This window comes from Channa argus, chromosome 10 (genome assembly GCF_033026475.1).
Source record: "Channa argus isolate prfri chromosome 10, Channa argus male v1.0, whole genome shotgun sequence".
NCBI classification, from domain to species: Eukaryota; Metazoa; Chordata; class Actinopteri; order Anabantiformes; family Channidae; genus Channa; species Channa argus.
Window position 1 is genome coordinate 22,720,488 of NC_090206.1, and position 69,824 is coordinate 22,790,311.

The window sequence follows — 69,824 nt, forward strand, 5'->3', positions numbered from 1 at the left end:
GAGATTAAAGACCTTTGTGTGCAGATGGTCTGAAATAAAAGCACATAAGGCTAATCCTACCCCACCCTACACAATCAGACCCTCTCTGCTTCTAACCACCATGTCTGATATGTCAGCATTTCTTCTTCTTTCTTAATTGCCACAGCAAGTTACCACGCTCCGCACTGAACTTGGGCCGGCATGTGGCTATACTTGCGTTTTTTTGTGATCGTGGAGTCTGAGTATTTTTGTTTAGAGGGGAATGATAGGTTACTCTGCATGGCACTGAGCTCCAAGCATGCATTATGTTAGTATGTACTTTAATATATTTTCATCATATTTTCAAACTGTTGACTTTCCTCATTCTATTAGTTCACATCCAGGTAAACACGAGCATGACTGTCAACATCTCAGCTTTGAGCTCTAACTGATGCTGTCTTATCTCCTCCTCCTGCTTTTTTTTTTTTTTTTTCCAAATTCCCTCTTTGTCTCCTCACTCGATAAATAGCTGAGGGGACCCTGAGCTCAGGCAGTCCCACTCTCCTCCTCTTACACTCAGCATCCATTTGACACCATGTGGACTTTAGCCAGCACTCTGCGCTTGCTGCTGCTTGCCTGCTGCCTCTGGCTGAGGCCGGCTGAGGCTCAGAGCGACAGGAGACAAAGCATCTGGGATGACCCCATTGAATTCAGCACCAAGGTTAATGACTCGTGCAGGATGATTGTCACCGGTTACAGGCAATACACCAAGCTGAGGGTGTCGTGCAAGAGCAGCAACCGCTCGTACTGGTGTGAGTTTGTGGGGAAGCCTGAGACCTGTCGGCCCTACAACAAAAACCCTCGGCACTTCTTTGTCCAGTTGATGTGGGATCTCAGAAAGCTCCGCCACGCTTGCAGGGGACCGAGGCGGATGAAGGCTCACATGTGCAGGGCCGCAACTGACGAATCTCAAATGATCTTCAGAACGTCTTCCTCCTACAAGCCAAGGACAGTATCAAGACCAGCAGCACAGCCCACAACACCCCAACCTCAGCCTTCACCTACCAGCTCTGATGCAGCAATAGAGGCGTCCACGACAACCATTCGAGTCCCGCCGATACAGACGACGCACACACCCACTCCACAGCCGACAACAGCTTCTGTGGAGAGCACTGCTGGGAGTGTGCTGCTGAGCCAGCAGTACTGCTGGAGGTCACTTCAAGGCATCTGCGCCTATGTCATTGGTTTGTTTAGGAGAGAGTGAGCAAGGTGAGCAACAGTGCTCAGCCTCTTTGTCAACACACGGCTTTTATTGTGTTGATTTACTGGTAATGCAGGATTACTGTGGTGGCATGAGGTTATCTGAATCACATTTGCCTGCAGCGCCAGACTTTTTTACTCGTCCTTGCTAAAGATTTAAACAGATACATATCATTTTTAAGTGCACTTACACCCACGGCCCCTCTGCTTTATTCACAGATTTATAATTCTGATGAAGATAACTTCAGATGTCTGATTAAAGCAGTCCTTGGAGGGGAACATTTGAGACCAGCTGTTTGTTTGTCTGTGGAGGAAGAACAGCAGTGCTCCTTGTAGGGAAGGAAATGGTACTGCTGTGACTCTTAAATAAACTTTTGTCAGTGAAACTCGCATCCATCATCTTCTCAGCAGCACTGAAATGTTTGGTCAATTATTTTTCCAAAGATCTTGATTGATTATGTAGGTAACGTGTGGCGTGAAACACATGCATGAAAAGGTTCAAATGCAATTTTCTCCTGTGGGGCTGATACTGCAGTTTTGAAACTTTCAACAATATGGGTTGTGGCTGACAATTGGTGTCCCACTTTTGTATTTTTTAATGTTTAAGTGTCTGTATCTACCTGCATCAATATATATAAACCTGAATATTATATTTTCAGAGAGGACTAAGGATTACATTTCGCTCTAAAATGGCAGTAATTTCTTTACTTGTGTATTTGACAGAAAAATATTATTAATGTGATTATGTTTTCAATACTGTATGTGAATAAACTTCTTATTCTCACTTTCTCTGTGTTGATCATCTCTCCTAAATAGAAAAACCTACAAAAATCTTTTTAATATCCATTATTATCATAACAAAATAGTTGTATTATCTTGTTTTAGATGATAAAATCGCCTCCTGTAACATATTTGGCCAGTAGATGTCCCTGTTGCTTATGTTTCAGTCACTGACATCTAGTTGGTTCAAGGTATTTTAGCTTGTGCACACTGCACTAACAGAAGGTCCAGAGAAGACTGGGAGATATTTGTTTAATATAAATGAACATAAAAGCAATCGTAAGCAGGTGGGAGACCTCAAAGAGGCAGCACAGTCTGCCAAAACAGACTTTAAGTGCTGATATCTCAGTAGGAATCTGGTCTTTACAGGTTTAAAGTCCCAACTGTACTGTTGGTGCTTTAATTTAGACTCTAATTTAAAGTAAAATATCGAGAATATGTTAAAGTTTGCCTAACAATCAGGAATTAAACCATCAGGTTTGTTCAGCCTACTTTTCTGCAATTTAAGGTGATTTCCACAAATAATTCCACACACGTAATATCTCCAGTTTCTCCCTGGCATACTAGTCTGAGGTCATACTGTGTGTGTGTGTGTGTGTGTGTGTGTGTGTGTGTGTGTGTGTGTGTGTGTGTGTGTGTGTGTGTGTGTGTGTGTGTGTATAGGGGAGGGCTGATTTTGCAGCAGTTGTAGCAGCAGGTGAAGGAGCCTCTCAGCTCTTAGGGTCGCGACTGCAAACTGAAGTTTACTCTGACAAGTTCAGGTAAGTCACACATTCTTCTGTAATCATACTTGATTACTAATGACTGGTGTTCATAGTATTAGTACCACTGGCTGCTTCTTTTACTACTATAAAAATCTGTATAGTACATGAAGTTCGTTTTTTCATTCACACAATATACAGTATGGGATACTGTGCTTTACTATTAATCAATAACCAGCAGTGAAAGTACAGATACACAGAAGGAGGTATCTAGTGGCTGGCTGTCATAGTAAGCAATTATGTATTATTACAAGGTGGTACATACTATAAATATAAAATTCTGAATGATGTTTTTCAGTATCATGTGTGGTTTCACTTTTGATACTTCATATACATTGTTGGTGACGATACATTGGTACTTTTACCAGAACTACGGTGGTTTTCCTGCAATGTACAAGGACCCTGTTAGTACATAATTTCGTTGCACTATAACTAACCTTACTAACAGTTCTATGTTATTGCTGCATGAGTTTCCTGGTTTACTCTTATTATTTTGTTTTAAATGAATGGTTAAAACTTTGTTACCACCTTTTACTGTTTCGTGTTTGGGGCATATTATTCATAGCTTTTGTTACATTTTGTTTCCATTTTTGTTCAGATGTTTTTACTTTTTAATTCATTAATTATCATATAATTATGCTTCTTTTAGCTCATACATTGTCCTTCTGAAATGCCAATTGAAAGTGGCTTTTTATGTCACCTTGTCTTTCTTTTATAGCCGGTCTGTATTTTTCTTATCCGTCTCTCAGAAAGGACTTCAAAGAAGCCTTCAAAAACACAAAGAAGTGTGTCTTTTTTTGTCAGTATTGTTTCTGTAAGTTCCCCTCACATCAATCTAGGTCTGACAAGGGATTATAAAGACTGTTTATGAGAAAGGAAATGAAAAGGATTTACGTTCCAGTATTTAAATCGTAATTTATCCTCTTGCAGCGTTTTTTTTCATGGCTTTCTTTACCAACATCTCCATCCTGCTGATTCTGGCTTGTATTTCCCACAAGCTGATGTTGGGCAGCTGTCAGAGGGGGAGAGGGATGGAGCGAGGACAACACAAGGACAAGCCAGGGCAAAAGGTGGGCCGCCAACAGAAGTCTGTCTCCGCTCAGCCCATCAAAGAGAAACTGGTCATCAAAGACAAGTCTGACTGTATCTGGGCTGCAACAGGTGAGGATCTCATCATCCTCCATGTCACCTGCAAGAAGGGGGGCAGGAGCTTCAGCTGTGACTACGTTGCAAAGCCAGCCGTCTGTCCTCAGTATGCATCCAATGTCAAGCTTTACTGGAAGCAAATTGCAAGGGCGCTGAAGAGGCAAAAGAATTTGTGCCAGGACAGTAGCAAGCCTGTCCGGGCAGGTATGTGTCGAGGAGCTGCAAGAGATGCTCATTTCAGACTCCGTAAATCACAGAGAAAACCTTTTACTTCATCTCCTGCACCCACACCGGTCAAGTCCTGTCAACACAATAACAAGAAGCTTGCAGAGGAGTACTGCAATTACTCTTGGTCGAGTTTTTGCACACTCTTTTTTACTATGGTGCAGGATTATGATTGCTGATACAAAAAACATGAGAAGAACTGAAGTAAATTCAGCTCCCTACACAGTCGCTCGCTGTAAAAAGTCTTTCAGCTGTAGATGTTTGCAGTTTCGTAAAAAGTGAGTAGTTTGATTTTGTGTAGAGCCCATCTTAGAAGTATTTCTCTGCATTGTAAACAGTAAACATAAAAAAGTATCAATGTGTGTTTCTATAAATTTGTCAATTTAAGAAAAATGTATTGATGAGATTTGTTGCGCAAGAGCAAAACATTACAAAGACATAAACTTAGAATTAAACAGCCTGTCTGATAGTGTTTGTTCATGTCTGTTAATGTTAAAGGTAATTTGAAGACATTTGTTTTCCATCATACTCGTTAAAAATGAAATGTCCTCCTCATTAAAAGTAAACCTCACCAATACCAGCCTGTCTGATCCTTATAAAACAATGTCATTTATGTGGAAGCCCTGTTCTGTCTCCCCAAGCTCCTGCTGAAGGGATTTTCTGGGAGATGTTAGAGCATGTTGGGTATTAACACAGTAATTTAACCAGAGGGAATGTGATTTTTAGAAGCCTTAGCCTGCATACTTTGGCACCGGCATGCCTCAGAATCCACATTCTCAGTGTGAAACCATTAAAAACTTGCATGGTCAGCTTGCACAATCAAAGTCAAAGGGCAGCAGGGTCCTAGTTGGAAGTTATACCAACATTTTAGATTTCAAGCTTTACATTTGGCATTTCTACCATGATCAATCAAAATGTCCACCCTCATGCTACAGTATGTCAGACGGGACTTCAGAAATGTTGCAACTGAACATGGTCATGGCACTGAAGGCATTTTAACTGAGGTGTTTTTCAGTTTAAATTCATATGTTTAAATTCAGTTTTATTTAGCTGTACCCACTACTTCAATTTTAACAGTCAGATTCAAATTTAGACTCATAACATGTGAGTTGCAAGTCTTACATTAACTGGACCGGGGAAAATTCAGGTGAAGAACTGCAAAATTAGTAGACTCATGTGACGCTATTGGCTGAAAATTGCTGTAAATAAAACCACCTCAAAGCTCCTTTAGTATTCGCACAGGACAAATCATCAGACACTGAATGTTCTTGGGATTATTGGTTTGGAAGAAACGCACTTACAGTTTTTGGTCACTTTCTCCGCAGACATAAAAGCCTCAGCACAAAGTGACGCATCACCCACAGTTGGAACCCATCAGACTCTCAGCAGGATGCATTCTGGGCCATGTAGGAAATTCCTTCCCCCTGAAGCGGTGTGACTCCGACATAAACAAAATTGGATAGCAGTCACCAAATAACTGCAGGAATGCAGCAAATAAAGAAGTACATTCGGGGAGGGGTTGTCCTTCCCTTAAAGCAAGACTTTATTAGACCAGCTGCCGAAAACAGGAGGCTTTGATTCTGCTGGGCAGCTTGTGTAAAGAGATACAAGAACAAGCTCAGTTATACATTTCTCATTAACACATTGAAACATCAGTTTAGTCTTTATTTAAAAACTTCATATGGGGAATGACTTGATTAAATAACCTGAAGACCAATAAAACAGATAAAAACTGGTTCCACATTAGAATGTAACTGCAGGCAAAGCACAAAAAATAATGTTCACTCAGAAGATGTTAAAGAGAATAAAGAGCTCATTATCACTAATGTTGTAAATGACATTAAAGCAGATTTTACAATTTTGCAATACACAATCATTCTCCTGACCAAAAGTTTTGACCCAGATTCATTTGTTGACCCTCAGGTAGTAACTATGTGCAGTGAAAACATGAATGAATTTGTGTCCAACTCGACAACTCAGTAAGCAGACAACAGGGGTCACTGATGCACTGAGATACTGTAGCCGACTGGATAAAAACATCCAGGAATATCACCAGAGCATTTAGGTAATGGAGGTGCAGGAATTAGCAGTTTAGTACTTTTAGTTTGAATGAGCTGATTTGGCCCATGATTCTTTTTTAATTATTATGTTAACAATGCAAAAAAGTCATCAATTCCTTTACTGGGTTTTGTGAAGCGCAAATATTATTTTTGAACCTGCTCCAGAAGTAGCACTTTGCCTTTGATTTCAATAGGCCCCATTTGGAAATAATCATTTTGTGAACCAGTGGTTTGCCCGGAGATGTGCTGCTTGTGAAGCTGGAAGCGATTTCCTGCGTCCTTTTTAGGAAAAAAAAAAATCTTTATTCACTGAATAAATGTGTATCACCATCATTTGTCATCAGGAGATGGAATAAAAACACTCTCATGTACATAAATGTCAGACAGCCTACAGAGAGCAAGTCTCTTTCACATGTCCATATTTTTTGGCTAAAGATATGTAAAGGTGACATCTGGCTGTCCCCAGTCTTTCCCAGTTTGTCCAATCAGGGCAGTGCATAACCGAACTTTCCTTTTGCCTCATTTACATTAGAAGACTGCTACTAACAGCATTAATTGGACAACTGCTGCATACATGAATAAAAACTAAAAGGACTTTCTTGGCTTTCCAAGCTAACTTGACTTACAAATTCTAATTTCCCCTCCGTCTACATAAAAGACACACTACTTTGCACTTTGTACAGGTATTGGATATAATATGACAAGTGGTACTGTCCAATTTGGATGCAATTCCTAGAGTCACTGGACTGGAAACAATATTTTGCTGTTGTCTGCCATGTTGGGCAGCAGATGCTCTCATTGCTGGCTCAATAGCTCAGTTTGGTAAAAATGCAGTTGAGGCTCCTGCTGGTAAGAATAATCCACCTGGACCAGACTAGGTGGCCTGACTGCCTGTGGCTCCTGATTGGCTCAGACATGTGGGACTTGATCAAACTGAAAGTGGGGGGAACGCACCCCACCACTACATAAAATAAGGAGATTTGGCAAAGTTTGTCAGTGTATGTACAATCCAGATTACATGCTCGCATTAATGCCTTTTGAATATGTGTGAATGGGAATTCCTTCATAAAGCGCTTTACTTGAGATTACAAAGAAAAGAAAGGGAATTAATGAAACCCCACAAATATTGCATTGTTAGCATGAAACGAGACTCATAAGTATGTAACTGACAAACGTCTTCAAAATAGAGGTGAGGATAACCAAATTATATAAAAAGTTATATAACCTAACTGAAGTGGAACAGTAATTTGACTTTTTTTTTTTTTTTTTTTCTCTTCACCTGAGAATGAAATGTGACAGTGGAAGCTTGTTTACAGCAGCTGTTTCCTGCAGTGGAAATGAGCATCCAGCACAGAGCAGGAGTGATTTACGACGCACAGAGAGCTCTCAGCCACTGGCCACATGAGGACCGAGTCCTTCTAATTAAGAAATAACTGTATCAACCACACAAACTGTAGATGTATATGTTGTAGCACAGATCTTCGACGGGGCTATCATGTCATTTTTGCTCTTTGTTTTTCTTTCTGGAATACTCTTCTGTCACTTTTTGGTCATGTTTGTGTTTTTCTAAATCATTGCATCTTTTTGTGGCCACCTTGTGTTTTTTTTTTTTGTTCATTTTATCTTTCTTTGGTCTTTTTTTTTTTCGTCCCCTTGTGGTAATTTTGTCAGTGCTGTGGTCATCCTGTGCCTTTCAAATGAGCCCTGTAACTTTTAAACATTAAGTGTTAACACTCCTTTCATACTGACACTCTGGCCCCAGTGCCCCCTGACCTCTGGGGCCCCCGGGTCGGTGCCTGATAGGCTTGTTCAGTAATCAACCATTGCACTGTAAATTTCATTATGTTATGTGGATTTTTTTTGTCAGTGGCTACATTCAAAGATTTGAGTGATTTCAGTAGGTCTAGTAAATATATCAGACATCCCTATTTACGACTTACTGAGAGATTACTTTTGTCCATTTACATTTACAATCTATATGCCTCATTTGTGTTCAGTTTTTATAATGGGAAGTAGTAAAAATATCCGTCGACTGTATTGTACTATTAAACATTGCTGCCACCCTGTGGTGCAACTGCAGCTAAGTAAATTGACTTCTTATCTACTGATCTAAGGACCCAATTTGTTTCACACCATGTCTCTCCATGCAGAAAGACATGGAGGTAAAAGAGGTGTTTATATAAGTCCATTAATGTCTAATAGTGTCCATTACTTATGGATAACTGATAGCAGCATTGCATCACTTCATTTGTAATTAATGAGAGCAGGAGTGATGTCGACATGTTGGGTTTAATAATTCAGCAGAAGTATTGTATTTTATAAGTTGCATTTAACACTTGCTGTGGGCACAAGATGATGCACCAACTATTAATAGAATGTGTAAATTTGACAGGACATAAAGCCACAAGCAAAAACCTCCACAGTAAATAAAATGAAACATTAAACACGGCTAACAATATTCTCTACTTTAAACTAAAAACCGCATCTTAATGAAACACTGCAATAGTTATTTTTTGTTGTCGTTGTCTAATGATGTTATCTATAAGCTGTAGATAATCTCATAAATCAAAATGACAAAGGGGTAATTAACACTAATTCAGTCAATAGCAAGCAAAAGTCAGAAACATTCAAAAGGTCTGGATCAATAATAACATCTCACGTCTGGCAGCACCATTAAGCGGTAATCATTCAGCGCTGCCCATCACATCATAAAACAGCATTAATCATTCCCACCGCAGAGGTAGAGTAGAGCCTTCTGGTAGTCACCATTTGTGTCTTCCTGCAGAAACAAACACAAACAGTGATGATTACATTCTAGTGTCTGTTTAACATGTGTGCAGTTGTAGTTCAGATGAATAAATATCCTGCAGGTGACTTAGTTATAACTAAGTCACATAGTTGCTCAAAATATCATTGTAGCTTCGGCACAAAATACCAAAGAATGCAACCAATGACGTTGTTGTGAAGCTCCACAGCCCCATCATACAGTTTTGCACACACTTCCAGCATCTCTTTGCTACAACATTTAAGCCAATTGGCACATACAGTATTAAATAGAGATAATTGCATATGCAGTAACATCTAGAGCAAAAACAAACTTATGAATGTGTCAACAAAAGTAAATATATAGATATTTACACTATATGTATGAATATCTTTACAAGTGAAACAGAAAGAGTAAACAATTCTTCCCTGTCTGTGAAAAACATAAATGCCACTTTGCATATTTGCATAAAGAAGTTCCCCCCCACTGCAAGATGTGTCTAGTTTGTGTAGTTCCCAAAGAAACTGATTGGTGATAAAAAAAAACAGTGGAAAACAGTAGACTGAAAATTAGTCAGTTTTATGGTGATGATCCATGGTAGCTGATTAAAAAAAAACAAAGTTGAGTTATCTGTTTTTTAAAACACTGCCAAATTTAAGCTCTGGGGATTCGTAGTCTGGCTGTGTGCAGTAGCATCCACTAAATGTGTCTATAATGTGCAAAGTAATGAGCTGTATCAGTCTGACAAGTCAAAATGCCCACTGTGAGAATGGTTTATTATCATGAAAACAGTCTTAAACGTTATATAAAATGGTGGCAAAGGGGACACTTTGAAATACTGCCTTTCAAAAATGCAACCCCAATTACAAAACGTAAATATAAACAGAATGCAATGATTTGCAAATCTCATCTGCCCATATCTTCTTTACAATAGAACATAAACAATATAACAGATGTTGAAACTCAGACATTTTAGCATTTCATGGAAATTATTAGCTCATTTTGAATTTGATGAATCACCACCTCTCAAAAAAGTCTGAACATTGTGTAGCATCCCTTCTTCTTTTAACAACTGCGTGTAAATGTCTGAAGAAAGAAAAGTTGCTTGAGTTTTAGGAGAAGAATGTTGTCCCATTCCTCTTTGATGCAGGATTCTAGCTGCTCTACAATCCTGGGCCTTTGTTTTTGGTTTTATAATGTCGCCAAATGTTTTCTAATGGCGAAAGGTCTGGACTGGAGAAGAGTCCGTGTGCTGAACTGGCCTGCCTGCAGAACTGGTGAAGCCATGCTGTTGTGATGCAGTATGTGGTTTAGAATTGCCATGCTGAAATTGTAAGGCCTTCCCTGAAAGAGACGTTGTCTGGATGGGAGCACAAGTTGCTCTAAAACCTCTATGTACTTCTCAGCATTGATGGTGTCTTTCCAGATGTGGAAGCTGCCCACACGATAGGCACTAATGCACCCACATACCCTCAGAGATGCAGGCTTTTGAACTGCACACTGATAACAAGCTGGATGGTCCCACTCCTCTTTTGTCTGCAGGAGACGGTGTCCATGGTTTCCAAAAAGAATTCCAAATTTTGAATTTATCTGAGCACAGAACAGTTTTCCCTTTTACCTCAGACCATTTTAAAAGAGAACATGGCAGCGTTTCTGGGTCGTGTTCACATACGGCATCTTCTTTACATGATACAGCTTTAACTTACATTTGTGGACAGTGAACTGTGTTAGCAGTCAGGGATTTCTGGAAGTGTTCCTGAGCCCATGCAGTGATGTCCAGTAAAGAATCAGGCCTGTTTTTATTTACATTTTACACATTGTGCCAACTTATTTTGAACTGGGTTTGTATAGTTGTACTAGTTGTTTTATGTTTTTTACCACATTTACTCAAAGGTCATTTGATTCTGTCAGATTTATCTGTTCAACATTTGGGATTATCCTTTTCACTGTAGGCACATCTGGCCCCAGGGGAATAGATGAATTCAGCTTCAGCAGTGAAAAGCACAGAAGACGTCTCATCAAGCTGAACGTGGCATTTACAGTTAATCGCTAATCTCCACTCCATCAGTGCACTGACATGAATGGTGCATAAGCGGCATAGTACACCCAGCTGGTGCTTTAAAGGCATTGAGAAGGATGGGTGAGTACGTTGAGCAGCACATCAGGAGGACAAATGTGAAGAGATCACATCACGTCTTACAGCAATGTTTCTTTTTCATTCCGGGACTATTTAGTACATGTAATAAAAACAACTCAAGAGAAATACAAGGAAAAACATAAGAACGTGATTCAAGGATTATGTTTTAGTGAGCAGTACCTGGATGGTGGTGTACAGAGACACACCATACTTCTTTTTAAAGCTGGCTCTGATGTCCAACATGTCCACTTCACTCCTCGAAACCATTATCCTCATCAGGGTGTCGTCATCAGTTCCAGCGCGCTGAAAGTAGAAACAAACAGATGGATTTTACCGTACGGTTCAACTTGACAGCATTTTTTCACTATTTGTTTTTGTCAGAAATCCTTTTACTATGTTTGTCTTTGTTTTTTATTCTCCTTATCGTAACATTTTGGACTTGAAACTTACATGAATAGTAGTAACAGTAACTGAGACACATAGTGCACACTGACACCTACCCTCATAGATTTATACAGTCCTTCAGCAAAATATTCTGGGACACTCCTGGCACATTTCACTGTGGAGCAAAGAAAACACAAGGCACTGACGAGGTAAAACTGCAAAGCCCCCTCCCCACCCCCACAACAAAAGAAACGCAGAAATGTTGTCATCATGGTTTGTGGTCAACCAAATGTTATGCTGAGAAATCTCCGGCCTTACCCACAGCTTCCAGCAGGTTTTCCAGGTTTCCAGTGGTCTCGCCTGTGATGCTGTCCTCTATGTCAGACCCATAGAGCTTCTTGTAGGCATCAAACACTGTGGACAACAAAACAAAAGCAATGACACGTTGATGCTGTCTCATCCACTCATCCAATCATCTGTGAACACTTATTCTGTTCGGCTGGAGACTTCATTGGATGAGAGGTGTGGTCACCAATCTATTTCAGGGCCATTTGAACAGTATGTAGATGTACATGCATGTTAAACATGCGGTGAAATGGAAAACTAAATCCAAAATACATCCAGTGCTCTGTTCAAATAAAAATCCACCCTGTCTCGATAAAATACATATTTTGACCATGAACACGTTTTGTTGGGAATGTAATTGTTACTTACGTTTTTATACATAATGGCAAGTTGTAAATGCTGTATGCTGAAAATTAACACTGTATGAATATGAATATAATGTCCCAGAGAATTTAAATATTGTCAGCTCATGCTTGAATCTATTGGTAATAATGTTTCTCTAATGGAGACTCGACACCAACTTTTTCTGGTGATCATTTTCCCACTTTAGCCTCATCTTACCCATCAGATGATTGTTTTCTGTTGTTGAAGTCCGTCCACTTTAATATTTCATCATGTTGTGCATTCATCTGGGACGCTGACTGACTGACTGGAACAACTCCTGCCACCTTCTTCTCCAACGTTTATTTGAAGTTTTGGACCTCGCGGCTACCATTAAGCTTGTGGTTGTTGTTTATCAGCCACTAACAAAATCTCCAAACTCTGTTGCTCTCTGTAACTTTTTCGACATGACCTTGCCTTTTTTGTTTTTATTACTTTTGGCATTCTGTTTAACCATTAATACTATTTATCATATTATATTCTCTGTCAGAACAAACACACCTGGCAACATTTAGACACATTGGCAGAAGCTCTCACACACACTCACCTCTTCTGAGATGTTCTGCACTCCTATTGCCAAGAATTGTGATGAATTTTTCCTCATCTGTGCCAAACTTGCCCTCACCAGCAGCGTACAGGTCCTGCAAAGGCAAAAATGGCAAATACACACCCGCGCATGCATACTCCCACACAGCAACCTTGTGTTGGCGTGACTTATTGGAACACACAGGCCGAGCAAAAATGACAGCACTGATTTAAGACCTTGCGCTGTTCCAAAACAACAGGGAAACATTCTTTTCTTTGTCAATTTGTCTTAAAATGCCGGATTTCAGCTCCTTCTCCCTGCATGACGTCCTATGGTATAACAATTTATAACAATGACATAAATGTGTGCTCATAAAATCCATTTAGGTGATATTTTTGATGAATAATACGTTTTCTTTCGTTGATTTTGCTGAAGTGCCATAGGGATGATGTTTTTTGTTGAACAACCCAAAAAGCAAGAATCTCTGGAGCTTATCCCAGCCGTCATGGACCTGGACAGGTCTAACCATTCAAAATCACATTCACACCTATGAGCAATGTTGAGTCACCAATTAACCTAACATGCATGTCTTTTGACTGTGGAAGGGAACCCGGAGCACCTGGAGAAACCCACGCAAGCACAGGGAGAAAATGCAAACCATGGCGTGAACACACAACCTCCTAGCTGTGAGGCCCCGCTAACCTTCAAATTTGCCATTTGATTTAGCCTGATAACCTCTTCTACAGAAGCCTTTCATCTTATAGTGACCTGATAAACACTGATCCCACTTTAGAAACTCAACAAGGCTTTAAAGATGGATTTCTAAGTTGATGATGAACTTCTGCAATCTTATTTTTGTCAGCATCCACCTTTTTTAAGACATGTCAAGGTTCAGAAATAGCATGAGTGGACTACGTATTGATGCATTTTATGTTGGAAAATAATACATAAAAATCTCTTAACCTTGTCTTATTTCAGGCCTTTAACCAAAAAGCCGTGGGCACTTTGGATGAGGGAAACAGAAGTGGAAATGCTAACTGGTTTCCTGCTTTTAGGGCTCATTCCTATGGCACTGTATGATAGAACACTACCATTGTTGTAATGCTTTCATGATAAGATGCTGGATGTTTAGACACAAGTAGGATGCCTTACTGTTTGTAAAGGTCCCAAATCTCAGTAGTGAGGAATTGCTAATGAAAAACAAAAATTTCCAGTCCTGAAGGTTAATATCCTGTAATGATTTATTCTATTGATTGTTCTCCAGAGAGTCTTGACCTTTAGCTACACAAACATCAAATACTTAACAGTCTGACATTTGATAGATGATTGTGAAAGATACATTTGATACGGGAACCATCAACTGTTTTTCAGGATATTTGCAGAATTTTGATGCACTAAAATTAGCTGTACTTTATGTTGAATTTTAAATGTGTTTAACAGTTCCCACAATATATTACCCGATATTACAGTAGATATAGTAAATGAATCCATAAAGCACAAAAGATTGAACATGTTTCTAAGTTGCAGTTCACTAAATTCACCCATCAAATTGCAGCACATTAGTAATTACAGCACATAAATATTGGATGATTCTGTACCTCACTATCCATACGTCTCGTGCTTTGTGCCTCAATACAAATAACCTTCAAGGAATAGCTAGACATTTTGGGAGATTGACTCCCCTATAATGTCTAACTGTTAAATACAAAATTACAGCCTGCAGCCATCAAGCATAACTTAGCATAACATACTGCAAATGAGGAAGCCAGTTAGACTGGCTCTCTTCAAAAGTAAGACAGTTCATCTACCTTTACATGTAAAGCTCATGAATTAATACATTTTATCTTATCATCTTGTTCGAAGAAGCTCTGGTTTTTGCATCTACCTTTTAATTTAACGCCATTAGGGAAGAATGAAATTATCTGTTACTCTGAAAGTGTGAACAATGAATGGGTTTTAGGAAAACAGATCTATCAACATTAATTCAACCCAGACACAATATTCCTATGTGTCCAACTGAGGTTGTGAATAATGTACTTATTCAGTATTTAGCTATTTACCCAGTTGTCTATTTATTCCATGCACCTGCCGACAAATACTGGCTACTATCGAAATGTGGTAGATAGAATTTCTCCACACTGGACGCCAATGACACAGTAGATAAACTTTTACCACTTTCACCATTTTCTAGGGGGTGATGTGCCAGACTATTTACTGGCAGGGAGAAATAACTGTTTGGAGTCTGTTGGCAACGTTTTCTTGTATTTTGTGGCTTATCTTGTTTACTCAAGAGACCCCCAGAAGCTGGTGTGGTCCGTGCCTTGATTTGGCACAGTTTTGCCTAGGGACACCTAGGATGTGGCCGGGGGGAGTTGGGCAACCCTGACATGAATGTGTAGCCATCTATCACCTGGGACATTGCTGCCCCCCACCCCCACCCCCCCATACACACTCGAACTGCTCTTATAAAATACTGAATATTTGCAATAACCACAATTTTTCTGTAAACTTGCATTGCTCCTAAAAACAGTTCACCTTCAATACATTCAGGGATTTTGCAGAAACATCCAGCATAAGCTTTTTTTTGTGGAGGTGTAGGAATAAATCCAGGAAGGGATTAGTTGAAAACATTTTCTATGTGACACAAGTAGTATAATGTACTTACAGGGATCACTGATGGAATAGGGATCTCGAATGAGTTTGCTGTTAGGTTATTTGTTATTTGAAATTGATGGAAACTGACTATATGAAAGAGATTTTAAAAAATGTTGCCTTGTATTTCTCACATTCTTGCTTCTTACCTTAGTGTCTTTCTCTATTTGTTCCTCAACTACTCCCTCCTCCCTGCTCCCCTATAAAGTCCAACGAAGGGAGAAAAAACAGAGAGACAGGTTGATGAACATAAAGCAGACGTATGTCGGTCGAATTGGAAACACAGTGAGCTCAGAACCTCCTTTAAGTCAGGGTACACCTGAAGATTGTGGTGAGTGTTGCAGAAACCATGAAGATTACATTTCAGTCTGTAAACCAAAACACATTTGAGAACCAGCTAAATGTTTTGTGCTGTCTTTCCCCTCCTTCTCCAACACCTAAATGTCTCATGACTTGGTAATGACATCAACAGAGGCTCTCATTATCAGGAAAGGAAACACAACCCTCTGCAGCAAGCCCCCCATCTCTACCTGCAGCAGGATCACCAATAGCTTCTGATAGCTCCCTGAGGTGTCACTGCAGATATCTTTCTCCAATTTGCCGCCACACTCTGCAGGAAAGAAGAGAAGAGGGACAGAAGATTGCTTACACTTCCCGTCATGACGGTCACTTATGGTTGCAATCGACCCGAGTGGGCTGTCCTTCGTTATGCCGGAGGAACTCCGACAGAAGAGATTTGATTAGCTGTGTAACGGAAAGTTCGGCCTTCTCTTCTTTCTGGATCAAGTAAACTGCCTCCTGCCTCTATTGTCACATATTATTTTCCATTGTGGTTTGCTGCCATTTATGCTAGATACTCTGAATTGAGAAACTTAAGTGTGACAGTTGTTAAGGGAGGTGCAGGGTATTCATTACAGTGAAGACTCTAACAGTGCAGCACCATACTGTATACTGTAAATAGACACTGTCATCCTGGGCTCTGTACAATAAAACCATGCTTGCAGTGGAAACAAAAAGCTGGTCTAACATGTATCAAAAAGAACATTAGGAAAAGGAAGGGAGAGCTTCATACTTTTTTTTTTTGTGCGGATATTGAGATTCTGGCATTTTTCAGTCATTACTCCATTCAGTGGGCCCCCCAGATGTCATCAGCCCATAACATTGGGTATTGCCTCCTCTCAGTTTAAGGAGGCCATGTTTTGCTCCTTATCATGTGTAATATACCCCTAAAGTTGTGTGTAACAATTGCAGATGGTCAATATGTACAGTATAAATGATTGCTGTCATACAACCTTTTTACAAAATCAACAATGGCCTTCGCCTTGTCCCTTCAGGGATCGTCACAGCATTTGAATGCCCTTCCTGCCGCAACCCTCCCTTTTTTTATCTGGGCTAGGGACCTGGATTTTTAATTATTTGTGGACAACAACAAAAGTCAATGGAAAAGACGAACAAGCTAATACAAGTAACACACCGATGGACATTACTCTCGAGTACAGGCAGGTCATTGTTGGTTTTAGTTTCAGTATGAAAACCAAAATTAAGAAAAAAAACTGAGAAGAATTCTACTTATTTACAAAATGACCAAATGTATATTCTATTATTTTAACTTAAACATTTGTTACAGTGATCTTTCCCTGACAGAGTAGTTTTGATGACTAGACAAACACTTACCCCGAAGAACCTGTTGATTTTGTTAGTTTTGATTATTTTTTGCTCTTATTGGTGTTATTACATTTTTAAATGCTTAAAGTTGTAAAGAAACTTTTCACAATTTTGATGAACTAACCAATAACAGCCTCAGCATAAACATGTTTATCTGCTTTTGACTCCAACTTTTACAGGTGAGTGACTCACCTTTCTTGTATACTTTAGTGATTTCTTTAATCTCTTCTCCAGACCTAGAGGCCAGGATCTCGATCAACACTTCATCATCGGTCCCGGCACCCTAGGAATCAAACACAATATATCTATAGAACAATATCCTGCTTCATAATTCACACTGAAGCAGAATGCTGCGAGGGAATGAATGGGTTCAGTGCTAACTATTTTTGTGGTTCACTTCTCTTTTGTGAAATTAACCATACAGCAAAAATAATGTCTGACGTGCCAAACAAATGGAGGAGTAGCTGTGCCAGCAATGCTGGGGCCAAGTCCTAAATGCTTGGTCCTTGTAATGGAAATGGAAAGATGTTTTAAGAACAATGAGAATAGAAAAGAGCTGTAACACGTAAGAGCATCAAGGAGTGTGCGTAATGCTTCCTTGAATAACAACAAGGTACGATTATAATATGACACCATGAAAGGTGATTTTGATTAACGCTGCATTAGGTGTTTGGCTGAGATCATAATGCTGGCTGCTGCAGATTGTTTTAATGTTTTAAGTTACCAACGCAAAGCTGACCTCACACAATCAAAATAGGGAGATATTAGTGTAATAATGGCTATGACACGTCTAAAGAGCTTTACACGTGTCAAAATACAATGCAATCAATCTTTGTAGATCAGATAAATTAGTTTGCACCGTGGTTTTCAATTTAGAACAATGTCTAATGGGAGAACTCAACAAAAACCTTACAAACCTGAAACTTAAAACCAGTTGTGAAGTAGCAATGGCTAACATGTGAGCAAACAACTGCATGACTTAAAAATCTAGCAGACATTAACATGCATTTGGAGTCCTGGGCAGCTGAGAAACGTAAGCACGATGGTCACTTTCCTTTCGGCAATTTATTTGGCTATTTTGTATTTGACTTCTGAGAAAATGTTTTAAACCGCAAGATGTTAAACCTACTGCACTGGCTTTTTGCAAAGTACTGTAACTCTATAGGTCACTTTTTCCTAGAAAGAAAGCAGAAACTGGAGTCAGAAGTTGGGGTTTTTTTGCAATAAAAAGATGCGTGCTGCTGTTGGAAATGCAATTTATAATACAACAAGGCCAAAAGGAGCTTGAGATCTCGGGGATGACTCTCTTTTCCTTTAAGTAAACATTTGTCATGTTACATTTTTTAATTATTGTTATTGTTATTTGTGAAGCCATCCTGTAAATTCAGCTGAACTGTTTTGTGCTTGAGTAAGTTCCTAATTATATTATAAGTCCCTGGCAGTAATGGCATTTATGGGTCAGCTTCAGGCCAATGTAGGATGGGAAAGCTGCGTTATTACTGCTCATTTCCATATATTCCAGTCATACTCCCTAGAGGTTTTTAATGGACACCTCACCATGTGAACGGAGGAGAGGATGGATATGCATTTGTGTAGTTCTGCTTTCTTATTATGGAAATGTCAAGTCTGCACTGGGAGTGGGTAGCAGATCAAGTGCAGGAAGTAGAGCTACACACATGGATACCCACCCCCCTCTCTTGATATAATAGTAGATACCTGTTGGCCCAACAATATGCTAAGAGAAATAACAGAAAGCCTCTTTGAGAAAATCTTATTTTGTTATAGAAGATAATGGAGCAAAGGTCACCAAAAAAAAAAAAATAGCAGGAATCTTTAATGTGATAGCTTTTCTGTAGAAGTTTGTAATCTATGTAGACTTGTTTTAAATGGCAAATCAACATGAATAGGCCTGTTTGTGGCAGACATTAAACTTGTCAACCACAGGTTTAACCAATAGCATCAATACTGGCTGAGCTCCATAAAAGCTGCCAGTGCCAGGGCCCTGGTGTGGACTATTGGCAAGGCTCAAAAAGAAGGGATAGAATGGAGTTTCAATCACTGTCATTAGTTTACACAAGTATTTTCACTGCTATGCCAAGTTCAAAGGTCAGCCATGAGAAGGGTGTGTTGCTGTTTCTGAATCAGATGTCAAACATGTGTCCAAAGCCATTGTAAAAAGTCAATGAAGTGTTTCTGTACTGAGAGTTTCAACTGATATCCATGCGACAAATGTGGTGATGGTTTAATTGGAGCATTAAAGCAGAGTGTAATTATTCACCTTAAGAGCTTTGTGCAGTTGGAAAGCATCGTATGATACGGACGGTGTCATCAAGGCCACAATCAGACTTTCAAACAGACCACCGAGCTCGGATTTCAGTGCACCGACCAAGTCCTGTAGTGAAATTACGATCGATGATAAAAGGAACAAAACTTACAATAACTAAGCTTAAAAAGACTTTTATCTTTACACAATTTAAATGCCATCAACGTAAAAGAAACCAGAAGACTGTGTGGTGTTCAACTGAAACATGAAAAAAACAAACATGAGATGCAAAGTTTGCTGTGTATTTTTATTCAAGGACTGTTTTAAAGTGATTCCTCATGAGGGTGTAAGACCTCACTGATTGCACTTTAAAAGAAAATGAAGATAATCATAAGAGCAAAAAAACCTGCAGGGACTAGCAATATTTCCTTAAAGAGCACAAACAGTATTACACACAGACTTTATTGATTTCTGTAAATCACATATTTGGGCACTGCTCTGAGCATAACCTGATTTAAGTTAATTAAATAAGTGATTAATAATATATATTTCTGTGCTTTTGCAGGAACAAAAAACACCCACAGGATCCTAAAATCGACATGACTAAGTCATCCTCTACAAAATCCTCTGTGTAGCTTCCTCTAACAGAAAATACATTTATTTACAGATTACATAATCCATCCAATCTCCAATCTCCAAGGTGCTGTTTCATTTCATGTTTTTTAAAAGCCAGTCAAATCAAATTCACACACAATGTTTGTTGAGTAGCACATTGAAAAAGTGAGCAAGTTGAATAATATTATAAAAATGGTTGTATCATGTTTTTTCTGACAAGTGTGACTGTGACACTGACATAGTTAAGTTTAGGCCTCAATTTTCAGGCACCGGCTCTTATTCCAGGAATTTCTACAAATAAATGCTTTAAAGCAGTGTCTGTTGCAATCATTACATTTTACAACATGCCATGAAAGCGCAGTGAAATAGTGATAAAGGCAAACAGACTAATTCAGTGGCTCATTTTGATAAAACACTGCAGTATGGAGAGATATTCAGAGTCTACTTTGTGATTTTCTGATAACTTTTATCTCTCAAGCTGCCTCATCTATTTATACTTCAGGAAGCAATTACATTTGCCACAATCCTTTTCAATAACCTTCACAGAAAGCAAATTAACTGGCTGCTTTCAATCCAGAGGTGGTCATAAAATAACTTAACAGAGCAATAGAAAAGTAAGATAAGAGGGGGGGGCATAAAATGCACTGCACTCTGGAGACTGTAGGAAATCACTCCCCCATGTATGACTGCTCCAAGAAAAGTGTCAGTTTTTGCTTTTGAATGTTAATGACAGAAGAACTTGTTTCAGATGGCCAAAAAACAGTTTAGTAGACAGTTTAGTAACAGTTTACTGTTGCACAATGGTGAAGAATTTGTTCTGCAGACACACTGTGCCTGTGAGTAGATTATTAATTATTCAAGATGACGTTATTAGATTTTCAATTGTCATGCAACAATGTATAAGTAGCAATTTGTAGTTGATGTAAATTGGATCTTCTCCTTGGTTTTCAGTCTGGAGTTCAGGTGCCTCGGAACGGTCATTAGTTTCCTTTGAGGTTGTTTGCCTGGGTGCACTGTAGCAGAGCACCAGTGTGTATTCACTGGTGCTCTGCTACACTGAGAACTTCTCAGTTTTAGTTTGCTGTCTGTTCGAAAAGATTTATATCTTAATTGAAGCAGTGGACTTGAGAACATGGAGATGGACTCCTGATCCCTTCAGCCTCATCCTTAATGAAAAGGAAAATAATAAATGGATAGTAAGTAAAAGACTTTGGGAGGTGCTTGTGCTTGTGCTCGGTGTTGTTAGGCTTGAGTGTCCTTCAGATTGGTGCTGGTGAGTGAGGGGGACACAGCGACTGACATGATTTGTTGTCATCCGTCAGTATGACTGCCAGCTGTTGTCAGCTGTATTTATTTCCCTGAGGCTGACCTTACCTTTCCATAGGCCTTTTTGTACGCTGCCTTGATTTGCTGGCGTTGATCATTGCTGCGTGACGTCAAGAGCATGAGGATCGCATCTTCATCCGTACCTGCAGCAGAAATCAACTCAGCATTAAATAACAGGTGGCAAGCAATTTGTCCTTTACAGACACATGCCTGTGCGCATCCTTCAGCTTTATTTGTCAAATGGTTTTCGTATTTTTTCAAACAAGGGACTAGCAGTGGCACGTTCTCCTCCTGACTGAGAATACTGCAGCATCTTCTTAACAGAAGGGTTGACCTTAAAGCATGGCATCAGGATTCAAAGCCAGTGGTGTGGCAACCAAGCGTTGCAGAGAGTGACCAGCTTTTCAGAGCAAAAACACCGAATAACACTGTGTGAAGAGCAAAATATTAAATTAGTCCAAGGTAGTACAGGTAAAAGCCTTTCTGAGATGATTCTACTCCGGCTATTCATTTTTGTTCAGTTACACATTAAATCGCCATGTGAATATTTCCTAATTACTGCTACTCTGAGAGCACAAAACAGACAGGAAAGACGTTAAAATGGAAAAAGGTGCTGGTTATAGGTAGGAAGAGAAAGTTTGTGATAATTGCTACATAATATGCAGGTACGGCTAATTACTACAGATGTATATGGCCCCACTGATTTACACTAATGACTGTAGGAGGATGTTTTCGCTGCAGTTTCCAATTTTAATCTCAGCAATTTAAATGAGATCACCTAACAGAGGAAAGTATGGTCGACCTGTTTAAATCGGATCAAGCTGAACACAAGATTTGTATGCTATAATAATCTCTCAAAACTGCCCGACAGGTTCTGCCGTTAGTGTGCTGCCTCATTCCCTTTCAAACATGTGATGTAAACAGTTCTTGAACTATAAATTTGTACATATGAATTGCTGCTATAAATGTTCTTCCTGTCTGTACTGGCTAGTAGTTACGTTAAGCTAACTGCTGAACTCAGATAACATTAGGAAAGGATCTCTTCACAGCCAGAATTTAAGTATACAAACTTTTCATAGGTCTAACATTCATAGCTCTGTCATATAAATGCCACCTCCCCTGCACCTTTTGCATGCAGTGTCATCACACCCTCAATCTTAGACGGTGAGCACAATGACCAGTTTCCACAGATAATCCTGGTGCCAAGTCAAAAGTTATCAGTGCAAATTATACGTGGTGCTATTGTTCGATAATGGCTACTGTGTAGCCAGTGTTCGTTTCTTTCATGGAAAAACACAGTTCTACTCATTTTTGCTGCATTGCAGTTGTACTTTGTGGCTCCATGTTTTTAATGTACTCTATCTATTTTTTGGTTTTTAATTAGTGAAAACAAATCAAAACCATTACTGTAACATGGGACATTTTTAATTGTTGCACAGAGGTGTACTCTGAGCAGTAAAAAGTGAAACTAACACACACACACACACACACACACACACACAATATGCAGAAAAAGACAATGAGCCATGAAATTCACTTTAAAGGCTTATCAGGATTCACAGAAGAATTTATACACCTTTGAAGCAGGGTTTCAAACCCAACAAAGTTGTCGGCATTAGACATTTTCTTTTGTCACTAATTTTAAGATGTTCATTTATCACAAAGTTGCATATGAAACAGGTCTCACTGAAATGCACGAGGAAGACAAATGTATTGATCCACTGCCAGCACTATAGTGAACATGGCCCCCAGACAACCAAAGTGTAATTAAAAGCTGTTTATGATTCATTATATAAAATTATAATCCAGTCGCATTATTGAACATGGAATTTTCCTTTACACCGGAATAAACTGAGATATAAACTTGCTGATGTGGCTTTAAACCTAAAAAGTAAACCCTCACACATAACTTATTTAGCGGCATTGCTAAAGCAAAATGTTATTATAGTGCCTATAACTAAGTTTTAGTTAATTTGATTACATGCTATATTTCATTTTACTAGCTGATTTCAGTGTGACAGTAGACCCCTACATGTGGTAGCCTATTGTTTTGCATAAAATATATAATATATTTATATTACAACATGCATCTATTCTCATTATATACAGCATATGGTCAAAGGTATAAAATAAGCTCATTTACATTATTATTTTCTTTTCCCTTTCAATATATCATTTGCTTTTATTTGTATCACCTGTGTATATTGTATCCATTCTACGTGATTCAACATGAACATCTCAGACTGTTTTCCAGTCCATTGCGGAACTGACATTTTCAAATGATTATTATTTGTTAGTTTGGCCCCTTGCTTGTTGGTGATATACTAAGTGCTCATTACTGGGGTGTTTTTGCAGCACCCTTGCCTTGTGGCTTAGTATGGAATTTTAGTTATGAAGTTTCACACATTCACTTCATCCCTTAATTAGACCAAAAACACTGGGAAGTGCAGTCATTTCCTAAGCGCGTTGTGAGGACTGCACTGAGAAAAGCAAATGCCACCCTGACAGTTGTGGCATTAGTGGGTTTTACTGTTATACTGGGTTTAGAAAGAAGCAAAACAACCAAAGATATTCTTAGTAAAAATACTGCAGGTTATATATTTTACATTATTTACCAACACTAATGACACATAAATAAGACAGAACTGTCACTTGTCACCGTAGATTTCGGTGGCGTGAATATACTGTATTGTTAATTGAGTTGGGGAGTGACTGCATTCTACGTCATTTTAAGTTACATGCAACTTTGATGTATTGATTAATATTAATGTATTGAAATAAGCTCCCGACACATCTGAAACATCTGGCATCGTGTTGTCATCTGGTTTCTGAACAAAGTATTAAACACCTGAATAAGCTTTCCACATGTTTTGCTGATATGTTGAGCAGTAGATTAAAAAACATGCTGAGCAAACTGACCGATTCCTTTCATGGCTTTATGAAGAATCTCAGCATCGTGTTTGGCGTTGAAGTTGACAAAAGGTCTAACACTCCCTCTGTATGTCTGTGGGAGGAGAGCAACACAGATGATGATTAATAAATTTCTAATTAATTCCTTAATGTTTTTTCAGCAACAGCTTAGCCTGTTTATGATGCATTGTATGTGCAAGTAAACAGAATATGTCTGTTTTTCACAGCAAATGCAAATTTCACTGACCAGTATCTTCATTAAGTAAAGTTTTGTGGAGAAGTGGCCCAGATATGTTTTTTTATTTTCATTGAAGTATGAACGAAGCAAATCACATTAAAAAAATCTGATTTGGATCCGATTTGTATGTGATCTCTGATAATGCCATCAAACTGGAATTGATGTGGTTTATTTTTTCTGTTGTCATCAGTCGGTGTCTGCACCTCACGGTGAGTAGAGAGCTGAGGACATTTCTAATTTGTGGGACATTTATGAGGAAACATAGGAACGTGTTCCTATTTTTCCAATTTTTCTATTCCTATAATGTGGTGCAGATTGATTATGTTGTTGTTACTGAAAGCACGTGGCTCCCATTTGGGGTAAATTTATGCATTTGTGCGACAGTTTAGGACTGCAACAGTGTTCACACTGCAGCTAGATGCATGTCATACTTACAAACATGAATGTCAATCATCTGGATCGTGACTATAACATTGGAACAGAACACTGAGTTTTGAAATGTGTATCTAGTCTAATTTTGTACATATGGCTTTGCTCGTCCAGTGTGGGGCTGTAACTGATATTCATAGTTTGACAGTACTTTTCCCTCTTTGTGTGATTCTTAAGGAGCACAATAAAAATAACCCAAACAAACATAGGCTGCAAATCAAATTCCATTTTCTTTACACTTTAATTCTTCAATGACACTTTAATTATTCAATGATATAATTTATACTTAAAAGCAGTAAATTAACAGCTACACTCAAAATATCATTTTTTCTGTAAGTACTTTGTGAGGCTCTAAATAGAGTTCCAAGCAATTCCCGTCCTTATAAATCAAACTTTGTTCCTATAGCATGTTTGGAACAAGTTCAAGTACTTTAGGTGGGTGGGAAATTGATAAGACGACATACCAAACCAGGGGAATAAAACCTAAAACAGCGAGAGTAATGCACACAGAAAGAAGACTCAAAGATTTCAATCAATAAAACATGATCAAAGCGATTACATTTTTAAAAATATAAATAAATATGAATAAAATAGATGCAAGAACATGAAAAATGGAAATAGGAAAGGGAAAGGAAAATAAAAGTAGATAAATATATATCAGAATAGATGCAATAAATGAATAGTGCACATAAAACCTTTTAATCAAAGTTCCCACTAAAAAACATCGTTATCTTTGGTTGTTCTGTGGTCGTCATGCAGACTTTCCTACTACTTGGAGCAAAAAAGGTAAAAGCTGTGTCCTGAACTTTAGAACAACCTCAGAGGATATACTGGTTCATACACTGAAAGCATGTCAGACAGGTCGGCTGGCATAGCACCTGCTCTTGAAGAAATATTCTCCTGAGTATTTGTTTTCCTTTTTTCCTTTTTGGCTGCATAAAAAATGTAAAGATATTGAAAATTGCTCCCGACAAAAATATTGCTAAAGGCTATCGAAATCCATCTGGGCTTGGAAGTTGATCCAAACTCTGAGGGAAGTTTGGTAAGTATAACCTAAATCAAGTCCGACTGCTGCTTTGTGCCACGCACGCAATTTTAAAAACTCACTTTGTCTCGCTCGTTTTTGCTCCGATTGTTCTCCGGAGAAAACAGAATTTGAAGAAAAGCCTATAAAACACCTGCCTCAGCTGCAGCCTTGTTTCAATCTGAGCACAGGTGAAGGAAGTTAAAGAACATCGTCTCCCTCATCTCTCAGTCAAGGCTTCTGTTTATTATTTCTTTTGTTGGTCATGTTTGCACACACACACACACACAGATCAGCTTGTGTGTGTTGTGATGTATTCAAGAGAACAACCTCTTCCTGCAAAATGAGGATGTTTACCGTGAAGTGTCACGGTCTTGATCCGGCCTGCATTCATCATGAAACAGAGCTCAAATCTGACTTGACTGCCTCTTTTTACAGTCAAAACCTTCAGTAAAACTCACATATATTTCTGAATCAGAACCTTTTGCTCCTTCAGTGTTAAGTCCGTAAGTAAGAACTCCGTAAGAAGAATGGCAAACCATTCATATAGAAACTCTTCCAAGCATTGTTGCAAGATGCAACAATGTAAAAACATTTCTTATCTCAGCAGCCTTGACACTCTATGGATAAAACTGTTGGTACTACTTTAATCCAAGACAAAATATCTTTGCAACGACTGAATGGAACTTGTCCATCTAAGCAGACTCTTCACCTGACAAACAGCACCTCACCAGCCTGTTGGATGAAAACTGCAATGAGGACAGTGTCAGTTATCTCTTCTCTGAATAACAAATTCCAGTAAGTTTACAATGAGCCTATTTTCAGACACAGAGATAGGCCTACTACAGTTTCCATGATTGGAAACTCCCGTATCAAAGGTTACAGTGGCCTCTATGAATTATAAAAAAGGTGATTTTGCAACTGTTCATATACGTGTCTTCTAACCAGACTCATTAATCTAACAGTTTATTTTCGAGTAACTGCAAAACGTATGACACTCCAGTCGTGCTCAAATTGTGCATATTAGCGCGTAAACACACTAAAGATAATCTAGTGACCTTGGTAAACCTGCTAGTGTTTATAATGGGTTCATGTCATGTTGTTTAAAACATTACGACCCGCAGCTGCAGAGTAGTAAAAACATTCATGTCAACTTCCCACTTGTAATTCCAAGCTGGAGATATTGGGAATTTCTGAAAATATCCACCATTTAGCTTAATTCGACATAACGTTTTCAAAAGGGTTACAGAGGAATCATCGATAGGAGTTAAAAATCAATTAAAGCAACAATATAACTAAAAAAAATATATTAATATGCTTAAACAGTAGTTACATGTACCTAATTTGTGTTTTTGTGCATATTGCAAATTATGCGTATATTGTAATGACCAAAAATGTGCTGTTAACGCAATATTTGGTGGTTATTTGATAAGCTAGTTAACAAAGTCCAGCTGCTTCAGTAGCAGCAATAGTACAACAACTACAACACCACCATCTTGATTTACTTTGTGAAAGCTCCAGAGGCGTCTCTATGGGAGGTGTTCCCGCATTTCGACAAGTATTCCCTCTTTGCATTTTGTTAGCATGCGGAATTGAACAGTTAGCTCTGATCACCTCGCTGCACAAGTGGAACTTACTTTCCTTGTAAATTTGCTATGATTTTACTGTTCGCGAATGCCAACCCCCATAGTAAATAAATACAACAACATAATTATAAAAACATTTTACCAATTAATTCTATGTCCCATTTGATCGTTTTCAGGTGATATCACATCATCATCTGTGATTTTTCTTTACTCCCTCAGTCACCAGTAGACTAACACCAGATCAACAAAGGTGAAGTGAGCCTAAACCAGTGAATAAAGCTGGGTGTTGGTCTCAGAGTCTGTTTTTTCTTTGGTTAACTTTTTAAACAGTACTGGAGTCAGGCCTTCAGGGAGCTTGGTCTCCCAACTGTCTGTCGATGAAACTGTAACCCAGTGGGGATACAATAGACACTCACACCTGTAGTTTCCATGCGCGTGGTAATACAATATGGAACTGATTAGACCGCCGCACCGTCATCAGCTGAAACTGAGTTCTTGCCATCACTTTACTCTTTAAATCGACTTACCCTCATCAAATAGTCTGAGGCCCGTCGCCAAACTGCGATGATAAAATGAAATCGAGGATATCAAATGGAGCTGCTTCTTTTCCTGTTGTGCTAAACTGTGTTTTAGTAATGAGTGTATGCTCGTCGAAACCCCTTTCAGTGAATTAATGGTCATCTAGAAGTCAGGGTCTGTACAAGTCACGTCTTTACAGCAAGTGGCACGAAGAAGAATCGGGAGAGAGTTAACATACATTTATAGAGAATAATTTAGGGTTGCACACAATTCAGAGGCTGGTGCAGTGCAGGTCTCACACACACCTCATTACACAGGTCTTAATTTTGACTATTTTGCGTAAAATACAAACGCAGTTCCTACAGCATTTCTCATGAAATGAGAGGATATTTGAGGATATTTCATTTATGAGAAAAAGAAACAATGGAAGGAAACACTCACCATCTTTTGTGCCGGTTGAAGACAAGCAAGCTGAAAGCAGATTGAAATATCCTGTTTAAAATAGATATGTTGACATAATTAGTTAGTGTGCACTTATCTAAGCACATGGAATTAATTACTCAGCAACTCTGTCAGCATCAGCCCTGTGTGAATGGTAACTGTTCTTACCAACAGGTTTGTGTCTTCGCTCCCCGCACAGGTGATCTATAACTCGGCTTGGAGCTTTTTATTTTCTGCCACCTAAAACTAAAACTCCTCCTGCCACTTCTTGATGCTGCAGCGTCACGCGGGGAAACCTAAACAGGACACAGTCCCTCATCTGTATGCAGTGTCCTCTTTCACTTACTGTCAGTCAAACAGCAGATCATTACATTTACATTCAGAAACGTGTCAAGGGGTTTAAATAGTTTCTCCACATTTGCAAAATCATTTCTCATATATTACATTACACTTATATAGTTATTACACTTATACACTTACTATATAAATATAGTCCATACAATGTTTTTATTATGTTTTGTGAAAATGATAATTAAGAGGTGCAAAGCATAAAACCTATATAAGGGCAAGCACATCCTTCCCTACATAAAAAATATTTTTAAATTGTGGATAATATCATTATTATTAATATTATCACAGTGGCATTCAGATCTATTACTTAAATAAAAATAGCCAATGCTGGTTATGAAACTGAAAGAAAAGCATATAAGTATTATAAGTAAATGCAGTTAAAGTGTCAAAAAATATAATGCATTCAATTATTATATAATTACATTAGGTTTGCATTGATTGTTGTCATATTTTGCATGAAATAAAAAAAATACAGTAGCTCATATTTGTATTGAAGCATAGTATTTAAGTAAATGTGTTTAGTTACTTTCAACCACTGAGCTATTGTAACAATTTGTGAGCAAATGACAGGTTGTCAATCATGTGAAATAAATCATTTTGGAGCAAGACTAAATATAACGTGTAAGTGCTATTTCTCATTCGATCTCTATAATTCACTTCATGTTATCTGCTCATCATTTCTAGTCAGTCCGAGGGAAAAAGGTGCTATGGCCAACGGGAGACAGACAGGAGATGCTTGCTGCCTGATAAGAGCAGAGGGTCAGCAGAGCGAAGTGCCAAGGTGCAGCTCATGTATCATCATTGTTGCCCTCATCCTTGCAAACCTTAATTAAAGTGAGCACTTGTGAGAAGATGAGGACAGTGTGAACAACATTTTGAAGGTGATCCAGTTACAGCAGGTCACTGTTTCATCCAGCAGTGTCCCAGAATGATGCACGGTCAATTTCCTTTAACGTCAAACAAACAACTAATAATAAATTTATTAAATTAAAAGATTTATTTTTTTTTTGCCATCAATTGAGCAGTTTTGAGGAGCAGCATTAGAAGTGATGATGAGTCTTAGCAACCTGGGTCACCAGCTGTTTAAAGTAGCCCATTTAAAATCACGAAAACCAAAGTTTTTGTTTTTCTTCTTTCTTGTACCCCTGAACCGTAAGATTCATTAAATTGATACAGACCTCAGAAAAGCCAATTGGTTTGCCCCCTAAGATGAGATTGTTTTGTCAAGCTCGAGCTCATAAACAGCGACCACTTCCAAGTTAACCTCAAATCAGTGAATCTGCAATCTACTGACTGTTGCTTTAAATTTCTACTATCGTCCACGAGTTGCCCCTTTTTTAAACTTAATACGTGTGATATTTTCACTCAAGAGCAGACCGCCAAGGGCCGACGTGGTCTACAGAGCTGTGGACAGCTCAATTTGTCAGGAGCTGACTGACAGACAATAAGCTCTGTCATCAATCAAAGGGCCTCCCCAGCCACCACTGGTCAGCTCTGTTTGCCATCTTCCTCTGTGCTGAAGGCAGGTGTTATCAAATGCATAAGGCTCCATTTCAACAAATATTACCTGGCCTAATGGACCTTCAAAGATCGGCCACAATCGTCACATAAATATATTTTGGGCAGTTTTACCAGACACTGAGTGATACAAACATTTGGCTCTTCTCAGTTTGAACTCCCATGAATGACCACATTCAAGACACAAGTTATATATGTTGTCCTCTGTGAGGACCTACAGTAGCTTTCTAAAACATTCCTGGTTAATTATGTAGAAAATCTATATATACGTGATACATTCTAATAGGTTAATTGGGAGGCAAATGCTGAGATCAGATGAAATTAATGGCTTGATTTTGTTTAAAATGCATGTTTGTGCTTAGATGAGAAGATAAGATTTCATTGCATTAACTATTTCCCATAATACTAAAGCCAAAGCTAACAGGTGCTTAACTAAACTGGAACCAGGGCTATTAGCTGTTTCCGAAGCCAACAAAGTTAACTAAATGTACAAAGTAAGAAAAAGGCTTTAGATAACTGGATTTTGTTAACACTCTTTATACGTGTTTTTAGTTTTAAGGTAAGATATGCTAATTGGTTGCTAAAATTGTATGTAGATATGAATCTGGCATCTTACTCTTGTAGGGAAATAAGCAAGCATATCTTCCAAAATGCCTTTTCATGATAATCCATGAAAATCCAAAAGTGTATAGCTGCCTTGACTGATTAAAAGGCAAAAATGCTTCTTGCATTATTTGTTTTCTCACTGAAAGTTAGATAAGAAGATTTATATCGCTCCTGTGTGTTAACTTCTGTACTGATCCAGGGCAAACACCTGGTTTAATGCATAGCCTAAAAAACAAGCAGTTTGCAAACTGAACTGTCTAATCATCACGTTAAGATGTTTATCTCCTGGCTTCAGCTTCACAGTGGTAGCTTATTATCTCCTCAGCTCTTGAGGAGAGCAAATACTTTTACTAACTACATTTTCCAAACTTTTACCTTGGGTTATATTTTATTATGCCAAGGCAGGTGTTTTTTTTTTCTACCAGTTTTAAGCTGTATAAATTCAACCAGAGGCCAAGAAATTAGGAAAACAATGAGACAGATACAAAATTGTTAAACTCTTTATCCTCATCCCTCACCATCACCACGAGTCTCCCTCTCTAATGTCACCAGGATAAATCCAGTAGGGAGCTACGATGCTGTGTCTCTTCCCATGTTTGGGTACTTTTATATGGCTACTATAGTTTTTTTAGTCATGTACATTTGCTGCATTGAGATACACTATGATACGGCTGTTAATGTAGGAGCTCCGTGGTGAGGCCACAGCAGAGAGTTTTCAGCTAAACAACACAGATGAAAAACATGCAGTCATGTTGCCAGACCTCATTAATCTGCTGCGCAGGTCTCTTGCTGAAGGGAGCAGACAAGCAAACTGTTATTAGATTGAAAAAACCTGAGGGTGAACCTGTTAAAGAGGAATCCCTAAAGATTTACAGGTTGAAGTATTTTCAGATATACCATTAAAAGTGTCTTAAGCAAAAATGTTTGCAAAAGTTTTCGGCATTTAAAAAAATACATTTATTCACTTTATTGTTGAGAAATAATTTCCATCCCTTCACACTTAATCATATTGCAGATGTAGCTTCTAATGAAAGAATTACCATTCTGCTTACTAAAGTATTCAGACCTTCTGTTGTGGCACTCAAGGTTGTGTGTAGTACATCTTGTTTGCTCTCATCACTCTCGAAATACATCTACAACTTGATTAGACTTTGATTGGACATGGTTTAGAAAACCCGCATTTGTGCGTATAAGCACAAAAACCCAAAGTCACGAAGGACAAAGAACTCCCTGCAGATCTCGGTGACACAGTGGCCTCAATAACTCTAAAAAGGAGGGAGTTGGTAACCCTCAGGACTCGTCCAACAAAGCTGAGTAACTGGGCCAGGAGGGCCTTAGTCATGACGGTGACCAGGAACCCAATGGTCACTCAAGCAGAGCTATGCAGAAATATAAAAGAACCATCCCAGTAACACTCTGGCAAACAGGACGTTATGTCAGAGTGGTTAGACATAAAACAATTTGAGTCAAAGAATTATGACTGTCCACTTATGGTTAGAGGTTGTAAAACGGCATTAAAGGACTCTGAGCATGAGAAAATGCATTTAAACAAATACATTTTTGGCCCGAGGAGAGAAAAAAACTAGGGCCTGATCATCCTGCAGTGAAGCAGGAACAATATCAGCGAGGGTTGATTGATAATATCAGTGATAATAAAGAAGTGCTTCTCTGCTGCAGGGACTGGAATACAGAATTACAGAAAAGGATGAATGCAGCCAAATTGATGCAGATAGGTCATTGAAGGGAACTTGCTCCAGAGTGCACACAACCTGAGACTATTGTGATCATGATTACTCGAGCAAAAGCCAAGACAATGCTGGAGTTAGTTCGGGACATGTCTCCAACTGTTCTTGACTGGTCCAGCCAAAGCCTGGATGTGTAGAGTGACCTAAAGGTGGCAGTTTACAGAAGCTTCACGTGCAATTTGACTGAGTTTGAAAGGTTTGGTTAGTGCACTTCCAGGTGCATAAAGGTTATAAAGACTCGTCCAGGAAGCTGTAATTACTGTCAAAGGTAAATGGTCTGTTTATGTAGTGCTTTACATTCACCCATTCACACACACACACACACACACATACTGCTGCTCACCTGCTAATGTGAATTAGGAGCCAGAAGCCACTTATTTTAGCTGAGCAGGAAAACTAGAAACAGGGAGACACAGCTTGCCTGTCACTGAGATGTGATGTGTTATTCAGTTAATATGTGCTGGTAGTTTGCTTTTCTTACCATCTGACAGAAGCAGGCGATATGTTTCCCTCATTTCTCATTCTTTAATCAAATCCACACAGTCGCAGTTACAGATTAGATTAATGTGAAGCCGCAGTTTTGTGTTATTGAGCTTTTCATCCACAGTCCCGGATGAAAAACCTTAAAACGTGTCCATTAAGCAAATAACGAAATTAATTCTTAATTATTTTAAATAAAGCTAATGGTTTCTTTGTCCACAGAAAGATGTTTCTGTTTCCACTCTCTACTGAGGCATCGTGTGGATGCAACATTTGTATAAGCTGAGTGACTGTGCTGTGGTGAAATCAACTGTCTAGATTTAATTTACACTCTTTGAACTGGGTTGAGATTCTAGCAGTGCATCTCAGATTATTCAGTCCAAGACAGCCCGATCACCTCTGACTGATAATTGAAAAAATAAAATAAATAAAACTCTGAAAGAAAAAGAGGAGTCTTTCTAGGTTTAACAAATGACCCTCTTACCTGTAAATAAAAAAATAAAAACCTAAGATGTATCAAAGAGCATCAATCCTGCAGGCTCTTGCAGTTATTAGCCTTTTGTCTCGAGGGTCTCATTTACCTTGTCGCCTGACAGACAAAGGCACATCCCCAATATCCCTGTTACCAATTCCCAATAAGATGAGAGGAGTGCAAATAGCCCCCCTTAATGCATTGCTTTAATCAACATGAATGGAGATGCAGATTTAATTTTGGCTTGCGCACTTTCTTTTAAAACTCAGATGTGCTGAGCTTTAAAAAAAAAAAAGCTGTTGCTTAAGAATAATTTTTAATTACACAATAAGATAATAATTGATAAGACAGGTTCATGCTTGTCTGAGATGAATAATGCTGTAGCGACATATGAAGCTATTAAAAGAATAGACAGGGCTTTCTACGAACAAGAACATAAGCTTTTATTATTTTGTGAAGCAACAAATGCACTTGAGTCCATTTTGTTTTTAATTGTCTTTTTACATAAAACTGCAATGGCATGTTAAAGCACTCCAACAATCCCCAGTCCTGGGAGTGTTTTGGCAAATGTCTCCCATTTTTCACAGCACGTGCTGAATTCTCCTTTCAAAGCAGGGCTGTCTGAATGAGCGGCCAGGCTGCAGTGTGGATTTTGCCACAGAGTTCCTCAGCTGCTTTAGGAGCATCCACAGAAGCAGCATCATGAGCATCAGGAGCCCGAAGAACAGTCCAACATACAAGCTTAGGTTCCAGCCCCAGCCCAGTTCCAGGGGCAGCGAGGTGGACGCCACCAGAAATTTTCTGGGGGCAGGCATGTGGTTGGGCAGTAACCCGCCCTTCCCAGCTCCTCCAAAAATAGTGTTTTCCTACAATCAGGGGTTAGACAGATGATGTGATGCAGCTGTAGGAGCCATTGTTTAAGCAGGTATCCAGCTGGTGTCTCGCTATGTTATAGAATTCCCATCTGTTCCCATGGTTTAGTCCCTCAGTTCGTCACAAGTGTGTTGTCGGCGGTAAAGCAAACCTTGAGAGTATGTGCACACTCTCGGATCTGTCCATTCTCCTGAGGTGAAATGGAGGAAATCTTTCTGTAGCTGGGCTCTGCTTCCCCTCCTCTCCTGTCAGACTCTTCGCACAAAACCAACCTCCCAATTTATCATGTGAGAGAGAGAGGAGGGGTGGGAGAGCAAGAAATGGCTTTAATGGCATTGGCTGCCTTTATTTCACTTTTAAAGGGGGAAAAAAACTCTGAGAATGAGAAATAGATGTGGATGTATAGATATGAAGATCAGGGTTGTTTACCATGCATGTCTTTATTGGATTTTTCCTCCATAGACCATTTGAAAGACAAAATAAACTTGTATTCTATTACATTTGCATAAAATCATTAAGTTATTAATGTTCAGTTGTTAAAACTGTCTAAAAGGCAATGGTTCAAACATCATTTTGGAGATTGTGCTACTGACTTGTATTGAATCATACTGACAGGTGTTTCTATTGTTTCCACTAGTATCAGTGAGGGTACACTAAGCAAACAGCTGTCATGCCATACAGGTCAACAGCAGCGTCCAAAATAATTTTTAATTAACTCTGCTCTTACAGGTACCAGTACCAAGGATGTCAGAGAAATCATTACCTTAAATGCAAATTGTCTCACTGACTTTGAGATTAAGGATCTTTTGATTGAATCTACCACCCAGCTTCACTTTTGTTAACCCTGCTCTTTGGAACAAATAAGTGATATGCAAACGTGTCCTCTAGCAAAGCAATTTGTAGTCAAATAGAGTCTTTAATCCTCCCATTTTAAGTGCCAGTTAAGTGAAATTATCCTTTTAGCTTTCTCCAATAGCGTAAGGCACCTTAATTCAGGCCCTTACTATCCAGATCACAGGGCAAGTACACCCATTTACAAATTAGTACAGCTGACATTGTAAACAAAAGTACTCCGAAAAAAGGCATTTTAAATCCTGAAGTGGTCCTCTGCTGCCCCCATGAGTCCAATGTGACCATGAAGATGTAGAAAAATTGAGTCTTTCATAAATGATTTTATTTACAAGAGCCACAGTTTACAGTGCACAAGGTGCCTTGAAAAGTTATCAACTTCCAAGACAAAAGTAATGAGGCAGTGACTTTATGACTGACAACACTTTAATCCACTTCTGAGGCTAAATATGTCAGGGCTACACCTCATAAGGTGAAGCCACAACAATAACTGCTTACATCATTAAAATGAGCCTTTAGAGACAAGAGACCAGAAATCAGTTCACACATTTCAAGGTCTACTGGAGTTTAGGAGACATTGAAGCAGAACTGTAACAATTCCTCTACATTTTGTCTGATTACAAGTCAAAACTGCTTGATTTTACCAACAACTGTATTTGGCATGTGAGGGTTCAGAATATAAAAATACATTTAAAAAAATCTAAACATTTTGCTCTACTCCAAGAAGAGCAGGCCATGTAATAAAATTGTAGCGATCATTAAAAAAAAAGATAGGGGTTAACTCTACATGGACAAAGGGAAGAGGATTCAGCTCAGCAGCAATTTAGTTGGCACGTTGAGGTTTGAGACTTCAAGGTACCTAAGAAACGAAAAGTTTAGGGCATTTGTACAATTTTAAATCCAAAGGTCACTCACACCTCAGGTAACATTGATTAGCTGCATACTTACTTTGGGCCCTTGTACTTCTCTCGGACTGACTGCTGCGCATGCTGAGCAGCATTGAGGTAGGTTTGGTGCAGATCCTCGACACATGGCATCAGCTCTTCCAAGGAGTAGCCAGTCTTCTCCATCAATGACTGGGGCTGGAGGAGGACACATGTTATTTGCATGTACCAAATTAAGAAAGTGTCCTTTTCCTAGTCAGTCCGTAGGACATGAGTCTGACAACTTCTATGTTAGTCCAGTTATTGTATAAACAATTGAAGGAAATACAATTTTTAAAGTGTAGGCTACAGTAAACCTGAATTATCTGACAGATGATTAATAGGCAAGCAGCTCATTTGAAAAACTTGTAATTTAAAAGCAAATTAATTGACAACTCAAATTTACCCATGAGCCACCAGTCACTGTATTGTTGGCCAGGATGTAGGCTGCAGCTGCCATCTGTGATGGAAGGTACTTCAAGAAGGGGTCTGAGTCAACCAGACTGAGCTCTCCAAGATACTGGGGGAGGGAAAAAAAAAAAAAGTCTGAGCTACATGCAAATCATGATCCCAGAGATTCTGGATTACTTTTAGTACCAAGTAGTCTGACAACATCTTAACAGATAACCAGAGATTCCTTAGTTTCTATGCTCACCATTGCCAAGCTCTCCACCTGCTTGTTAACAGACTGACCAAGGAAGTACTGGGTGAGAAACTGGTTGATGGTTGGGGCTGCCAGATCAAAGGAGAGCACTTTCAGCACCAGATGCTCCATTCTCAACAATTGCTTCTTGGTGTAGGTGTCATCTGTGATGTATACAAACTCTGCCACCTCCGGGGGGTAGATTTCTTCGAATTTCCTGCATTCCAACATTGAAACCATTTACTTTAAAGACTTTATACATTTGGTAGTTTAAACAATTTAAGAAATTAAAGGCACTACATACGAAGCTAGCAGCATAGCAGCTGTTCCAACCAGCTGAAGTTTCCCCCTCAGAACAGACATAGATGACAGGAAGCGGTCAATGTAGTTTACAGCCAGATAAAGTGTCTCATTCTGGAGTTTGTACTCTTCACCAACTTCTACCAGCCAGTCCACTAGGATGGCCCTCATGCTGTTGGTAATGTCTGGTTGCTTCTTCATGTAACCTGCCTTGGGCCTGGTTTTTATCTGCAGGAAACAGCAATGTTAGGAGCCCATATGCATGAACAGCATTTTAAGAGTTGCTTAAAGTATAATTTGAGAAAGCATGTGACAGCAATCTAGTCTCTGGCAAGTTACTACAGCAGCAATTCACTTCTCACCTCCATTTCCCTCAGGTATGTGTGGATCTCAGCAGCATATTCTGGGACCTCATTAACATCGGCAAGTTTCTCTTCCCCTTCAACTACAGACATGTCCATGGGGGAGTCTGTTCAAAGAGTTTAACATGCAAGGGAAAGCAAACCAAATCATTGTACTCACTGCCTTTGATTAAGAGGGTAAAGAAGTAATTTGGGAAGAAGAATTTACAACCCACCAAAGCTGACATCCATTGCTGATGGCATATCAATGGTGGCAAGAGGTTGCCTAAGTCGTGCCACAGCATTGTTGATGGTCGGAGAATCTTCAGCAATGGCCTTCGCTTTGACAGGTACAGGTGGCTGCATCTTCTTGGTGCAGGCAGCATCAGGCTGGTCCACATGGATCTGGAAAGACGGCTGCTTGGCAGAGGGCTTTTCATGGCAACTTTTCCCAAACTCTTCATTTTTGCAAGACAAAGGCTGGGTTGGCTCCTAAATATAAAAATAAAAAATTATAGATAGAGTACCTTCTACAAGGAAAAAAAAAATTAAAACTAAAACTTTGAGATTAATAGAATTTACGGTGAAGAGATTATAGCATATCGAAAAAGGAGGCGAATACTGATAAGTACAATCTATTCTGTTATACATCCACAAGAAAAAAAAAATTTAACGTTTAAGTTTTTGGACTTGAACACCGGTGTTACCCCCGAATCAGAAGGCGGGAGATCACCCACATATCAAAGTACAAGTCTATAGATCGTAAATAAAGGCACCGAATACAATAGTAAAGAATAGCAGCGATGTTAAAATGGCGGACAAGGGTAACAGACAGCGTAGGGGGCAGCGGCAGCTTGCTATATGAAAGTTTGTTACATAGGAAAAAATTGAGAACAAGTCAGAAGCATTTATTAAGCCGCTCTATACAGTCACGCCGGTCGTGATAAGTGAAATATGTTACCTCCAAAACAGAGTAGTGCGGCATGTAACTGCACTTCTCTATAGCAAACACTAGCTGGTGCCAGGAAAGCTACATAGCATCGTTGCCCATACTAACCTGCTTTGTGCCGCGCTGGTTCTGGTTTTTGCTCCTCTGGTTGTTCTGCAAAGCACCAAGAACGGTTCTGGCGGCTGCCTGCTTCGGGGGAAGATTTTCTTGATTTTCGCTTGCGGCGGCTCGGGGTTTCACAGAGCCCCTCAGTCTTGTCAGCATGTTTTCCTGGTTGTGATGCTCACTGGCCGCGCTGCTCTGTCCTCGGTTAACTCCTGACATGTTTCCCCTTAAACGAAAGTCCACCTTTTCTCCCCGTGTGCTTGCCGCGACACTACAGCGGGTCTGTTAGTTCGTGAAAAACCTAATGGTTTACAAAGACCTCACTTCACTTATATGGAGGCCGGCGTTAGCTTCCCCCCTTGGTGATTCTAAAGAATAGCTGCAAAACAGTCAAACCTAAACAGTTGGCAACCCGGAACGCTCGGAACTGCAGCGCTAAAACAGACAAAAATAACACACAATCGGCGATTGAACAGCTACAGCATTTACATTTAGGTTGCCATACTCGAAGATTTCGGAAACACTACAAACCTGCAAACAAGGTGGCTGCTAGCCTTAGTCCATTTACACAGAAACATGTAGAGTAGCTGCTTTCTCTCAGTTCAAGTAGCCCGCGAGGATTGAAACGAGCCAATCACAGACAGCAAAGCCTATGACGTACAAAATGTACGGGAGCCGCCAGAGTCCAATAACCCTGGAATTACTAATTCAAAACCGGTTTGACAGTTCAGGGAAACCGAAGTTAAACAAAGCTACGAGTCGGATGGCAACGTTACAAAATCTGAATGAAATGAAGATGTAGATCTCTGCAGACGGTACAGTCTGCAATATGATTTTTTTTGCTGCCATCATATATGTTTGTATGTAAAACATTGTGAGTAATACAACATATTCACTATCTGCCCCAAACATGAATTACTTTGAATTATTTGAGTGTATGATAAGGGATTTGTTTACCTCAGTGTTCAGCTATTGTAAGTGGCGGAAAAGAAGCATTTAGCCCATTTGTCTAAAAATACTCTGCTCCTAGTAACACAGTCAGTGTTTTGAAAGCACTGACTGTGCATTGTATTTTCTATACTCTGTGTGCAGCTATTCTTGCTTTTGATTACTTTATATATATTATGCAGTGTCCTGTCCTGCTCGTTTAGTTTGTCTGGTAATGTAGTTATTTTAATTACAGTTTTAAATAATGCTGTTCTTCTGCTGTCACATTTATATTTAGCACGGTTTATTAGAAATAAAAGCTGAAATAAAATAAAAATATCTAACTTTAAAAGGTGGAAATTGTGGCAATGGAAATGAATAGGATATTATATAACATTAAAAAAGGTTAACAACTTTATGTATTGACAGTTGGTTAATCCATAATAAAACGTCATAATTTATGAGTTGGTTATGTTATATTAGAAATCTTCATTTGCAAAGAGTAACTGGTAGCCAAACTAAAGCTGTCAAATACTGTAAATGTAGTAACTTAAAAAGTGCTGTTTTCCTCTAACTTGTTGTGGATCTGTGGTTGAATATTTATTTGTGCACCCCCAGTACTGCACTCAACATATTACCAAAGCGTATTAGATGCAAAATAATCTTTTTAAGAAATACTCGTTGAAGTTTTAACCCTGGGTCTGTTGTTTAGCACATTCAAATAAATTATGGAGTCTGAAATAATTACAGTGAAGGTGGAGTACACATTTAAACACAAACGCTGTGACACATGAAACACATGAAAGCTGTTCTAATCATTTATTTACATCACATAGATGGACTGATGGTGAATTTTGTTCTATACACAGAGAAGATCAAAACCAATATTAGACAACGGAATTCAGCAAAAACAAATCATTAAGTGAAAGCAAGGATTACAAACTTGGAATTTCCCAGATATTAAAGTGCCTAGTCTCAATTATATCCCACACAGCTCAAAGAACTATGTTAAAGATATGTAGTGTATGTATTTACATCTGGGCTTGAGGTGTGGCTCTCGATTGCTGACTTGTTCTCCTTAGGTTGACTAACAAGCTGATAGTAAAATTGAAAGTATATGTAAATAGCTTTTTCCAATTTGTTCATTTTACTTTCCATCAACCATTTAAAGGACTAATATTATAAGCCATTATAACCATTAATGAGATCAAATTTTTATTTCAAGAGAAGGAACTCATTCACACTCTCGAAATAACATTGTACTATTCTAAATGTTTGGTCCTCTTCTTTTTTCCAACTATACTACATCCCTGGGTTCTAACATCCGCTCACATAGCTTTTCCTATGACTGCTATGCACACAGCTCTCCCTGTCCTTTTCTCCACTGTCTCATCACTCATTTCTGAATGTCTCTCCGACATCTCTGCTTGGATGAGCGAGAGATCTTCAGCTCAACCTCTCCAAGATCGAAGTTCTTGTCTTCCCAGCCAGCCCCTTCAACAGAACTCAACAGTGGATCTGCACTGATTGTCCCCACTAAGTCGGGCCAGAAATCAATGATGACCACCTGAGCTTCAAGGACCACATCTCCTCAGTCTCTCGGCCGTGCAGATTATTCCTTGTTCCACGATGGTGGAACAAGTTAGCAAAGTCTGCTCGCTCAGCATGCTCGATCCCAGTATTCAAAAAGAAGTGCTGAAAACAGAACTCTTTCGCACTTTCCTACGCACTTAAATCTATTAAAAAAAATCATTCTGCTCTTTCTTTCTTTCATCTCATAAAATGTAAACGCTTCTTCTGGTAAGACTTTGCTTTGATGTTTTTCCTTCAGTTAGATTTTTTTCTTGCCTTGTACCTCACTTGTAAGTCGCTTTGGATAAAAGCACCTGCTAAATGACCCTCAGCCATTTTTTCAAAGAGTAACCTGCACCACCTTAGCAGCCTTGAAATGGTTTATTAATCACGACCCTTGTGTTTGGATGTTACGTGTTTAGATTAAAATACATTGATATTTAAATGTTGTACAAGATATATAAGACAAACTCATAGTATGATAACATTATCTGACTTCTACAGTTTATCCTAAAACAAAAGATTTCTTTTTACAATACAAAAATAGCACAAATAAAGACCCTTAAGATGGTATATCCTATCTAATCTACATGGTATCACCCCTCATTGAAAAAAATCTAACAGAGAATTCAAATCATAATTATCAAGTATCTCCAACAAGGAGGACACCTTGGTTTTCACATTCTGGCCTTTAAACTTGAATTTGTCGATGAAGAGGTCTGTGATCATTCCTACGTGAATAAAAAAAAGAAATTGTTACCACTAGAGCAAAAGAACAATATTGAGGAGCAAGTAAACATGAGCACTAAATACCGTAAAGCCTCTCGAGGTGTGCTGGCTGCTTCTTGTACTCCTCGAGGAGATTAGCCGACTCATCCAAGATCTTGCGATACTCTGGGATGAGGAAGTCAGCGTTCCCCTCGTGAACCTGAAGCTCCTGCCAATCACACAGAAAGAAGAGTGGAGGTAAGGAAGAGATGGACAGAGTCATCTTCTAAAAAGCCTGAGAGAATGAGAGACGATTGTTGCTTCAGCCAGTGGGGGAGTTGAGGACATTCACAATAAAGATTGAAACAATGATGATTTAGCTGAATATGATCCGACTAAAACACAAGTTGTCCGAAAGCTAAAATGCATCTTGATCTACGAGCTGCTGTCGGTGTTTGGACTGTTTGGATTCTTCTACAAAGCATTTTTTGTCTGCCCGAATACCTGGTTTGCAAAGCACCCCCACCCCTCTTTTTGCCACATCCACACAGCATACATAATGCAACATGTTTTCCTAATCTAAATACTTAGTAGTTACTAGATACTAGTTTTCTGAGGTGCACTTATAACCATATTCAATTTGTACTTTTTTTTTCCAGGAGTGGGAAACTGCTTCATTTCATTTGTGTATGTCGAGGGATAACCTTGTCAATCAATGGGGCACCCAAAGTGTTTTTGGCACCGACTGTTTAAAGTATTGATTTGGGTAACAATGGTGAATTCTGACTGTGTGGTGCTCAAATAAAAATCTAATGATCCTTTTTTTATCCTGCATAAACTATTATAGCACAGCATCAGCTTCTTTCAGTGGCTGGGACATTTAAGCAACACTTACTTTTAGTGCATCAATAAGCTGAACTTTTCTTGCCAGCAGCAACTGATACTCCAACTTTGGATGGATCATCTTAAGGGTGTGGCTCACAGAGTCATCGTTGATATCTGACAAAACCAAGACCAATTGAGACCAGATGAATTTACTGTACATTACTGGCCGGATCAAACACTAAACGACAATACACCTACCATACGAAATGTTCAGATTGATTTTCTTCTTTGTCGCTTCTTTAGAGAGGACATCACTCAGTATGGAGATGGTAGAGATGTTGTCTGACCTGAAATGGCCCTCTCCTTTGCTAAAATGACAAATTCGGAAAAGAGTTTAATACACAGAGTCCAAACTGAAACACTTGAAAAATACAAATGCAACTTTTTTTAAGCAGCATTCTACAGGAAACGGAATTTAACTTACATTTCAACTGCCTGACCTTATTTCCTCATGACCATGCAGTACAATATATACAGTACATGCCTAGAACCTTCGTACTGTGGATTTACCAGTAGGTGGCTTCAAGCTGTGTGCCCAGGAAGGTGTTGTGGAAATAGAAAGTTATGCCTTCTCCTGCGGGTGTTTTCTCGGGCACTTCAGGCAAACAGAATACCACCCAAGAGTGGATCTCTGCAAAACTGAACTGTCCCACCAGACTGAGCCTGTTCATGGGCCTGTAGGACAGACAAAAAGATACAGAGACAAAATAAAGAAGTGATCTAATATCACATCATTTTACGGCTACTACTATTAACCCTAAATTTTTATTAAGATTAGTTTGGTCCAAGATCCTGGTTCTTTTATAAATATTGATTTCTTTAACTAAAATTTTTAGTCCAACATAACATTGTATGTTTTTTTAATTAATAATACTATGATGACCAGCTAGAACGTACAATTTTTACTCCTGGTAAACAAGACTGAATCGCCATTTCATGTTGCTTCTGTCGTTACGAACAAATTACGATTACTATACAATTTTCAAACTTTAACCCAGTCCAAATTTCACTAGATTCTTTTAAAGTTTTACCGTTCTTGGTCTATGCTGTGAGTCCGCTGGTGGAGGGACAGAGGTTTGATCTGGTACTGGCGGACTTGACAGGTCTTGGGTTGCAGTCTGGGGGTAATGTAAGCCTGCAGAGTCCCATACTGTCCCTCAATAGACCTGATCTAGGAGAACAGATTATTTACAGATGTAACAAATCTGAAGCAACCGGACTGGGTGACCATTCACAAATACTATACAGTAGTTGGTTGGTAATTACTATATGAAACTGCAAGAGGGGTTTAACTGTGATTATGGGTAAAATGGTGGCACAATAAGTAAAGCACACAGTTCAGTACTGTCTCTTGATATTATCACATGTATAATACCACAAAAAGAAATCGGATTATGGTGTTAAAATGCCAAGGTCAGAGTTTTAATATGTATTTTTACCTTGAGCTCTAGTCTGGTGGTGTTGGCCTGGCATCTATATGTGGCCAGGAGGAAGTTCCCATTAGGTTGCTGAAAACAGAGTGAAGGAATCAGGGCCCTGGCAGCAGCAGTAGGTCATGACTTTATTTGTATAGTTCGTTTGCATTGTGTAGAAACAGTTTACTCAGCTCACCTCTGAATCACATTCACTAAAACTGACAACAGCTGAGTTCTTATCCACATCCAACAGGTCTATTGGAACATCGCTCTGCACAGGAGAGTAAACTTGTGAGTAGGTTTATAAGCACACGTTCTGTTGTAACCACAGGGTTTAAGGGTTGTGTCTACCTGCAGCAGCAGATTATCAATGGCGGTCTGCACCTCCAGGGTGAGGCTGTAGCTTGCGTCATCCTGGCAAAGGGTGAACTTGTCATTGACGCTGAAGATGGGCACAACAGAGACGGCTGTGCTTGACTGGGAGATCTGCTGATACTGCTCACGGCCCTGCATGACTTTAACCTGGAGCTGCTCCATCTCTGCCCTAAAAAGTAGCATTAGTGGCTAAAGTACACAATCGCTTTGAACATTGGTAGACCAAACCAATCCAGTGTACCGAAACATAATGTATAATGAGAAATTATTTTCTGTTTTCTTGATACCTTAGTGCTTCTACTTTGGACTGGGTCTCCTTACTCATCCTGACTTCATCCCCAGGGCCAGCCTCAGCCATCTGGGGCTCAGTGGTCAAACCAGTCACCCACCCTGTACAAAGTAATGGGTTTATGACACCCAGAGTAGATGTTGAACTGTCAAAACAATCTGTCTAATCAAAAATTGACTCATGTAGTTACATTCATGCTTAGAGACAAGAAACACATGATACAAAAATAGGAACATTAGGCAAACTGTTTTGAAATGCAACCTGTATAGGTGGCAGTCAAAACCTCATCGTAAGACTCCTTTCCCACACAGCCACCCTGGATGGAGGTAACACTCTCAGTCAACACCTGTAACCAAAAAAGAGAATAAAGATGGTAAAAAAGTATGCAAGACCACAACGGACAATGGTCAGGAATAAAAAAAAAATGGCGCCAAAGTATTATATGTCTGGGTATAAAAAAGAAAAAAAAAAGTTGATTTGTGCTGAACAGTATGATGTGTGACACTGACATTAAAAAGTAAAAATGTTCATCTTTGGCTAAGCATCACATATACTTAACCAAAGTTTCACATTTGCTTCTCTGCATGATGTGATTCCTCAGCCTTTGAATCGTATTGTAATGCTACTACAGTATTTGAGCTACAAATTAGTGTGAACAGGGATGGAAACTGAAGCAAGCACATATTCCATATTCGATGAGATGCGCTAGGTATTAACTCACATGCTCAAAGCGTAATGTGGGCTCACTGTTGCTGTCAAAACCATAGACCTCCACTGTCCCATCATCCCTGCCCACAAGAATGTCGTTCACGCCATCTCCAATAATGTCATAAGTGTCAATGCAAAGAATTCCTGATGGGACACAGAAAAGTATAAATCCTAACATGTTGGAGGACCGTTAAAATAAAAATAGGTCAATGATATGGTCATGTAGGGTTCTAACCCTAGCACCAATACGTAAGAACATCTGCTGCAAGGTAAAATTCATATGCCAGATATACTTCATATATAATTCATATGTCAGAAATACTTGGTATAAATTTGTATTTAATTGTCTAAAAAAACATGCAATACCTTCCTATGGTCTCATAAATAATTTACCTCCTTTCTTTTTGTCATTGTCAATCTCCCATTTTGTTGCAGCTGAGTGTTCACCGATCTGGACTAATCCTATTTTTCCATCTGTAGTTCCATACAGGATTTCATCTCCTGTACAAAAATTATTAACACTGTGTTAGATCTGTTTAATATATAGCAGTCCAGCATTTTATTGTTGTAATAAAAATCACACAAATATCTCATTTTGCCTCCATCTTTGTTGTACAGTTCTAAGACAGATGGTGGGCCAGGGACTTCAAAGTCATATGCAAGCTCAGATCCCTAGAGACAAACAAAACAAGACAAAGAATAGGAAATATGATTGTTCTGATTGTTTTATTGCATTGAAGGTAGAACAGTAAGTTTGAGCTTTGGGTACCTGCAAGACTCTGAGAACCCGATCTTGGCATGCCAGGATCGGAACCAGGCGAGTCAGTTTTTCTGAGGTCAAACATGTGATATCATTGATTTTGTCTCCAGAAAGGTAATAGTCCTGATCTTTGCAGTCACAGTAGTGGTTGTAGATGTAACTTGCACACACAAAGAGGTCAGCGCCCGACACATGCCTGGAAAAGAAATGATCCCACCACTGAGTAAGATGAAAACCAAACAGATCTGCAACACAACAGTCAGTCAAACAGTGTTAAATGAAATTAGGATCCTTACATGGCGTTTATGGTCTCAGTGAGGTTGGCTTCAAAGGTGAGAAACTGTTTGCCTTTCTTGGTGAATCCTCTGACCTGAGAACCAGAACAGACAAAGATCTTCTCCTGTGGAGTTCCCACAGCCCCTCCAAGGTCCATTCTTGTTATCTTTTGCCCTGGGAGTGTTTTGAACACGGGCTGAAACAGTCAGATTCATCAAATTTATTTCACTCTCACTGACATTACAACAATAAGAAATGAAAAATCCCAGCTGAGTCAAGATACCTACCACTGCCTCTCCCTTCTTCATTCCAAAACATGTGAGTATACCATCGTGATCAGCAATAGCAACCTGGAAAGAAGGGACACTAATCATGCAGCATGAAGCTGTACTATTAACTGTCTATATGATTAAAAGGTCAAAGAAACAAATAATGTGCACATGTTTTTAAACATACAAGCATTTTAAAGTGATCTTTTTAAAATGATCATTACTTTTTCCTTTAATGCTGTGCTATTCTATGTTTTATATGTTTTTAGGCTTTACATGTTTTATGTTTTATTCCTGGTCTAAATCCGCTTGTGTAGCACTTTGAGATTTGTTAGCAAATGTAAAGTGCTTTATAAATAAAATTAATTATTATTACATGTTTTATGGACTGTGATATTTAGACTCTTGTTTAGGCAGATGTCTGAAGAGTCCCAAATTTACTATGTGGCATAAACCACAACCAACCAACAGCCCCAAACTTATAGCCGCTATTGGAAACCTTGTAGAATAGACAAGCAGATGGTATCCCACAGCCCCGCAATATACCTGCGAAAACTGTGTACAAGTGTACCAAGAAAAATTGGTGCCATTTCAAAAGGTGGTCACAGCGAATACTGATTTGATAACTAATAAATAGCAACTTTTCCTGGGATTATTTCAGGATCCTCACTTTCGATGCCAAAAAACATTTGCACGGTGCTGTAGATAAAACACTATGAACATTTTAGATTGGCAGATAAGTAGTGACATTCTTATGTTAGGAGTAGGTTACCTTCTGGGTTGCCCTTTTTCCTAAAGCTGGAAGCAGTCTCATTGTTTTCTGGGATGTCACCCCAACCTGACATGACAAAACAGTAAAGACCACGTACAGAGCTATACATGAGGCTGCAACATGAATCTATAACGTTCTGAAAGCGATGCTCTTAAATTGACTGTATTCAAATGCACTACGCAGAACGGATATGACTGTGAATGCGTACAATTGAATTAAGACTATAACTAATAAATTTACAGTAAATACAGTAAAAAAAAAACCAACTTCACTTTGTTTTACCTGAACGTAATCAACTCGATTTAAATGAATCTCCATCTTCTTTCTCCACTCTTCTTATTTACAGGGGGAAAGTATAGAGCAAATCTTCCAAGTTGGCTATTCGGGTAAACTAGCAGCAGAGATCGTCAGTTGCAGTCCACCGGAGCCATCTGCCAACATGCAAAACTTGCTAGTACAATTGTCTTCTTAAAAAGAAAACGACGGTACTGGTACAGGGAGTGGGATTATCAAGGGCCAGAAGATTAGCGTGCGTTAGAGAGCCAACAGTTGCTAGCAAGCTAATTGCCCAACTCGGCTTATTCGCTGGTGAGGTTTAACGAAATGTACCAACCGACATAAAACGCATTAAGATAATCACCCTCCGTATACATAGTAAAACAGAACTGACTTCGTTTGAGACAAGCACTAAACATAAACAAGCTACACTCTATCTTAGAGCGAGCTAAACGCAGGGTCGGTTGTCAACGGCAACGCTGTGGTAACAAGATTCTTAACTATTGGATGAGACCTAAAATAGCAAGATGAAGCTGTGTTCTGATTGGTTGAGTGTGCTCCGCTAAATCCAACAGGATTTTAATAGAACACCGAAATATATAGTCCATAAACTGATTTATATCGTAATATTATGGTCTTCACAATATTATGCAACATATTTAAGATATTTTTACATATTTTCTCTGCACTCTAGACGCCGATAAAATGCGGAGACTAGTAACAAAGCAAATTGACAGTGGTGACATTTTTAAGTAGCCAATATAACACTAGACATATTTTGTAGTAATAGTGTTATTCATCTCTTTGATATTTGCTCATTATTCGGCCATGATAAACTACAGTAATGACAAAGGGAAAAAAAAACAGACGTTATTAATAGTTTTATTGGTTTAATTAAGAGATTTTTTTTCCCCGTGTAATAAAAATGTGGTCTGCCTGCCTGTCGGTAAATAAACACATTTAACATGGCAGAAACAAATTACAGCATGCAGTCAGCCAGACATCTGATAACAAATGAAGGAAGCAAACAGATTTAAATTAAAAACAGATTTCAAACTGAGAGACAATGGCAAAAGGTACAAAAGCATGGCCAGTGCTGTGCAAATCATTTCAAACAGGAATCCTGCAGCAAATGGTGACAGGTACCTCACAGTATTCTATAAAATACAGCAGATATCTTGTTTCTCAATTCAAAACCCATTTTGATATTATACCTACATTTAAATAGTGAATCGATGGCATTGAAAAAACAGAATTAAAGTTAGGCATTTAGACACAAGCATCTAAGGCTTTGCACACACAGGAAACTGGACTAGGTAGAAAAATCCTCCAGTCATCCAAGCACAATATGACTACTTAAAGAAAATGAATTATGCATAATAACATTTTAAGTTAATCTCATCATGTTAATGTTTCATCACAGAATAAGCTAATTTCATGAATAAATATGGATAAAAAAAAGAAAAGAGCATCAGTTGACACAGCGAAAACACAGCTGATGTTTACTTTGCTCTGTTCAGTGAACCTAAGAAAAGAAGGGATGTCCACCGCTTAAATGAGGTCATATTCAGACGATAGGAAATGAGATGTCAGTGCATTACCAGCTGCTCTTCAAGTGTACTCACATACACAGAGAAGTTGGAGCACAGGCTGTAAAGTTGACATTCAAAAAACAGTTCCTTCTTTCGATGGCATTGTCTGTCCCCATCAAAGTTTAAGTCACATCCTAAACCGTGGAAAAACAAAATATAAAGAAAACTAAACTTTTCCACAATGTAATCACACTCCTGTGGGGGCAAGGCGGCTGATGAAGGCGATACTACTGAGGCACATCCTCCTGAAAAAGGCAGGGCAGGCAGGCTTCATGATGAAATGCTCCAGAAGAATTCGCAGCTCTGTGAACAAGGTGCTGGGGTGGAAAAACATTTGTTTAATACCGAGCGCTGATGGCTTAGTAAAGTCAGTATGTTTTGTTACTTCTGAATAGCAGACATAATTCAGGTACAAGGACTAATGTGTGGTCAAAATAAAGCATTAACCAAAGTACTTTGGTTCTACCATTTAAAAAGTCAGTTGATCAGTTGATATTTTAATAAGATTCTTTTAATCACATGATATTTCTTCTTGTGATTTTATTTTACTATTCAACATCTTACCGGCAGTATGGGTTTCTTCTGGATGTGTAGCGGAGAGTGAGGAATCTGTAGTAGATAAAAGGCAGCAGCAAGCTTCCCTGGCCACTGTTGACAAGATCAAATCAACACATAATGTAAAACCGACTTTTACAATCGTAGATTGTTTAATCTAATGCAACACAGCACTGATTTAGCTACTAAAAAATTGCATATGGAAATAATGAGTAGCAGAATACTGTTGAAGCTGACTTAACATGTTTAGTGGAGAAACACTGATTTGTAGTTACTTTGCAACTCTGTGTCTACATACAAATAACAGCCGTTTATCTTGCTGTATACAGCAAGATAAACAGTACGAAGGTTCTGTCCTCCAACACTGAAACAAAAATCAACAGCTCCACTGTACTTCTACCAGACTGTATTAGTAACTACTATGACTGCAGGTGTGACAATACCTGAATAGCATGAAAACAGTAGCTGGCATCAAGAAGATCTCATTACAGGCAATAAACTTTAGGATGTTCTGTTGATTGGATGTTAGCTTGTCCAGGAGGTTTCTGATAAACATCAGGCTGTTGGGGCCCATGGACTGTAAGAAAATTTTTAATTTAAAAGCGGCAGCAAGTCAAAGTTTTCAGTAAGGCGCAGAGATTGAATGAACAGAAACTGATAACCAATGTACAGAAAAACACATTATCAATCATCGGTTTATTTAATTTGATTTTTAGCTTGAATTTTCTGAAGAATGTGTGGTTGATTTATCAGGTAATTAAAAAAACATTTGGCTGCTAGTAATGTCCCATCTGGGCATTATGCAGGGCTCTGCAAACAGCTTTCTGTCATACATTTTTAAAAAATGGCAATAAAAGTCACAGCAGGTTATTGCTGCCTCATACTCACATCAAGGACTTTCTTGGTGTAGGTAGTAGCATGAAGCAAGGAGAAGAGAAAGACTGGGAAGATGCTCACTGGATATTGGGTGTTAAGGCTCAATAATAATGGGAAAACAATATACCTCCCAACTATAGGGGCCACACAATTGGTAAATGGCTATTATAATAAAAATATAAATATAAAAATACTCGGAATTGAGCAGATTTATGAAACTTCCCAACCACTACAGATAAGCAATGTAGGACCAAGTAAACTATTTAAACCTCTTCTGTGTTTGTCAAGGTGAAAGGATACTTGTAATGGGGTAGGAGTTGACCAGGATGAGTGAGTAGAGAAGGTAATGGCAGCTGTCTTCCTGGAGAGCCTGGGCCAGGAAAGCTCTATTAAGCTGGAAGCGTGGAAGTCTTTGATGCAAGCGTAGTGCACTCGTGAGTGCATTAGCTAACAAGGCTCTCTGATAGAAATTAGCTGCTGCATAGGGCCTAAAACACAGAAACAGTAACACATATGGTCTACACAAGCTGACAAAAGAGAATAGGTGAAAGCAGTTATTGCTGAATAAATATTACAATGTCAGTTAATAAACAAAGTCATTGCCTGCACTCACCCCAAAACAGGAAGAATAAACATTATGGAGCAGTAGACAGTGAAGAGACGTGACAGCCACATTGCAGTTTCCAGCTTGTTGCTCATTAAAAATTGCTGTGAAAGAAATTTGTTTTAATTTTACACATAGAAAACAAACAAGATGCTAAGTATTAAACTTGCTCCATCATTTGTGATTCAAAAATATGGATGATTGGTATGAAAGGAAGTGCCGGGTCACCTTTGTTTACTGCTATGATGTGCTGCATTAGGACATTTCAAAGGACAGAATAAGTCTTTTCTTTTTCTTTTGTAAAGTGATTTTCTGAGAGGTTCAGACCCTCACCCCAGTTTGCTCAATATAGCAGTTTATTCTGCCGTCGCATTAAATGTCTTGAAACAAGATACAGTTGTACTCAAACAACCTGCTGCTTCAGCTGACATTGTCAAAGTAAAGTAATTTTAAAATTTTAAATGTTGGCTCTACCTAAACTGTCCAGTTCTAGTACACTGTAAGGGGAACAATGAAATTGTGCAGACATACACAACTGAAACAGTCAAATATATACTTGTGACGTAAAGATAAATCTGTGAATTTGTAAATCGTGGAACCAATAACACAGACCACCTGCACAATTCAAAAGTACTACAGCCCTGAAATTAACTTTCTATCACAAAGCTCAATCTGTGAACTAACTAAACTCTGAATACTGAGATTTTCATAAAATTGGGATAACTGTCACATGTAATATGAGCAAACACGATAAGCGCCTGTACCCCAGGAATTGCAGGAGTAGTTTTCCTAGGCTATTTGCAAAGAGAGACAAAACTAGTGCTCCTTAGATAAATGCCCACAAGTTTCAAACGCAGAGCTTTATGCTTACAATGCATCCTGATCCACCTGACAATAAAACGTTCCCCATAGAGCCAATGAACTCAGAGCAATTCTGTATCTTTGTCTATAGGATCAGTGTAGAGCTTCGTAAAGGGTGAGAAATAATAGCAATATCTAACAGTCTAATCTAACTGTGTAGGTCAAACAACCAACTTACCAAAGGCCCTGGCTGGGGAGGAGGGTTTTGTTGGTTTGCGTCAGCCATTTTTGGGAGGGTGGGTCTCTCTGTCAGAAAGACCAGTCACAATATGAGGCAACACTTAGTAAGAAGCATGACTAAATACATGACAGCAACCCATGTTTATTTATTTTACCAAAAACAAGTAATAAATCATTATACATGGGTGTACAAATTATGTGCTAGAATCTTTTAGAAAGAATATTTCTCACACTACTGAATTATTAACAAAGATGATTTAGAAACCTCATAGGGATGATAAAGTTTTTGGAAAAAGTTACTTATGTTTGTTAAGGAGTAGCTGAGCCGCACAGCATAAAATAAGTCCAGTTTTAGAGAGAATTTGCTTCTTTTCTGTCTCATGTGATAATACATAAACCATCTTTCAATATGGCACAAAAAATAAGCTGAAAAGGCCACCCAGAATTGGATTTTAGTTTTTGAGCCTTCACTGAAAATTTAATTAGCAACTAAATGAACCATGGAGATAAATACAAGTTTCTTCACATACTATTTAACTTTAGCAAACCAGAAAGAGGCTGTGATTTTAAAAGCATTTTTGATCCTTACTGCAAAATATGCAGAAGACTGTCAATACACAGAAATATTCAGTAATCAAAAACAAGTCAGGCACTTGAAAAAATATCGATCTTCACTGTATATACAGTGTAATGCAACCACAAGGGGGCACAATCTAGTGTCTTCTTGTGCCAGGATAAATGGAAGATTAAAGGGTAACAGCAGCAACACAGAATAAGTGAGTGAATGAGAGGGACCCAGGTGGAACGGTGAGGTTACAGGGAGAAGAGGTGCTGAAATCGAGGACTTTAAGTACTTCAGGTCAACGGTTCAGAGCAATGGAAAGTGTGGAAAAGACGCGAAGAGGTGAGTGCAAGCAGGTTGGAACAGGTAGAGAAAAGTGTAAGGTGTGTTGTGTGATAGAGTATCAACGAGAATGAAAGGAAAGGTGTTGAAGACGGTGGTGAGACCAGAGATGTTGTTCGGCTTAGAGACAGTGGCACTAAAGAAAAGACAGGAGGCAGAGCTGGAGGTAGCAGAGCTTAAGACGTTGAGGTTCTCTTAGGGAGTGACAAGCATGGACAGGATCAGGAATGAGAACACGGAGTTAGATGTGTTGGCGATAAAGTCAGAGAGGCCAGATTGAGTTGGTTTGGACATGTTTAGAGGAGAGACATGAATATTTTGGTAGAAGGATGGTGAGGTTGGAGCTGCAAGGAAGGAGGTCTAGAGGAAGACCAAAGAGGAGATTTATGGATATAATGAGACAGGACATGAAGTTAGTTGGTGTGAGAGAAGAGGATGCAGAGGACAGGGTTAGATGGAGGCACATGACTCGCTGTAATGTCCACTGAAGAGGAACAGCTGAAAGGAAAAGAAGACGACTGTATATACAAAGTATACATTAAACAAATGGGTTTTCTGTCAGAAAGTTTCATAAAAAGCTTTACAATTGAATTTTATAATCTGAATAACACTGTAAAATAAGAGCAATACAATACCTAACTATCAGCTACATCAGTTGTTTCAGAGATTTTTTTTTAAGATCTTTATCGATTGGAATTTAAAGGACCCAGTAATAGATTTTGAAATTGATTCTTTTGGATCTAATTTGTGTAGTACATGTAAATAAATCCCATTAAACATCCCTATGACATCCTTATATTAAAATGTCTCTCTACTTCTAGCAGAAAATTGAGAGATGTCATCCGGAGGAGTATTTTAGCTAGAAGCACACAAGTATCAGTTTAAGTTCAAAAGCATGAATGTACATTTACACCCACTTCTAAAGCCATAGAAAGAAATGAGGAAATTGGTTTAGTCGCCCTTTAATACTGGATTTCACCATCTTCGTTTATACTGGAAAAAACCAGTAGGGACAAGTGGAAGTCTTACTAACACTTACTGAGTCCATAAAGGACTGAGCCAACTCTGCACTTCTACTGCTTACCTTCCTAAAAGTGTGATCGCCCACAATCTTAATAACTAATGTTAGTTCTGGCAGAATACAAGATACATATATATATGTTTAAGGCTAATTAGGGAGTTTCGGTAAATTAAACTCATGATCATTTCATACGCCGGTGCCGACTGCAGGGGAAATGGGAGCTATACTAGCTCACCCAACGTTAGCATCGGCTAGTTATGAATGAGTAGCTAAGTTGATGACTAGGCTCAATGCCACTTTAATGAATCCAGCACAAATGCCAAAACAAACTAAATCTTGTCGTTGGTTACTGATTACAAGTAGGTTGGTAAAGAATCGCTTTACATGTAAAGTTACCCTAACGCATTTCTCGACTGCTGATGTCAAACGGCTAGCGTTTGCGGCAGGTGAGTCTAGAAGATTCTGTTACCATCGTTACTAGCATGTTAGCATCAGATAACGTTAGCTGTCTAGCCTCTCGCTAGCTTATGGATTTCTCCTTCGCCTACTATCCTTGGCCGTTGCGGCTCCTTAAGGATGACCGTACACAATTAAATATCCTGGTTATTGATAATAAAAACAATACAACATGCAGCTCACCAATGTCCAATTAGCTCGTTGGGTGCCAGGTAAAATGTGACAGATAGCTTATAGTGATGTGTCATGAGCAAAAGATGCGGCTCTGAGAGCCGATGCTTTGTAGTGAATCAGAAGAGCCGGCTCGCATCGAGTGAGAGCCGGCTCCCAGTTTTTTCCTTTCGCTGCTTACCTCAGTGCTCAGCCTGATCTCTGCTTACGGCAGAACTTTGTTTTGATTGGTCAGCAATGGCATCGCGGCCAATCACATGTGAGGATATGGGATCATATCATTATGTAAAAACAGAGAGTCGGGTGGCAGGAAGTGGAGCGGTGCTCCACTGCAAGTTAACTTTCTGTCAGATAGCGGTGAGGAGAGTCTGTACTGTTGGTGTAGTTGAAACTATGAGTGACACCCGAATGAGAAGCAGCATCTGGCTCCAGTTTAAAGATAATGGAAACAGCAAAGCAGAGTGTGTTCACTGCAAGATGAAAATTACTTTAAGAGCAGGTTCCACCACAAACCTGCAAAGACATATGAGAACTGTCCATTCTATAGTGCAGTTAGAGGGCAAGCTAGCACACATCTACAATCCTGGTGTGTCTCATCCCATAAAAACAGCAAGTGAAGCAGCATCTACAGGCTTCCCCACACATGCAGGTACAACCTCTCCTACTGCAACTCAAAGCAAAATAAGCTTAAGTTATAAGTTTATACCGAAAGTGATGACCCCACCCAAACAGCACAGCATTGATGAAGAGTTGGCTAAAATGATAGCTACTGATTTCCAACCCTTTTCCATTGTGGAGGACAGAGGCAAGTAGAGGACAAAGTGGTGCTGTGTGAGCAACTGTGCCCTGTGGATTTATTTGCTGTTTTGTTGTTAATTTGTGCAATAAAAAGTTTGATTAAATATTAAACAAAAAAATGGTTTTGTAACAGAATAAATGCACAAAATCAGGCAATTATAAGGATTCTCATGAAAACACTGCACATGAAAGGATTTTCAACAAACAAACCATGAGGTTTTGCAAAGGTGGTAAAATAAAGGCCTATAAAACAATACTAAATTAAGAGCCGCTCAGGAGTCGAAAGAGCCGGCTCTTCTTTAGGAGCTGAGCCAAAAGAGCCGGCTCTCTGAAAAGAGCCGAACTTCCCATCACTAATAGCTTATGGCTACGCTGAAGTAAGCGATCAGGTGACCTTTGGAGCGAGAAGGCAAATAACTCTCGCGATGTTTTAGACTCGTGGTCACACGCAATACTTCCCTCTAGTGGACAAGCAATTAAATATACGTCAATGCAGTTTTTTTTTTTTTTTTTACAATCATTAAAACCGAGATTTATTTATGACGTGTAAAATCACGTGACAATAAATTGCACTGGGCATAAAGACTTACTTGGGTACCTAATTCAAATTATGGCTGAAAATAAAGACGATTCTGTCTATATAAAACAGATAAATTATGTGGTTAATGATTCAACGTTTTTGCATATTGTGGTTAATCCTTCACTGAACCATCCCTATCAAAGCAAGATGTTTTTATTACAGTGATCTTACTTCTTCAAATGGTTGCAATTTAAAGGCAAATTAAACCAACAAACCTGAAACTGTGGACATTTGCTTATAAACTTTTGGTTACATTTCTAAGTCATATTTACTACAATATTAATATTTCTAAGGCATATGTATTACAGAGAGGTTAGTGAGAAAGTTGTTGAAATAGCAGAGATTTGCCACATATGCTGCTTTGAATATATGAATATATGATAACAGCACGTGTCTTGTGGGCAAATTTGCACCTCTTGCAAGGCTCACTTAAAAATAAAATTGAGTTTGGTCATGTGGAAAACCCTTTTGCCCTGAAATGAAAGGATGCACATAAAAGAGCAACATTCTGTGCATTGTCTGGATCAAGGACACTTTGACACGTGGAACGGAAGAACTGGGGAATGTTAGGGAAGGTTCTGCCGGAATTAATGCTCAAACGCAAGTCTCCGTCTCTTATCTCTTAGAGCCAGTGGGTGTTTTGAAGTAAACGACACGGATGCTCACAGAGTTCTCTTGACTGTGCTCTGGTTTTTGAGCATCACATCCGCAGACGCAGAAACCTGCAGAGCGCGCATGCACCGAGGTCAACGCCCACATTTCATCAACCGCTCAGAAACGGACTCCTCTTTAAAAAAAAACAACTTTCAAATATTCAAACATCCACGTGTTTTACTAAGCATCATTAGTCTTTCTGGAATTTTGCAGATAATGTTAGGATTTGTCAAACATTCTCTTCTCCTCTTTCTTTTCTTTTTTCTTTTTTACTTTTTGTACCTAAAATGATCATGTAAATGATATTTGTTATGCTGCCACACGAGGGCGCACTCGACCAGATCATATTGCTGCAGGTTGGCCTATACCCTGTGTCGGATAAATATTTTAGCTTTAAGTGCACCTTATTTGGTCCCAACATGTTTTAAAATCTTACATCTGACTGCTACTGTAGCGCATATATCCGCAGAATATTGGCACGAGTGTCGCAGGATGATGTGTTTGCTGCAGATGCCATTTGAAAATATAGGCAGTGTAAGCACTGTAGAATCTAATTATTTCTTTGCAAAACCTAATTAGGCATTAAAAAAGGTTAACGCCAGCGCCTGAAACGTTTTTGTTTAATAATCCCATTACTGACGGCTCATCATGTATAAAATGGTGCAGGAGGACACAAGTTTCCACTTGTTAAAGGGAATCTCTGAGAAATAGTCGCAGATTTTTTGACACTATCTGCGATTGGGAATTAGGGCTTGTAATTAAACTGCGGAGACTCAGCACAGCACACAGAGTAAGTAAGGCTGCAGCGTCCTGCCTCGCATGCATTTTCTATGTTTAATTGATGATTCTGCCTGCCTGTTGCAAAAACATTGTCACTATTCTCGGATTTTTTTTCTTTATAATATGTCGTATAATTCGTGGCTCATGACAGAGCTGTTTGAAGAGCTCTGAGAATAGAGCTTGATTAATTTTTTTAAGCGTCAGCTCCTTTCGGACCATTACCAGCCGCTAGAGAGCTCAAGGTGAGAATTTAAATGAGACAAGCTTGAGTTTTAATTTGTGCGGGCTACTGGGGAACAGCTGTGTGATGCTTTGGAACGTTTTCAGAGAGAAATATACAATGCGCTACAAAATTATAAAAAAGGTCTGTTAAATGTCACCGTGTTGCTGCATTAATGAGGAAATAATAATCAAATATCTCCGATTGCGAAAACATTTCAACGAGTGTTTTAATCGAAACCTTCACACTAAAAAAAGAATTCTTGACTGTCCATCGTTTTATTTATGGGATAAATCACTTTGAATAAACAAGCTTTTTCTTCTTCGAACATCTTTGCGCACTTCTCCCCTCCCCTGTGCACCGGTCAACCTCCACAACGACACCATCACATTTTAACTTTATTTTTAAAAACTAAAAACAAATATTAGCATAGTAGCAAGTTATTCTATAATAACGTCTTTAAATATGTATTAAAATTAAAGTCAGATGATGATGTTGCATTTAAATGTGTAAATAATGTGCGTAAATGCTGTTTTGTGTTGAAAAATCTGGTAAACTCTATAAAAAATATTATTACTATTATTATTATTGGTAGTAGTAGTAAAAGTAGTAGTGGTAGGATTTAAGAGTGTCCCCATAATTTATAGGCTTTAGTTTTTCTTATTCGTTTTCTTCCTAAAACATATATCTTGTCAACCTGGTTGCACTTCTTTATTCTTCCATATTTTCCTTAAAAAAGATTCTGCATCTACGGTTTCCAAGCGAAAAGGCACCAAAAAGAAAAGTGAGTGACAGACCAAAGCGAACGGCCTCGAAAAGGAATAAAACGTCGCGTTTAGTGAAGTGAATGCGCCTGTAATGGCTCAGTCTCTGGATCTATGGGGCCAAAACAAACAGGGTGTGGAAGAGGATGAAAACCAGGACAAGCGAGGAAGACGACGTGAAGAAAGAGTGGGTTTGATAGGGAGGGAAAGAAGGACACGGCGAATTTCCCTCGAACTGGTTAAAGGAACAATAAAGGGAGTTATCAACAGACCCCTCTGCCTTTAATCTCTTTGTTGCCTGATTTCAGAAGGCGTTTCACGTAAATCACAACCCAGTTCAAGTCTTTCTTACAATGGGCTGAAATGGTTTATATTGGATGTAAAATGCCTGCACATGCTTCGATAAAATATATTCTAATCTCTTTCTTTTTTCTTCATTTACTTAAAAACAAAATCACAGCTGTTCTTTTATATCTTACGATGTCAATATTGTTACGATATATATATATATATATATATATATATATATATATATATATATATATATATATATATATATATATATATATATATATATATATATAATTTTTTAATGGGTAGTCAGTAAATGCACCTTAGCAGTTTCAGTAACTAAGCCCGCACTCATGTTGACAAATTACATTTTTAAAACGTTTAAACTTTTCTAAAAATGCTCGAACTTTAAAAGAAAAAACACTCTGGACTGAGAGTTTCTGCGGGATGGAGATGGAGGCTTTGCTTTGCTTTATTGCAGAATTGTTCACTTCAGTGTCATGTTGAGAGCAACAACTTGAAATCTATATTATTGTTTTGCACACTTTCTTTTTGCACATTTGCACGAGCATAAAAATCAAGTTATCTTGATATTTCCCATAATAGACATTTTATTATGTTGTTGTTTTTGTTGTTGCTTTAATTGTCAACTGTACTGGTTATTGTATGTAGTACATGTGAATTGTGGAGCCTGTCAAAGATGAATTTCTGTCACTGGATGGGACAGACAATCAAGTTAATCTCAGTTTTAATCTTAATCTTAATGATCACCAGAGTGATTCCAGGGGAAGGCCAATAAAATCCCACATGCTTTGGAGCATAAAGAGTAATACAGATGGAGAATTTTTTAAATGAATTGTGAATGATGTGCAACATTTTTAATTCCGTATTTTCAAAACAAAATCGCTATCTGTACAATATTAATAATAATGTTAAATAATTAAGTAATAGTGTTCAATAAAGAGCAATTTTGATTAAAGCAATGCTCCTAAATGGAGAGATATGTTTTATTTTGTTTTTGTTGATAAAAGCACACTGGTTTTGGCCCCGTTACTTCTCCAAAGCCTGGAGGGAACCGGGTGCCCGCAGTGAATCCTGAACCACAAACTATTGACATAGAAAGCAAAGGGGATCCACCAGAAAGCTGACTTTTTCCTTTTTGGGAGTAAAGCTATGTTTGTTTCTGGGTTGAATGGGGGCCTATAATGGAACTGATGGCATCAGGATTGTCACCACAAATGGTCTGGGCGTTTTGCAAGGCTGTTTGACAGAGCCTATTATATCATTGGTCACGTCCCTCCACTCCTTGCTCGCTTGGGTTTGAATGGGAGTGAATTAATCAAATGGTTGGAGAGAGATCAGCCAACTTAATGCACTTTGTGTAAAGGTCTGCGGTGATCTGAGACCCCCGGCCCTCCTGCTACCTGCACTGTTTTCATCTCAACATGTCTGAGCTGCAAGCAGACCGAAAACACAAAGGGGCATTTAATGTGGCACTAAAAACAGAACTGGTTGTGACCTTTTTTTTTCAATGGGTGTTTAAAAATATAATTCTTACTTTAACATTCTTTCCATACAGAGCTTGCACTGACATGAGGGCAATTTCTGTGAATCTCTCTACCATCCTTCAATATTACATCAGGTCAACTATTATACTTTTAATAAGTGTATTTGAGATGTTATGTCTGTTATGAGGATGTGCAGAGGACTGTGAAGGACATCTGGAAACGGCCAGACCTGGATCTCCAAGCTCTGATTTACTACTAAACTGACGAACTTCGGACCATTTAACCCATCACATGAAATTAATATTGGAATTCTATAGAGGATTTCTGTGTTTACAGCAGCTCAGCGGACCCCACTTGGACATCAACAACAGCAAGAAGAGCCATTAAAATGGGATATGCGCGTTTAATAAATTAGCTATTGATGTAATTTTAAAAATATATCAAAACACAACCCCCATCATATTTGTTTTTGGCAGAGGGAAAACGGCCCAAGTGGTCCCAAATCCAGCCCTGTAACGTTATTGCTTCATCAAACACAATCAAAGTGCGAATTAATCACAGCGCTCTGCGTTACAGCACGTAGGCACGAGCATTGTTTGGCCGTAATAGATGGCTTTAAAATTTGACGTTATTATTTCCCGTCATTTCTGGAAACAAATTGAACATTTATTGCATATATATTAAAAATTATACAGTCGTCGAGAGAGGCTGATGTCTCTTTTATTGAGGCGCACCGAGAGGTGAGGTCTCACCGGATCAATTTCCCTGTCTTGTTACTCCCGCAAGAGGATGTTTGGAAAACGCCTGCTACGTTAAATTGATTCAGAAACGAATTCATAACTTGGGGGGTTTAAGCAATTTTGTGGCGCCCAATTTTTATCTACGGTCTTAACTTTTGTTTCATGTTTTGATTGTTTTAAGCACCCAAACAGAAGCTTCTTACTGAAACAGGTTTGTCCTCAGTTCTCCGAGCATTAGTCCACATTGGCCTATTTTTCATTCTTTGCACAAAAAAAGGAAAAAAATGCATTTAATACACTGGGTTTTGGGTGGCTTCACAAACATAGCCATTAAGCAGTCACAATGCTTTTATTGTGCACTTGATCTCAAAATAGAGGCTGGTCTGACTGCAGGATCCAGACGAACCTATGGAAAAGGCCTTGTCTTTGTCTGTCTATACGGAGATGAATGGCCCGTGTCAACCACATGATTAGTTTGCACTATTAAATTGTCAAAAAGGAAGGATTTTTCCCTAATAGTGCCTTTTCGGGAAGAATTATGGAATTCAGAGTTGTTTGCGACTGCTGGGGAACTTGTAGGGCTTTGCAGGGGCGAGGGCGAAGGTCAGACAGAGTTCTCAGCGCTCCGTCCAGTGTGGCACAGCAGTCAGACTGGATGAGGAGACACATGTAGGTCTATTTCCTACAGCATGGGAACATTAATCTCTACGTTGAACGAGATGAAAGATGGCCATGCAGTGACAATGTGATTCAACAGGCTGAGGTCGGTTTGTTTGTCAGCGCGTCCACGAAGATTCACAAAATGCGTAAAATTCGTGCGTAAATGCGCAATGTCACGTTCACAGAACTTACACAGAAGACCCAAAACCAACATTTTAACCACATAGTGTTAACGATGCCACAGATGGATCTTAAATGGGATTTAAGATTATGTTTATTCCCCAAACGTTGCTGCTGCATCGATGCGTAATTGCAAACGCGCAAAAAAGGCCCCTCGCGACAAACCTCGTGCAACACATGAGCTGCCTTTCTGCACGTCAATGCTGCCCTGCACCATCCGTGAAACCCCCTTCCATTCTGTTCAACCTCTATTCTGGTGCCAGCGTTTTGTGTTAAAAGTTAACAACTTGGTCCGATCCATTTAATCCCCAACAACAAATCTGTGTTGACTCTAACACTCGCCTCCTTTGTGCCCATTATGCGCCTGCCCTCACTTGAAGATTTATGTATTTTTGATATTAAATTCCTTCTGTCATCAAGACTGCTCTCTTGTTGACTTTTCTTGACCCGTCGACCCCGTTCCCCAAACTTTCCCATATTTAACGCGGGACCCCGAGCCTCCCCTCCCAAACTTCTTCTGCTCTACCACAGCTGAACGCTCTGTGGCTTCTTTTGTTGGCATGTGCTGTTTGCACTGTTCTTGAACTTCAGTGTGCTGCCCTGTCCCCATCCTGTACTTTGAACCCCACAGAACAGTCTTCGCCCCGTAACTCACGCACACTAAACTGTTGCACACTCCTTGATTTGTTGGAGTGACATCATAACTTGGCCGATGTGCTGGTTCTAAATGTCCCTTGAGATGTGGGCTTCAAAGCAACAATATGTTTCTGCGCTTCAATAAACTGCCTCCATCCTCTGCTGAGGAAGAATGACGGGTGCCCATACAAATGTGCCATATTTGACGTCCATGTCGGCTACACAAGGTTCCCTCTGGCTACCCAGCTTGCTAATTAGTTACACAAACGCTCATACTAATGATCCCACTGGCGTGGTGAGCTGTGGGGTTTTTGTTCACCGACTTTGCCCCAGCTTCTCCCGCTGGAAACTTGGCCCCGCTGACCCGAGCTATCACGGCGCTGTGAAGATGGCTGGATCGCCCTGGCCAAAGTCCAACCCCCCCCCCCTCTCCCCTAGAGGCCAAAGGTCAGCGTCCAAGGCCCGGGAATGCCACCACTAGCTGCTAGCGGTGACACCGTTTACAAAAGGGGCTTGGTGAGCAATACTTCTGTGGGTTGTCAGTGTTGTGACAGTGCTGGCCAGACATTCATTTACTCTCTGGTCAGACCAAAAACCAATGCTCTGGTCTGACAACTACTGAGCATCTAAGCAGCTATTACTTTAAAACCAAATTATATCCACAGTTAAGGAGGCACCAATAATGATGTGTTATTTTACAACTGATGTTAACGAAGTAAATGCTTTATAGACTAGTTATAAGACATTAATAGGAACAAGCAATTCTCTCTGGATAACTTTTTTAAAGATGATCTGAATTAAAATGGACTTTGCATTAACACTATAAATGGCTTATTAAACTTAAAAAGAACAAAGAGGATTTAATAGTAGATTATTGACATTTATAACTAGAAATTATTAACACAGCTTTGCATTCACACATTTGTTTTTTGAACATATAACTGATCCATAAAGCATTAGTACTTTATTAAAAAAAAAAAGATTAATAAGGAGTCACATGGCGTTTAGAACGGGTGCTTTAAAAATGTACAAATTCCAAATTGGCTAATTAATGGATCACAACTGATATGTAAAACATCAGCGCTGAGGAGGATCTGCACCACTCACAAATGCAAAGCTGGTAATTAAACGCCTCATTTTAAACTAATGTCTTATTATATGAGGATTACTATTATTATTCGATGTTGGTTCATATCATCAGCAGCCCCTTTTGTCTAGAAACAAGTGGTCCTGGTCGAACCAGTGAATGGGAGTCTTCACATGTATCTAAGCCCAAAATTGTTCTTATTAACGTCTATTAAGTCTGTAGTTACAACATATAAAACCATTTGGGAGCGAGTCCAATGTGTTTCCCTGAGTGACGATGTGTCAATCAAGATCAATGGAGAGAACATTTTTTTTATAGCTGATCGCTTTAGAGGCTGATCTGTGAAGCATTAGTAAAACATTTATTAAGCATTAATGGGGCCAATTAGAGGTCACAAGCTCTTTGTAAACGGTGCGTAATTGCAAAGTGTTAAAAAAGCATTAACATAAGTCCAAGGTGCCAGTGAACGTGATGGGCCGGATAAATCCAATTAAATAAACTCATAGTATAAATTACATTTCCAACGTGGTCACAGGTTTGGAGGCTGTTTTACAAACTATCCTGGGTTTATGTCCTACTTGTCCTAAATTCAAACGTTTTTCTTTCCCCACAGCCCCGCACTGCGGTTAACACTGGCCCATTACACGTTGTCATTTGAGGCTCTTGGTGTTATTTGGACAATGTTTGGCCATTTACCCGGCCAGTGTCTGCGCGCTCCAAGGAGGTCTCGACAGAAATTGATACTAATTGCGGGGACTGTACACTGCTGGCTGGTGGAGCGCCTGCAGGCAGTTGGAGGACCTGCTTGTCACCGCCTAATTGACAAGGGCTTGTCTGTCCTGGGAGCAGCTGGTCCTAAGCACTGGCGCACAATCGCAATCTTGACACGGCCTGCACTCGCCTGAAGGAGTTTCGGGGAGGAACGCCGTTAAAGGGAGATTTATTGAATCTCCCTTTGGGTGAAGCTGTATTAAGTACGCAATATAGGCTTATTTCCACGGGTGCAAAAGGGAGCCACACTCTTGGTATTAATAACAGAAGGTGTCAATTAGGCCAGACAGGTGACATTTCATGTGACATTATGAATCACTGCAAACTAGACAAGCGCGGGTAAATAAAAGCTACGAGCAGCGCTGCTTTGAAATCAGCTTTAAGGAACAGTTATTTTAATTTTCGCAGCTAAATGACACACAATCAGCCTATGTATGCCCAAATCGGATGAATGCAGGGGGATGTGTTGCACCAGCCATTGAGCTGCAGAGGCGAGAGCACAAATGCCATCGAGCCTCACAGTAAAATAATCAATTCATTATTCCGGCCTGTTTCCATTAGCCCGTGCCTTTATAGCTGAATGCATCAAGAGGAAAACGCCAAGCAAGTATTGTTTTCGTCTGCAAGTGGAAAAGGTTTTCCTCCACTTTCCCACTGCCTGTAAAGAAACGCTGCTTTTCTGGCCCTTTTGAACTGATCGTGATTTTTTCCCCTGGTGTTCTCCGGACGCGCTCCTTTCTTTCTGAGGAACAATGAAAACACTGGAGCGCCCCGCCGGTGCGCCACAGTTGGGGATCTCCCGGATTGTTTTGGACAGCTTTGGATTTCATCAATCAAAATGACTGCAGTTTTCCATAAAAATGCTGAATTCGGTCGTGGAACCGAGCGGACAAGGTATAAAATACGAAGCTGTCCTTCTCGATGATAAATGGGCATCCTTTGATTGAGCAAATGGAGAAATACGTGCCACAGGACCGAGGAACAGGCGAAGATTGTTAAGAGAGGGTCTTGCAGATCATGCCAGAAACATTAGCCTATTAAAGCAAGTGCATTTTCCCATAAATGTATGACACACAGGAGCAGGGCCACCTTAAGGTGCTCATGCCTACGGGCTAATTGTGTAAAAGCTCACATATGGAGATGACCTGACTTCTTCTGCTTGGCCACTTTGAGCAGAATAATTTGCCTTTATCTGATTTATCAGAAACAAAAAGCAGCGGCCACAGCAAGAAGATGAAGGCTGCCTCTTCAGTGTAACTACACAGACTGACATAAGGTTCAGATACCGGTGTCAGATATCATCCCAGTAATACAAGTCTTTACTGGGTGTTCCAAACCAGATTAGGAACCATAAATACATAGGGGCATTTGGCCTGGGACCGAAGGAAGCAGATCCAGTATCCCTGCACATCTTCCCACCAGTAAAGCCCTGCTAACATGGATGGACTGAAAACCAATTAAGTACAAAGGGTTGCAAGTCAACTTTTAACTGTCTGAACAAAGTAATCATGAATTACTGACAAAGCAGACGCCTCCGAAGGTGTCCTCTCTAAATAGCCCTAATGCTACAGCTAATTATCCAGCATTGACATTTTGTCCCGCCTCAGGTCAGTGGGTCAACAGTTGGAGATTAATGGCACTGGAAGGAGATTCTAGAATAGCAAACGGGGAAATCTCACTGTAATGGTACTACAATGCATAATATCCAGGCTTTGTTAGCATCATTACATATTTTAGGTTATCAGATTGTAGGTCTTTAATAGCCCAAACTGCTTGGTTATTGTTGAGGTTCTAATCCAATGATATAAATGTAACTACATTTGAACATACATGATTCAAATTTAAAAGTACTGTCTGCATTAGGTAGTAAGTAGTGGTGTTAGGCTCTTATACTCCGTTTACCATATGATTTCTTAAAATAATTTCAAAAAGGTGGTTCATCCCCTTCTCCTCTTTCACAAACATATAGCGGAGTTGACTGTCTTGTCGTGCTTGAAGAATTGTTTAATTTCAGGGGCCTGGCGTTTCCTGAGGTGAGGTCTGCATTGGCTGCTAATAGAGATCTAATTGATGGGCCGAGTCCCGTTTCCGTGCTCTCTCTCCCTTTATTGCGCCCTGGCGTCTGCTGTAAAATAGATCTGTAATCAGATTCCGCCTATTCCTCCTGGAGCAGGATGAGAGCTCAGGGCTGCAGAGAGAGAGAAAGAGAGATGGGGCAAAAAAAAAAAAAAAAGAAAAAGAAAGAAAGCAAGAAAAGAAAAGAAAAAAATCATTATTAAAAAAGTTAGGGCTTGAGTAGAAATTCGACGTGCTGTTGAGGCTTTGATGAAAAAGAGGAGCACAAGCTATAGCACACACATTCCTTTTTTTTCTGTTTTTTTTTGTCTGACTTTACACAAACATCATTTCTACAGTAACTTGTATTGTGGCTGTGCCACTCATCAGCGACCTTATTAGGTTTTATTTGTCAGAATATTCCTTTAATCCTTTGGGGATATATCCTTTGCTGCAATATTTGCGCAATGAACCCCTCTTCTAAAATTCACACCTATAAGATTAATATAGATCTGTCATAAAAGGCTTTGTTATTGCTGCCAAATGCTCACTGTAATTATTATTTTAACGTGGTTATATGTGCTTTTATGACTCCAGCTCTCAGTTCGTGATCTAATCAAATACCACACACACCAATCTGCCAGTGCTGTCATGCACCCAGAAGCTACACAAGATGTCAATCAAATCAGACTTGAGACTGGCAGGAACAGAAACAAACTCATTCTCTGTCTCTCTCTCTTTCTCCATCTCCTAGAGCTTCCTGGAAGGCTGTGATTGGCTGCCAGTCTGGGCTGTGATAGCAGCCCTGGAGCCGAGGATGATTGATGATGGCGAGGGCAAGGCCGAGCACTGGCAGCATAAAGCCCCATAGACGCCTCAATAAAGAGCCTGGCTAGTGGAGAGCCTGGGCCCCGCTCAATAGGACCCCTCTGCCTCCGAGGACCCGCAGCTAGAGAAGTGCATGGAGCGAGGGAGAGGGAGAGAGGAAGAGAGGGAGAAGGAGAGATGCTCTGTTGTTGGATAATCTGTTTAGCTATTGAGCCAGCAGCCGTCTGAGGCTGGATAAGTGCAGCGACGGATGTGTGTGTGGGGTGAAAATAGCAGGGGTTGGCTGGTGGAGTGCTGGAGGGGGGAGATGCAAGGATGAAGGATATGAAGAGAGAGAGAGAAAGACAAAGAAAGAGAGGGAGAGATGGATCGTACAGTCTCCGGATGCATAATGGGGGAAAAGGGAAATGGATGAACCGAAGTAGAAATGAGTTCTGCAGCACGACTTTCACACAAAACCAGAAACAAAAGGTTCAACACCAAGCACCCGACTAGTGCCTAAGCTGAGTGATAAGGCCTCTCTGGTGCTACCCTGGTGGCCATCAGTCAGCCCACAGATGCATAACTCTGCTGACCTTTTGCTTCAGGGATCAATGAGACCCTGCTAGGTTGGATTCCTTCAGTGCCGCGTCCACTGCCGTGGCCCCAGACTGCACGCAGCCCAGTTGTAACCCCCCAGTGCACAGCAGCTCTGAAAAGCACAATTAGGCAGCAATCTGCTCCTACCAAGCCAGCTTTCAGTGACTCCAGCGTGGCTACACGATGTCCTGCAGACCCTCCTGGCTGGAGTTGGCAGGATGATGGTCTGAGACAGCAGTAGGAACGGAGACGGACTCCCTCACAATCGTCTTTATTCTGAAGCGTCCACAAAGATTGTGATTACAAGAAAATGCTTTTTTTTAATCATTATACATTTGCATATGTTGCACTTACTGTACACCTTGTGTTGTAATTAAGACTGATTTCTATGGCAGGTTATAATAAACTAAACAAACAAATGTGGTATTTTAAATGTCCTACTCTCAGAAATATTTTTGCACACGTCATGTACATTTAAATGAGATTCACTCTTGTATTTTCTGCAGCGGGTTTCATGACTCGCTTTATGTGAAACACATTTTAAATATTTGTGAAATCCTTTGTGTTAATGCTCTGAAAATAAATCTGTCAAACTTTTCACAAGTTACATTTTGCCCTTTGCTTTTTTTGTTCGTGTACTTTGTGCATTTTGAGTCAAGTCTCACATCGTGTTAGACAAATTTACCTCCGGTCTGTTAGAACAAGTCATCTCCAAACTCTTTTATGTAAAAGTCCAATCCAAGTATTTGAACATTCAAAAAAAAGTTTTTAATATGTCAGTAATTTTGTTTTTTTTCTATGTAATGTGTCCAAACTAACCAAAATAAAACCTGTCATCAGGTGGAGGCCGAAAGACGGGAGAACAGACAGGAGCAATTCAAACTGAGGAAACTACAAAACTATTTAGAGGAAAGAGGTGACACTTTTTGTTGAGTTTGTTTTAAGGATTAAACTTCATAACGTAAATCAATCGAAACAAGAACCAACCTCCAACCTCAGATATTTTTAAACACAATTAGGATAGAAAATCCCAATAGAAAGAAGTTTTCATACTATGGCTGTACACTTTTTGCCTTACTAAATTAGAGCAGTGGGTTAAAGGGTTGGAGGACGTGGACTAAAACAGAGTAGTGGTGCAGCAGCACACAATGTCAGCACTTTTTAGAGGCTACAATTACGATGAGCAAATTAACGCTCATTGTACTAAATCTTACATTTTCTTCCTGTGGCCATCAGATCTGCAAACTCAGACCACAAATTAACAGAGGTTTGATAGCTGCCATGTATTTTTTAATGGGTGTTTTATGAACACAGTATTTTTAGGTTGTTACACTTTTGTACTCTTCATTTCATTGTACTGTTTTTGACAGAGTGTAGAGATTTTCATAAACAAAGAATGATGTATAAATGGTGAGAATTGTAAAAATACAGATGATACAATTTTGCAAAGTAAATGTCAGAAGAAGCATGTTGTGATACTCTCATTAAAAGATGTAGCGAAAGCTAAAAATACACTTTGCTGTAGTCACTATTAAAATTCCAATTAAAGTTGTCATCACTGTCAATCTCCAACTACAACTTGAATTTGCTCGTCATTTATGGCCGTTGATTGAGAGTTTTGTTGTAACATCAAAATCCACTGGTTAGGCTTTGTTAATGCTGAAGGTGAGAGAAGGTGTACAAACTCCTCC

At 39.3% G+C, this 69,824-nt stretch overlaps 7 protein-coding genes across 10 annotated transcripts; 2 read left to right on the top strand and 5 right to left on the bottom strand.

Moving 5' to 3' along the window:
- The first annotated feature begins 502 nt into the window (after positions 1 to 502).
- On the top strand, positions 503 to 2,002 carry fgfbp2a (fibroblast growth factor binding protein 2a). Its single transcript, XM_067519608.1, has 2 exons — positions 503 to 1,227; positions 1,438 to 2,002. Exon 1 carries the CDS (start codon positions 554 to 556, stop codon positions 1,220 to 1,222), a length of 669 nt encoding a protein of 222 aa, XP_067375709.1. The 5' UTR covers positions 503 to 553; the 3' UTR covers positions 1,223 to 1,227; positions 1,438 to 2,002.
- A 686-nt stretch (positions 2,003 to 2,688) lies between these two features.
- fgfbp1a (fibroblast growth factor binding protein 1a) lies at positions 2,689 to 4,696 on the top strand. Its single transcript, XM_067518949.1, has 2 exons — positions 2,689 to 2,759; positions 3,690 to 4,696. The coding sequence occupies exon 2, from the start codon at positions 3,701 to 3,703 to the stop codon at positions 4,307 to 4,309; it is 609 nt and encodes a 202-aa protein (XP_067375050.1). The 5' UTR covers positions 2,689 to 2,759; positions 3,690 to 3,700; the 3' UTR covers positions 4,310 to 4,696.
- A 1,791-nt stretch (positions 4,697 to 6,487) lies between these two features.
- Positions 6,488 to 28,627, bottom strand: anxa5a (annexin A5a). 3 transcript variants are annotated; one of them, XM_067519520.1, is made up of 13 exons: positions 28,564 to 28,627; positions 28,396 to 28,446; positions 24,168 to 24,252; positions 21,297 to 21,391; positions 19,323 to 19,436; positions 17,237 to 17,327; positions 15,910 to 15,989; positions 15,529 to 15,579; positions 12,749 to 12,842; positions 11,794 to 11,889; positions 11,592 to 11,650; positions 11,272 to 11,394; positions 6,488 to 8,969 (listed from the first exon to the last, which is right to left on the bottom strand). In XM_067519520.1, the coding sequence occupies exons 2-13, from the start codon at positions 28,396 to 28,398 to the stop codon at positions 8,910 to 8,912; spliced, it is 951 nt and encodes a 316-aa protein (XP_067375621.1). In that variant the 5' UTR covers positions 28,399 to 28,446; positions 28,564 to 28,627; the 3' UTR covers positions 6,488 to 8,909. The 3 variants fall into 3 exon arrangements, with proteins under 3 accessions (XP_067375621.1, XP_067375622.1, XP_067375623.1); XM_067519521.1 differs by having other exon boundaries at positions 28,396 to 28,425; positions 28,564 to 28,612; XM_067519522.1 differs by lacking the exons at positions 28,396 to 28,446; positions 28,564 to 28,627 and adding an exon at positions 25,933 to 26,039.
- A 5,362-nt stretch (positions 28,628 to 33,989) lies between these two features.
- LOC137134491 (small integral membrane protein 43-like) lies at positions 33,990 to 35,465 on the bottom strand. Its single transcript, XM_067519403.1, has one exon. The coding sequence runs from the start codon at positions 34,380 to 34,382 to the stop codon at positions 34,149 to 34,151; it is 234 nt and encodes a 77-aa protein (XP_067375504.1). The 5' UTR covers positions 34,383 to 35,465; the 3' UTR covers positions 33,990 to 34,148.
- Positions 35,466 to 35,592: 127 nt separating this feature from the next.
- On the bottom strand, positions 35,593 to 39,189 carry ccna2 (cyclin A2). Of its 2 annotated transcripts, XM_067519402.1 has the most exons (9): positions 39,082 to 39,189; positions 38,554 to 38,985; positions 37,733 to 37,988; positions 37,518 to 37,624; positions 37,160 to 37,383; positions 36,868 to 37,072; positions 36,619 to 36,732; positions 36,238 to 36,371; positions 35,593 to 36,148 (listed from the first exon to the last, which is right to left on the bottom strand). In XM_067519402.1, the coding sequence occupies exons 2-9, from the start codon at positions 38,767 to 38,769 to the stop codon at positions 36,097 to 36,099; spliced, it is 1,308 nt and encodes a 435-aa protein (XP_067375503.1). In that variant the 5' UTR covers positions 38,770 to 38,985; positions 39,082 to 39,189; the 3' UTR covers positions 35,593 to 36,096. The 2 variants fall into 2 exon arrangements, with proteins under 2 accessions (XP_067375503.1, XP_067375502.1); XM_067519401.1 differs by having other exon boundaries at positions 38,554 to 39,147.
- Positions 39,190 to 41,415: 2,226 nt separating this feature from the next.
- bbs7 (Bardet-Biedl syndrome 7) lies at positions 41,416 to 48,280 on the bottom strand. Its single transcript, XM_067518897.1, has 19 exons — positions 47,789 to 48,280; positions 47,507 to 47,572; positions 46,753 to 46,815; positions 46,486 to 46,661; positions 46,199 to 46,385; positions 46,029 to 46,101; positions 45,823 to 45,930; positions 45,443 to 45,573; positions 44,983 to 45,067; positions 44,720 to 44,822; positions 44,409 to 44,601; positions 44,254 to 44,328; positions 44,082 to 44,150; positions 43,674 to 43,813; positions 43,153 to 43,317; positions 42,841 to 42,950; positions 42,653 to 42,756; positions 41,863 to 41,986; positions 41,416 to 41,780 (listed from the first exon to the last, which is right to left on the bottom strand). The coding sequence occupies exons 1-19, from the start codon at positions 47,822 to 47,824 to the stop codon at positions 41,653 to 41,655; spliced, it is 2,136 nt and encodes a 711-aa protein (XP_067374998.1). The 5' UTR covers positions 47,825 to 48,280; the 3' UTR covers positions 41,416 to 41,652.
- Positions 48,281 to 48,648: 368 nt separating this feature from the next.
- On the bottom strand, positions 48,649 to 55,173 carry tmem33 (transmembrane protein 33). The gene is made up of 8 exons (XM_067518898.1): positions 55,015 to 55,173; positions 52,449 to 52,516; positions 51,419 to 51,513; positions 51,106 to 51,293; positions 50,818 to 50,885; positions 50,373 to 50,506; positions 49,939 to 50,022; positions 48,649 to 49,691 (listed from the first exon to the last, which is right to left on the bottom strand). Exons 2-8 carry the CDS (start codon positions 52,494 to 52,496, stop codon positions 49,562 to 49,564), a joined length of 747 nt encoding a protein of 248 aa, XP_067374999.1. The 5' UTR covers positions 52,497 to 52,516; positions 55,015 to 55,173; the 3' UTR covers positions 48,649 to 49,561.
- Between the last annotated feature and the right edge of the window lie 14,651 nt (positions 55,174 to 69,824).

What these genes read in the sequence shown, in the direction of transcription:
- fgfbp2a (XM_067519608.1), top strand. Translation starts at nt 554, where the DNA reads ATGTGGACTTTAGCCAGCACTCTGCGCTTGCTGCTGCTTGCCTGCTGC.
- fgfbp1a (XM_067518949.1), top strand. Translation starts at nt 3,701, where the DNA reads ATGGCTTTCTTTACCAACATCTCCATCCTGCTGATTCTGGCTTGTATT.
- anxa5a (XM_067519520.1), bottom strand. An exon ending in TGCAGAACATCTCAGAAGAG is followed by an intron (nt 11,890 to 12,748) that starts GTGAGTGTGTGT and finishes TGTTGTCCACAG; the next exon opens with TGTTTGATGCCTACAAGAAG. An exon ending in GACTGTATAAATCTATGAGG is followed by an intron (nt 11,395 to 11,591) that starts GTAGGTGTCAGT and finishes TTCTACTTTCAG; the next exon opens with CGCGCTGGAACTGATGACGA.
- LOC137134491 (XM_067519403.1), bottom strand. Translation starts at nt 34,382, where the DNA reads ATGCCTGCCCCCAGAAAATTTCTGGTGGCGTCCACCTCGCTGCCCCTG.
- ccna2 (XM_067519402.1), bottom strand. Translation starts at nt 38,769, where the DNA reads ATGTCAGGAGTTAACCGAGGACAGAGCAGCGCGGCCAGTGAGCATCAC. An exon ending in ACCAGCGCGGCACAAAGCAG is followed by an intron (nt 37,989 to 38,553) that starts GTTAGTATGGGC and finishes TTTTATATTTAG; the next exon opens with GAGCCAACCCAGCCTTTGTC. An exon ending in AGGTGGAGAGCTTGGCAATG is followed by an intron (nt 36,733 to 36,867) that starts GTGAGCATAGAA and finishes TCCCTCCCCCAG; the next exon opens with TATCTTGGAGAGCTCAGTCT.
- bbs7 (XM_067518897.1), bottom strand. Translation starts at nt 47,824, where the DNA reads ATGGAGATTCATTTAAATCGAGTTGATTACGTTCAG. An exon ending in TGAAGAAGGGAGAGGCAGTG is followed by an intron (nt 46,662 to 46,752) that starts GTAGGTATCTTG and finishes TGACTGTTTCAG; the next exon opens with CCCGTGTTCAAAACACTCCC. An exon ending in AGCTTATTGATGCACTAAAA is followed by an intron (nt 41,987 to 42,652) that starts GTAAGTGTTGCT and finishes TGTGATTGGCAG; the next exon opens with GAGCTTCAGGTTCACGAGGG.
- tmem33 (XM_067518898.1), bottom strand. Translation starts at nt 52,496, where the DNA reads ATGGCTGACGCAAACCAACAAAACCCTCCTCCCCAGCCAGGGCCTTTG. An exon ending in CTCCCCAGCCAGGGCCTTTG is followed by an intron (nt 51,514 to 52,448) that starts GTAAGTTGGTTG and finishes TTTCTTTCACAG; the next exon opens with CAATTTTTAATGAGCAACAA. An exon ending in TTTATTCTTCCTGTTTTGGG is followed by an intron (nt 51,294 to 51,418) that starts GTGAGTGCAGGC and finishes TCTGTGTTTTAG; the next exon opens with GCCCTATGCAGCAGCTAATT.